Source organism: Cnephaeus nilssonii (genome assembly GCF_951640355.1).
Source record: "Cnephaeus nilssonii genome assembly, chromosome: 15".
Lineage (NCBI taxonomy): Eukaryota > Metazoa > Chordata > Mammalia > Chiroptera > Vespertilionidae > Cnephaeus > Cnephaeus nilssonii.
In genome coordinates, this window is record NC_137086.1 from 1177212 (window position 1) to 1245346 (window position 68135).

Here is a 68135-nt window from a genome sequence, read left to right on the forward strand (position 1 = left end):
CCACAACCGTACCCCCAGAGGCGACTGTGCATTCACCCCGTCTTCCCGGGCATGCACGGGTTCAGTCGAGGTCATGCTCCATGCTCCTGTCCGCACACATATGAAGGGTTACCCAGCCAGTGCGTGTCCTTAGCGTGAATGAGAGCCGCGGGCACTCACAGTCCCGCTGACGGAGAAGAAGGGCCCGTGGCATTCACAGCGCCCCCCCCCCTCTGCGCCCCCCCCCGCCCCAGTGTGAACCGGGCCCCGGGCTGGGTTTCCAGTTGCCTGCGTGCCCACGTGTGGATGTGCAGGCCTCTCAGGTCCTGGGGATTCGCTGAATCTTCACCACCACCACCACCACCACCACAGAAACAGGCTCGGAGGGAGCCGCTCCCGGGGCATCTGGGAAGCTGCCCGCAGGCTCATCTACCGCCCGGGCATCTCGCTGTCCCGGCTGCTTCTGCTCCCGGTTCGCACGCGGTGGTTATGGTTTCCCGCACCAGCCGGGGCCGACCAGTCCCCTGCCTCCCCACACCGCCGGCCAGAGAGCGTCAGATCCCACAGACACCCCTACGGCCCCCCCCCTCACGCTGCCCCCGGATGAGCTATTTACTAGGAAGGGACACCGCTCAGGAGTGGCCAGACAGACGGAAGGGGCAGGGGGAAGGTCTGTGGGAAGGCACCTCCCGCTCCCCACATCGCCAGGAGTGCCCCCCCCCCCGAAGCTCTCTGAGCCCATTGGGGCTCCCCGGAGGCAGCAGTCCATAGTCATGCGTGAGGAGAGCGTTGGCCGTGATTCAAGGCCCAGCCCCCACCCCTCCTTGAAGGTCAGGGATGGGACTGAGGGTCCCGACCCTCTGGTCACACGGTTGGGTCGGCACGAGGCGCCATAGCAGCCGTCACAACTGCCCGGTCCCACCCGAGCCCTGCTCAGTGGGTGAAGCCCACACCCCGCCACCCCCTTTTCTCGTGTTAAACCTCGGGCAGTGGACTCGTGGCCACGCCTCTTGGGAATGCGCTCTCAGCGGCGCCCACTTCCTGTTGGCAGGGCCCTCACCAGGCCAGGCGCCTTGAGTGTGGTCTCGGCCTCCGCCCAGCAGGGACACTCCCGTCAGGGTCCATTGACAAAATGCGCCACGTGTCCCTGGCTCTGCCCGCGGCCGGAAAGCGCAGACGCCCGTGGATGCCAGGGGAGCGCTCAGGGCCTGCCCTCGGTTAAAAGGCCGCCTGTCACCAGCCCCTCCCAGCCCCTCCGCTCCCACAGACAGCAGACAGCAGGAGCCTCAGGGCAGGGAGGGACCGGCTCTGTCCGGACCTCAGGTAGTCAGGGGACCATGCAGGGGGCCCCCCTCTCCATGCTCAGAGCAGCCAGGCGGTGGGATGGGAGGGGGGTGCAGAGGGGGAAGCTCATGTGACCTGGCAGACGGAGGGCCTCTCATCAGGCACCCATTTCTTTCTTTCTCTTTCTTTCTTCCTCCTTTTTTTTTTTATGTAGTGGTTGTTGCTTTTTAATTGATTTCAGAGAGGAAGGGAGAAGGAGAGAGAGAGAGAAACATCCACGATGAGAGAGTCATTGATTGGCTGCCTCCTGCACACCCTCTACTGGGGGTCAAGCCTGTAACCCCGGAATGTGCCCTGACTGGGAAACAAACCGTGACCTCCAGGTTCATAGGTCGAAGCTCACCCCTGAGCCCCGCCGGCCGGCCGGGCGGGCACCCCCTTCTTCCCCAGCTGGCTCAGACGCCCCTCCCGGGACCGCTGGCATCGGGGACAGCCTTCTAGGAAGCCGAGGGAGCCCCGAGCGCCAGGCCTGGGGGGACGCTGCCGGGAGGTGAGCAGGCGGCCTCCCGGGCTAAGAGGGTCTGCTTGGCACCCGCTTCTTTTCTGGGGGGTACGTGCTCCGGTCCCACCCGCAGGCTGGCATCTGGGGGGGCTCCTGGGCCCGGGCCAGGCCCCTCCTGTTCTCCGGTGGGAGCCGGCCGCGTGGTGCCCAGGGCGGGCGGCAGGGGGCGCTGCGCGGCGGGCGGCGGCCGGAGCTCCGCGCCCCGTCTTTGTGCCGTTCGCGCCGCCGCCCCGCTGGAGGCCGGCCGGGCACCCAGGGGCGCAGGCGGCGGGGCGCAGGCGGCGGACCCGGGCGCACACCCACCCGCCGCACCGGACTCGGCGGAGCGTTCGGAGCCTACGGCGGCCGAGCAGGAGCGGGGAGCCCGGAGCCCGGCGCGGGGCCAGGTGGGTGACGCGCTCCCTTTGTGTCGGCATCTGGGGCGCGGGGAGCGGCCGGGCCCGGGGATGGGGCGCGGGGAGCGGTCCGGCGTGCGGGTCCGCGGTGCTGGCGGGACGTGGGCTCCGGGCCGGGGCGCCACCCTGGCCCGGCCGCCCCGCCCGCGGGGGCCTCTGCGCGCGGCCACTTGGGGAGCGCGGGTCCCCCGCCTCAGCCCGCGCGGCTCCCGGCTCCCGGCTCCCGGCTCCGGCTCCCGGCTCCCGGCTCCCGGCTCCCGGCTCCCGGCTCCGGCGGTGGGCGGCGCGGTGCCGGCGGGGCGCGCAGGCCGCGGAGGGCGAGGGCTGGGGGGGCACCGGGGCGCGGGGAGGCGGCGGGACCCAGGGCACCCGCTGCGCACCGCACCCCCTGGCGCCCGGGGACCCGGCCACCTGCCTCCCGCCGAGCCGCTCCCCTGGAGGGGCTGGGGACGTCCCCTGGGGGTCTCCCCGCCGCCCCCCTCCCCCGAGCAGCGGCCCCCGCCCATCCGGGGCATCCAGCCAGCGTGGCTTGTGCGCACCTGGCGCTCCAGGTCACGGGAGAAAGGGGTTCCTTCTGGTACCCTAATAACCTCCATGGGGAGGCTCAGATGGTCCCCCAAATGTGTGCGCTCTCCCCCCGCCCTCTGTCTGTCTCTCACATCCCGCCCCCCCCCCCCAATTCCAAAAAAAAGAGAAAAAAAATCCATTCAGCAGCTGGTTTCCTGCTCCAGGTGGGAGCAGGTGAGGGAGAGAGAGATGAGACCAGGGAGCCTGAGGGCCTGCTGCCCTGGGGGGCGGAGGGTGGGTACCTGCACTAAGAGGTGACCCCAAATCTAGCTCCTTCCTGGGGGTGACTCAGGCCAGGGCCGCCCTAGGGGAGCGCTCCCAGCCCGCAGAGGTGCTTGTAAGGGAAAGGCCACGGGGAGGCGGTGCCAGGCCTGGGGGGCTGCTGGAGAGGAGGCCGGAGGGGAGGCCCGGACTGGGGGGGGGGGGAAGCTTGCAGGTGGGCCCCTGCGGATGCAGGAAGGGCCCTGGCGAGGGCTGCCCAGGCAGAGGAGGAGGGGAGGGGCACAGGGGTGTGGGGGGCCCTGGCCCAGGTCCTGGGGCCCGGCCGGCAGGCAGGCTGTGGTGTGTGGCTCCCTCCCCAAGCCCTGGCAAGAGGCACCCCGTCTTTGCAGCTCCCTCGTGTCTAAGTTTTGTTTCGTTATTTTTTAAAGAATGCACAGAGGTTATGCCCAGAAAGGTCAGAGGGGAAGAGGTCACGGAATCTGTGGATTCCGGGCGACCTGGTCTTGAGCCTGTGGAGTGGGACCATTGAGGGCTGTGGAGGAGGGGGGGGCGAGCTGGCCCTGCGTGGCTGCGGCTGTGTGGAGGGAGGGGTGCGGGCTGCGAGCCTCAGAGTCCGACTCCCCGCGCCCGCGCTGCTGCTGCTCAGCGGGTCAGGCCTGGACCCCGGTCCTCGTGGGAAAACGGGGTGCACAGGACCTCATTCTGACGGCACGGAAAACGTCCCGGTTTGGCCCAATTGGCGTTTGGGAGTTTATGTGGTTATAACTCAGTTTTTTAAAAAATATATGTTTTTATTGATTTCAGAGGGGAAGGGAGAGGGAGAGAGAGAAACATCCGTGATGAGGGGGAATCACGGATCGGCTGCCTCCTACACGCCCCGCACTGGGCATCGAGGCCACAACCTGGGCCTGTGCCCTGACCGGGAATCGAACCGTGACCTCCTGGGTCATAGGTCGACGCTCACCGAGCCACTCTGGCCTGGCGGCAGTCTGTGTGTTTAAAGGGGCCTGGTCTCCTGTCAGTACTTGGAAGGGAAGTGAAGGGGTGACCTCAGTGCGGGGGCCGAGCTGCGGGTGCGGGAGACGGATGCGGGCGCCCAGGCGAGCGGGGCTGGGACAGGAAGCAGCACGTTCAGGTTCCCACACTGCGGGCGGTGCTCGGCCAGGGCTCCCAGCGTGTGTGGCCCCACGGGGCGCCCTGGAGTGCGGCTGCCCCCGCGGTGTGAGACCCCCACGGTCAGCTGACGCCGCTGACGCCTCTGGGGGTGGACGTGCCACTCGGCAGGGCCAAGAGCCTTTCTTTCTTTTTAAAAATTTTTTTATTGATCTCAGAGAGGAAGGGAGAGAGAGAGAGGAACACCAGTGATGAGGGAATCATGGATCCATCGGCTGCCTCCTGCACGCCCCCTCCTGGGGATCGAGCCCACAGCCCGGGCCTGTGCGCTGACCGGGATCGAACCCTGACCTCCTGGTTCCTAGGTCGACGCTCACCCCCTGAGCCAGGCCGGCCCGGAGCCTTCCTTTGTGGGAGAGGCCGGAGGAGGCCTGTCCCAGAGCCTTCCTTTGTGGGAGAGGCCGGAGGAGGCCTGTCCCAGCCAGGATCCCAGAGCCAGGTCACCCGAGGGGCTCCTTGCCCAGCTCCCCCTGGGGACCGCGAGGACACGGTAGGCTCAGAGCCGCGGTCAGGGGCCCCGGCCACGCGAGGGCTACGCCGGCCCAGCCTGGCCTCCGCTCTCCTGGGCGCTCAGGACGGAGGGGACGGGGCGGTCAGCCGCCCGCGGGTCTAGGAGTCCCGGCCACCGAGGATGCTGTTGGGCTGCAGACGCTTCCCAGGCACCTGGCCAGGCAGGGACCCCGGGTTCCTGGGTGCGGGACAGCAGGGCAGCCCGAGGCCGGAACAGAGTGGGTGCTGCTAGGGCAGACGGACGAGCCGCTCCGCGGTCACCGGGTAACTTCCTGCCTGGGAGCCCCAGAGCCGTGTGGAGGGAGCCGTTCCCGAAGCCTCGCAGCCACTTGAGGCCATCGTCCCGGGCCAGCCCCCTCCCCCTCCCCCTCCCCCTCCTGGCGGCATTGCCCTCACACAGGGACGCCAGCCCCCCCTCCCGGTGGCATTGCCCTCACCGGGACGCCAGCCCCCCCCCTCCCGGCGGCATTGCCCTCACCGGGACGCCAGCCCCCCCCCCCCCGGCGGCATTGCCCTCACCGGGACGCCAGCCCCCCCCCTCCCGGCGGCATTGCCCTCACCGACACGCCAGCCCCCCCCCCCCCCGGCGGCATTGCCCTCACCGGGACGCCAGCCCCCCCCCTCCTGGTGGCATTGCCCTCACTGGGACGCCAGCCCCCCCCTCCCGGCGGCATTGCCCTCACCGGGACGCCAGCCCCCCCCCTCCTGGTGGCATTGCCCTCACCGGGACGCCAGCCTCGCGGGGATGGCCTTGGCCTCGCCCTCGGGGCTCTAGTCCCGCAGGGGAGCCGAGCTGAGGGAAGGAGGTGCCCACCCCGGTGTGTGCCAGGCCTTGGTGAGGAGGTGCCTGGGAGGCTGGCGTGCATGAGGGGGGCTGGGCGGATGGGCCGGGCGGAGGCGGGGCTCGTGCTGGCAGAAGGGCCCGGAGGTGGGAACCATGGAGGCGGGGGGAGGGGGTGGGGGTGGGACAGGAGGGCGTGGGGCCGGCAGCCCGACGAGGCTGGGGTGCCCTGGGGAGGGGGGAGAGGCGGCGGAGTTCCTAGAAAGAGGTTGGCCAGGTCAGCGCAGTGCGGGCCTGGGTTCCCGTGGCGCTTCCTGTGCGGGGACTTCCTGTGCGGGACACCCCGTCGTGGTCGTGGCTGTGCAGCTCCGTCTCCCCGAACCCTCTGGCTCCCGGGTCAGGCGGCCTCAGGAGGCGGGCAGGAGGCGGGCAGAGCGGTGGGGGCGGCGGGAGGCTGGCGGAGCCGGGCCGTGGCTCCCGAGTGAGAACCCAGGAAGCGAACAGCCCCGGGACGGGTTTCCTCAGCGCAGAGGCCAGTGGGGCGGGGCGGGCGCCCCGGGGTGGGGACGGGGAGCGCAGGGGCGCCCGGCAGACCTCAGAGCTGGCGCCAGGCCCTGAAGCGGGGCCCACACTGTCCGTGTCCCCCGGTGGCTTGGCAGGCCCGTCCCCGCGAGGAGGAGACAGCGGCTCGCGCTGTGGGACCCCAGTCCGTCATTCTCTGTCCCCACGGAGCTTGAGCCGGCCCTGGGGGCCCAGCGGGCGGTGGTGGGCGGCCGGGGAGGGTGGACAGGGCCGGACGGGCCAGAGAAGGCAGGAAGGGGCATCTTTATTCCGTGAGCTCGGGGACCCCAAAACCGCCTCTGCGTGGGGGCTCTAGGCGTGCTCACTGGTAGCCCCCTGCCTCCCCTCGTGCTCACGCGCAGGCCCGGCCGCAGGAACGCACTCTGTCCCCGGTTCACGGGTCCCAGCCTGACCCCCAATGTGATGGGTGTGGAGGCCGTGGGCGCCGTTATCAAGGGGACCCAGCCCCTCCGTGCCGCGGGGACACAGTGAGGTGCGGACTGTCAGCAGGGAGAGCACTCCCAGCCCCCACGGGCACCTCGACTCGGGCTCCGGCCTCCGGAACTGGGAGGAATGAGAGTCTTGCTGATAAGCCCCCGCCCATCTGTGGGATGTTGGTCAAGATCGTCCGTCCGCCCGGCCGGTGTGGCTCGGTGATTGAGTGTTGGTTGACCTGTGAACCAGGAGGTCACGGTCAGGGCACAGGCCCAGGTTGCAGGCTCGATCCCTAGTGTGGGGCGTGCAGGAGGCAGCCGATCCATGATTCCCATCACTGATGTTTCTCTCTCCCTCTCCCTCTCCCTGCCTCTCTGAAATCAATAAAAATATATTTTTTTAAAAAGATCATCGGAATAGGCTACGTCGGGCAGAAACTCCTGGTCACCGTCACGTGGAGAGGGGCCCGCTCTGTGGACCGTGTGGTAACTCGCTCACCTGCAAAGACCTGAACGAGGTCCCCTCACAGATCCTGGGGTTCGGAGTTCAACCCCCCACACCCCCTGCCAGGGTCATAGCGCGTGTTCGCACGGACGGACGTGTCTGTCACCGTGTGTCTGGCCGGACAGAGCACCAGCAAGGCCCCGGGCACAGGGTTTCCGTGTCCTCGGCGACGGATGCTGAAGGCAGGCGTGGTGGCTGGCGCCGGTCCAGCGGCTCGGCGCTGTCACCGAGACCGGATGCCCCGTGTGGCTCCGCCCACCTTCGCTTGTGACCTTTGCCCTCTGAGGGCGGCCCGGGCCCAGCTGGCTCTCCGGGGCTGCGGGCTCCCGTCGGCGTGTCAGGCTGCAGGACAGGTGGGGGGGTCGGGGCCGGCCACCGCTGTCCCTGTTACCGGGAAGGAACCGGCTTTTCCGGAGGCACCGGGCTTCATGGCCATGCCCGGGAGCGGGAGAAGCGGGGACCACGAGGCTGCGGGCGCCCCAGGACCGCCCTGGACAGGACCGGCCCCGTGTGGGCGAGGCCGACTGCGTGTTCATGAACTGTCCGCCTCGCCCCCTGGCCGGCGGGGTCCAGACCCCCGTGCCGCGGCCGCATGTCCTTGGTGCCGTGCCGTAAGCTGTGAGCGTCTGCGGCTTGGGGTGCAGTGAGGGCCAGGACCTCGCAGTCCTGCTGGGCTCGGCGCCGTGTCCCTTTGCCGCCGGCACGGTGCCTGGCGCATAGTAGGTGCCGGGAAATGTTTGCGGAACGCATCAGGCGCCTTCTTCCTTCAAACACGTTCGAGTCCAGGAACGATCTCCCCCGTTCACATTCTTCCTTTGTCCGTTCGTGTGGCCGCAGCCTTTGGGAGCTGGGGGTTCGAAGGCAGATGGAGGAACGCACAGTGCGGTGAGGTGGGGGGGGGTTGGCGAGAACGAGGTGGGGGGTGGCCTGTAAGCAGCAGGACAGGTGTCAACCTCTCAACCTTGTGAGATCATGGAAGTGGGACACAGAGGAGCCCCTTGGACCCACAACGGGGCTCAGTGCCCGTTTCTCCTGTTTGTAAACCAGCTCAACGTCCGAGGTGCGTGCTGTCCAACCGCTCACTGAATCCCGCCCAGGCCCCCCCCGCCCCCCCGGAGCGGTGCCACTGGCGACCGGAGGAGGGGCTGCCCCGCAGGCGTCTGTTCTTGGTGAACTCCCCACCCCCACCCCACCCCTGGCACCTGGCCGGGTCACCCTGCCTTCCCTTAGGGACGGAGCGCGCCCGGGTGTCCGCTGGCACCGCCTCCAGGCCTCTGTCAACTGATGGGCAGTTGAGCGCCAACAGGAGTCTCCCGCTTGGGGTGTGGTGAGGGGAACGGTGTTTATTCAGCGCCAACAGCCGGACGGTGGTCCCGCTCGGCGGAGAGCTGGGCCGCCTCCTCGCTGGCGGCGGGCGGTGTGCCTGAGCGCCCGGCTCAGAGAGCTGCTGGGCGGGCGCTGCCTGTACGTGTTGGTTTTTTATAAATATGTGTTTATTGGTTTCAGAGAGGAAGGGAGAGGGAGACAGAAACGTCCACCAAGAGAGGGAATCATGGACCGGCTGCCTCCTGCTCGCCCCACACGGGATGGAGCCTGCGACCCGGGCCCGTGCCCCGACCGGGAATTGAAGCGTGACCTCCTGGTTCCGAGGGCGACGCTCACCCACGCCGCCGGGTTCTGCCCGTACGTGTGCGCCCCGGCAGCCCCAGAGCCCCCTCGGCAGGCAGCGTCTCAGGCTCCCGCTGTCACCTCCTTCTGGGCAGCAGCCAGCGCTTGCTTCTTCCGCTTCTTGGCGGCGTGGCTCTCCGGGCCAGCTCTCCGTGTGGCCGGCGGACAGTCCCCTGTGGTCTGGGCCTCCCAGGGCACCCCCTGCCCCCGAACCCCTGCTCTTCCCGCAGCCGGCCTCACTCAGCTGCTCCTGAAGGTCGTCCTGGTCCATCGGGATTCCCTGTCGCTCCCGGGAGCTCCGTGGGCCCCGTCAGGCCCCCCCACGTCCCTGAGCTGCTCCGGCACTTCGTGCGTGACCCCGAGTCTGTGTCCTGTCACCCCGGACACAGCGGGCGCGGCACCGAGGCCCCGGGTGCTGCAGAGTCGGGTGTTTTTAGATCCTGGAGGCGTGTTAGCTCCCGAGTGTGAAAGACCTCGGCACTGGGATTGATGTCAACGTGTCTTCATACGTGTCCCGGGGTCACCTGACACCCAAGGCCCAGTGACAGGAAGTTGTGTTCACCTGAGATGGCGAAGGGGGCTTTGTGGGACCTGGCGCGATGCCAGTGCGGCCACTGGAAGCAAAACACCCCTGAACCGAACTGCCGTCCACGCGCGGTCTTCCTCCAGCTCTCCCTGCGGAGGATGAGGCCTGGGGGTGACTCAGCCGCTCTCGTGGGGTGAATGTCCTGCAGGGGGCGGAGGGTCTTACTCGTCTTTGAATTCCCAGCTTCAGTGCCTCAAACTTTTATTCTTTTTGTTAATCCTCACCCGAGGATATTTTTCCATTGGTTTTTTTAGAGAGAGTGGAAGGGAGGGGAGAGACACAGAGAGAGAAACATCGATGTGAGAGAGACACATCGACTGGTCGCCTCCTGCACGTGCCCCCGATGAGGGCCGGGAGTCAGTCCCCAACCAAGGTACGGCCCTGGACCAGAATCGAACCCGGGACCCTTCAGTCTGAAGGCCGAAGCTCTAAACACTGAGCCAAACCATCCAGGGCAGTGCCTCAAACTTTTAACTACACTCCGTGTGTGTGTGTGTGTGTGTGTGTGTGTGTGTGTGTGTGTGTGATATATATATATATTTAAAACCAAAGCTCTGAAGACCGGAAGGATGGCTTTGTAAGTGATATAAATGTCTAACCATTATCTGTACACTCCACAACAATCAAGCATGGGATGTCAGCTGTGATTAACCAATAACAGAATTAATTATAAAAAAGGAGAAGGCTGTTTTCTCAGAAGGACAATGACCACAGGAGACCCTGCCCCAGGCACCACATCGGGGGCTAAAGGCTCTGACCTCCATGAACCGACCCCCGGGCGAAGCCAACGGTGGTGGTAGCGGCCGCCGAGGAAGGCCTCGCGGGGAGCTGCGAGGTCGTGTGCGCGGTTTTAACTTCCGTTCCACGCGGGTCTCCCCTGGAGGGCACTGGCGATGCCTTTTTGTGCCGCGCCAGCACAGCCAAGGGATCGGCGAGCCTGAGGGGGTCCGGCGAAGGACGAAGCAAAGACAGACAGAGAATAAGCTGGGTCTAGGTCAGTGATCGGCAAACTGCGGCTTGCGAGCCGCTGCGGTTTGTTGCTCTGTTGACTAATGAGTTTGCCGACCACTGGTCTAGGTGGATCTCCTGTGCCTGGCTGAGACCAAGAACAGATCCAGACGGCAAGCTGAGGCTTTATTTTATAGCCAGGGGTAAACAAGGTGGTGGTCGCCATAGTTACCATGTTCCTGTGAGTTTCACTTGTTTTGGCAGCACTTGCTGCACCTCCCACAGCCCATCAGCTACCCAGGAAGGATCTAGGTAATAGATAGGTCAAGCTTAGTTATGCTAAGAGGGCTGTGCCCTCCAGGCTGGGACTTGTTTGCGGCTTTGCCAGCAGGTCAGTCCGAGGCTTAACCCTGTAGCCGCTCCCTACACCTTCTGACATCATCCAGCCCTAAGCGCAGTTCTGCGGTGACGAGCACCTCGGGTCGCCAGATAGGAATCTTCGAGGAGTTTGTGATTGTTTTCTAAGTGGAATGAGCAACGAGGAACATTTGCTGGAAGATGAAGTGCGCCCGCCTCGGGGCAGGAAGCCTTTCGGCATCAATCCCGGCCTTGGCGGGAGGGCGGCTCGGGGGCCTGGGGGTGGGGGGGTGGGGGTGCGGGGTGCGGGGTGCGGGGCCTCAGGACAGATGCCGACTCCTGTGCCTCTGGGGGACCTCGGAAGTCCTCTGCGGGGAATGTGGCTCCAGGAGGTGACGGTAAATGTGGAGGAGATGCATGCCGTGCACACACCTCTCTCTCCTTTTAAAAAGACAGCAGCCTCACGTGGACAGCCTGGGAACGCGGTCCGTCTGACGCTGCGACTCCTGGGGTTCGGAGCTTGTGGGCGCGGGGGTGGGCTTGTTTCCGCCGCCTGGCGAAGGGAGAGCAGGGCTGGGGCTGGGGTGTGCCGTCTGCCATCGGCCTCAGGACCGACTTCCCTGCTGCCTCTCATTTGTTTACTGCGGTGACAGGTCACGGTGAGGTGCAATGATGATCTCAGTTACAGTGTTCCTTGTTCATGCTGCCTGCCAGCACACACGTGTTATTACTGCCTGCCAGCACACACGTGTTATTACTGCCTGCCAGCACACACGTGTTATTACTGCCTGCCAGCACACACGTGTTATTGCTGCCTGCCAGCACACATGTGTTATTACTGCCTACCAGCACACACGTGTTATTACTGCCTACCCAGCACACACGTGTTATTACTGCCTACCAGCACACATGTGTTATTACTGCATGCCAGCACACACGTGTTATTACTGCCTGCCAGCACACACGTGTTATTACTGCCTACCGGCACACATGTGTTATTACTGCCTACCGGCACACACGTGTTATTACTGCCTACCAGCACACACATGTTATTACTGCCCACCAGCACACACGTGTTATTACTGCCCACCAGCACACACGTGTTATTACTGCCTACCAGCACACACGTGTTATTACTGCCTACCAGCACACACGTGTTATTGCTGCCTGCCAGCACACACGTGTTATTACTCCGTAAGCAACAACACACATTCCAACAGGAAGTGGGCCCGTGTCTCCGGGGCGTTGGGCTGCGGAGGGTTTGGGGGAAACGAGTGATTGGCAAAGAGGAAGCCCTCTGCTTACGGATAAACACACCAGAGCCGGGCGGGGCCCGCGTTTTCCCTGGAGGGGCCCCTTCAGGCTCGCTCTGCCCCTGCCCCTGCGCACCCCAAACCCGAGCAGTGACAGCGCCCGTCAGCGCGGGGCAGCGTGGCCCGGCCACGGCCAGGCCGCCTCGCGCGGAGCCTCGTGGCTGCGGTCACCGTCTGAGCTGAAGGCCACGAGACCTCAGACCCCATCCCAGATGCCGCCGAGACCTTTAACCCAGCGGTTCTCAACCTTCCTAACGCCGCGACCCTTTAATACAGTGCCTCATGCTGTGGTGACGCCCTGCTCGCCGTTCTCAACCTGTGGGAACCGCCGCTGTAGAGCCTAAGACCATCGGAAAACACAGATATTTATTTTACATTACGATTCATTAACAGTAGGAAAATCACAGTTATGAAGTAGCAACGGAAATAATGTTATGGTTGGGGGTCACCACATGAGGAGCTGTATTAGAGGGTCGCGGCGTTAGGAAGGCTGAGAACCACTGCCTTAACCTGTCCGTGTCCCCGTTTTGTCCATCCAGAAAGTGGGAGCAGTTCCAGGGAGACTTCTTTCTTCGGGGCGCCTCTGAGGAGTCGATACATAGAAAGTCTTTAAAAAGCGTTGCAGGCCTGAGACCATTTAAGCAGGAACGTTGACGGCCTCTCCGGGGGCAGATGCAGGGGGCAGATGCACGGGTCGCCCTTTGAATTCCGGGGGAGGGAGGCAGCCAGGTGCCAGATGGGAGGAGCGGGGGCGGGGGGGGGGGGAGGCTCTGGGAATTGGGACAGACGCCCCCTCGCGCTCAGAGTCCATCTGGAAGCCATTTCCTGGTTGGATGAAATCCGGCCCTCCGGTCCGCCAGGATGGAACGCGTTAGCCCCACCGAGAGCGTTCCTGTTCTCCGTGGCTTCGCGGTGAACGCGGGGACGGGGCGGCCGCTCGGAACGACGCCATCGCCCCTTCTTCCCGCACTTCTCTCCTCTGACTGCGGCTTTCCTCAGTTTCCAGCGAGAATGCCAGGAGCCCGTGGCGCTGCTGGTGGAGACGGCAGACCCGGGGCCGTGGGCTGAGCTTCACAGACCGTCTCCTGGCGGGCTCCGGCCCCGCCGGTTGCTGTAGCCACCCCGACCTCCAGGGCGCTCCCCGCCCGCGGCTGTCCGTTACTGATCTGTCACAGAGCCAGCTCGTGGCTTTGCGGTTCGTCTCTCCCGTTCCCCTGCGTGCGATGTCGCTGATCCTGCCGATTCTGCTCCCGTGTTCATACGGCTTTTCCTCGGCTTGCTTTCGGCTGACGTGGCTCTTCTTGCTCCGATCCCCGAACGGGAAGCTCGGGGTATTGGTCTTAGCTCTTCCTTCCTTTCCGACACGTGCCTTCCGCGGCCTGCTGCTCATTGCCGTCCGCCGCGCTGTTATTTCCCCGAGTTCACCGTGCTCCCCGGGCTCCCGAGAGACGCGCTCTTCGGCCCGTGCGTTACTTACAGACGTGCTGTGTGCCCTCCAGATGTTTGGGGGTTCCCCAGCGATTTTCCAGCGAGGGGTTCCTGGACGAGAGCCGTTTCGATGGGGAAGCTTCCTTTGTCTGATCGCTGTTCTGTTTTACGACCCGTTCGGGTGTGTTCCGCGGCCTGAAACCTTCCGCAGGAGCCGGAGGAGCGTGTGGTGTGTCCCGCCGTGGCTGGAGGAGTGCTCTGCGTGTCGATGAATCAAGCCGATGGTTCGTGCTGTCCAGGTCAGCGTGTTCGCGCTGACGGTCTGCGCCTGGGTCTGTCGGGGACGGAGCAGAGTGGTGGGCCTCGAAGGATCGCGGTGACGGGCTGTCGCTCCACCAGGTCCGCCGTCGTGGCGTTGTGTGTTCCGATGCTCTGTTGGTAGGTGCGTGCGAGGTTGGTGTGCTTTGTCTTCTTGGAGAAACGACCCCTCATCGGCAGGCAGCCGCCTCTTTGTCCCTGAGGATTTCCTTGCTCTGAAGTCGGCTTGAAACGAACGAAATGATTCCAGCTTTTTTTTTTTTTTTTTTGCTGGGAATTAGCATGTTACATCTGCCTTCATCCCTTCCAGCTGTCATTCATTTCCCTCATCCAGCCTCCTATATAATAATCCTATATAATAAAGAGGTAATATGCAAATTGACCCTCACGCTCTTGCATCACAAGATGGCCGCCCCCATGTTGTCACAAGATGGCTGCCCCCACATTGTCACAAGATGGCCGGCAGGGGAGGGCAGTTGGGGGCAACCAGGCTGGCAGGGGAGGGCAGTTGGGGGTGATCAGGCCTGCAGGGGAGCAATTAGGTGTCAATCATGCCAGCAGGGGAGTGGTTAGGGGCAATCAGGCAGGCAGGCAGGTGAGTGGTTAGGAGCCAGCAGTCCTGGCTCGTGAGAGGGATGTCCAACTGCCGGTCCGACCCCTGCGGGATCGGGCCTAAACCAGCAATCGGACATCCCCCGAGGGGTCCCAGATTGGAGAGGGTGCAGGCTGGGTTGAGGGACACCCCCCCCCCAGTGCACGAATTTCATGCACCGGGCCTCTAGTATGTTATAATCACCTAACACATGGTTATTTTTGCTGTTAACCAGTCTTCTTATTTGAAGTGTGTTTCTTCAGACAACATATAGTTAAGTCTTACTTTTTTCTTTTCCATTCTGAAAATCTCTGTATTTTAACTGGTATATTTAGATTATTCACACTTAAAGTGATTATTGCTATCGCTGGTGAATATCTACCATGCTTGCAGTTGCTCTCTATCTGTTACCTTTGGTTTGTTTGCTTGTGTGGTTTCTGAAGAGAAATCAGATCCAATTCTTCTTCTCACTCCTCTAGGAGTCCAGTGTCTGGCTTTTGCAGTTGAATATGATAGGCCTCGATGCGCACTTTTGGTATTTATTCTGTGAACACCCTGAAGCTGCGGTGTGGTGTCTGTCGTTGGTTTGGGAAAACTCTTGGCCGTTCTTGCTTCAAATATTTTTCTGCCCTGTTCTCTCTTTCTCTTTCCAGTCGCGCATATCTTGCACATTTTGAAGTTACCTTGGGGTGTGTGTGTGTATATATATATTAATTCTGTGGGTTGTTGTTGTTGTTGTTTATAACCCGGGAATTTTCTGTTGCCCTCAGCTCAGGCTCACTGATCTTCCTCCTGGCTGTGTTCCGTCTGTTGGTGAGCCTAACACAGGCTTTCTCCATTCTTGACCATGTCTTCATTCTGGTGTTTACTGAGATCGTTATTTTTTAAAATATTTTATTGATTTTTTACAGAGAGGGAGGGAGAGGGAGACGGATAGAGAAACATCGATCAGATGCCTCCTGCACACCTCCTACTGGGGATGTGCCCGCAACCAAGGTACATGCCCTTGACCGGAATCGAACCTGGGCCCCTTCAGTCCGCAGGCCGACGCTCTATCCACTGAGCCACACCGGTCAGGGCTGAGATCATTGTTTTTAATTCCATCTTTCTGCTTCTGTAACCCATTTACTGCTGCATTTTCTCTGCCTTTTCCAGGAGAGCCCTTCATGCGTGTATTAATCATCGTCGTCGAAATGCTTTGTCTGATGCCAGTAATTCCAGCATCGGGGCCACAGCTCAGTCAGGTTCGGATGCTTGCTCTGCCTCCCCGGGCTGTGACGTTTCTGGCCTGTTGGCATGCAGTGTGGGTTTGTGCTGCTGTAGGTCGCTGAGCCTGAGGTAGCTGGTCGTCGGAACTAGGTTTTCAGTGGCAAACTGCTACCTATTGCTCCTTTTCCTGTTTAATGTGAAGGTTTTTCTTGTCACCACATACAAATCTGTCGTACTCCCTTTCAAAACCGCGTCGTCGAAGGACATGTGTTCTGAGTTCTTCGCGTTCGAGATGGGCGGGAGGGTGAGCGGTGTCCCCCTCCCCAAAGAAACCGCCTTCTCGCTGGGGACACGCCTCTGTGATGAGAAGCCTTCGTCTGAGCCCCGCTCAGTGGCGGTGGGGCCAGTCAGCGGGCTCTGTGTGAGCTGGCTGACGCCGTTACCGAAAACCGGAGAGGAACCAAGCAACACCTAGAGAGATGCAGTCACATCGGTTACGCGCGGGTCCAGGGGAAAATGCCTCTCCAATCCTGGGCCCCCACATGGAGGAACTTTCCCTATTTATATGTTTTTACCTTTTTTATCTCCCAAATATGGGGTGTTTCCGGCCCCCTTTGCAAGTTCTTAAAGAGCCCCCTATGTGCTGGGGCCTTCAGACCTCAACCAGAGGCCTGGCCTGGCGCCAGCACCGATAACTTTGTCCGGGGAAGGTTTAATGGCCTCTCTGAGGTGGGAGTAGTCTCATTTTCCTTGTTTTTTAAGCAAGCAAGGATCTACAGAAGCCAAAAAGCAGGGTTAACATTTCAAACAGCAGTGTTTATCTAAGATGGATGCTTCAATGCCTCCCAATCAGACTCACTTTCGAGAGTCATTTCTTTGACGCGGGTGATGGCAGAATTAGCCACACGCCCTTATCACAGCGAGAGAATGAGAATACAGCTCCTGTCGTGAACTGGCAGCCAGCGAGCTGGCGAGTGCGCTCTGTCCCGAGCAGCCTGTGACCTGTGACCCCCCCCACCCCGCCCCCGGAGCAGGCAGACGGGGCGTCGCTGGGCAGGGCCACGGGAAGGGAGACTGAGGGCCTCTGTCTCCCGCGTGCCAGCCGTTGGTGTGCAGCCCGTGAACAGAGGCAGCTTTGTGGGGGCCGGACAAGACCTCCATTCATCTGCACGTCACACGGACCCCGCGTGCGGAGCCCTCCACGGAAGGCTGCGGACGCTGGCCCGCGGGCAGCTCCGGGGATGTTCGAAGTTGGGGCTTGGGATTCAGCGGCAGCCAGGAGACAGCCTCCGCCTGGAGCGCGAGAGGCTGGGAGGCCGAGGGCTCCCCGTGTCCCGCGGGTCCGGCAGGGGAGGCGCGGGCTCTGCCTCCGGGGCAGGCGTCGGTGCGGGCCACTCGTGGTGGACGAATGCGGAGCGGCGGGGGGGGGGGGGGGGCTTTCCGTGGGGTGTTGGTGCAGAGGCGGCGACAGGCTGCGCTCACGGTTGTAGCGTGAGTCAGCCAGCGAGACGCAGGGCGCCTCCATGAGCCCGTTAATTAGGAGTCGATGGCGCGGCCCCGAGGGAGGTGTCGCTTCCAAATCTCTGAGCAAACAACATGCAGGAGGTCTCCCGTATTTGTGCTCTTCGAGCTTCTCTGTCTGCAGATTTCACAGAGAGCTCAGTGTAGGTGGTTGTTACAAACAGTTTGCAACCTTGAGGTCACAGTGAGCTAACACTTGGCACGAGAATATGGGAATTATTATCAGTGGTCGGCAAACTGTGGCTTGCGAGCCACATGCGGCTCTTTGGCCCCTTGAGTGTGGCTCTTCCACAAAATACCACGTGCGGGCGCGCGCGTACAGTGCGATGGAAACTTCGTGGCCCATGCACAGAAGTCGGTTTTCGGCTCTCAAAAGAAATGTCAATCGCTTTGATATTTGTACTGTTGATATTTGGCTCTGTTGGCTAATGAGTTTGCCGACCGCTGCCTTAGACGGCTAGCTTGCAAGGTCAGACAGTTAAGTTTATCTTTTCCTATTACTTAAACAAAAACAGTTATTTCAGCCCTGGCTGGTTTGGCTCAGTGGATAGAGCATCAGCCTGTGGACTGAAGGGTCCCAGGTTCGATTCAGGCCAAGGGCACATCCCTGGATTGCAGGCTTGATCCCCAGTAGGGGGTGTGCAGGAGGCAACCAATCAATGATTCTCTCTCATCATTGATGTTTCTATCTCTCCCTCTTCCTTCCTCTCTGAAATCAATAAAATATATTATTTAAAAAACAACAACAACAACAGTTACTTCCCAGGGTAAGGGACTATCTAAAAATAACAGAGTTGACCTACAGAATAAGGGACTGTCTGAGAATAACGGAGTCGTTCCAACAGCAGTTTTCCGAAGGAGGGCTCACCCTGCTTCATTGTGGATCTTCCGTGAGGTCCGCAGAAAGCAAGTCTTTTCTCTCGGTGTGTGTAGCCCAGGGTCACGCACACACCAAAACCTTCAGCTGAAAAAGCGCCGTAACCTGGGCAGCAGTAAGGAAAATGGGGCCAGAGAGAGGCCAGGTGAAGAGGACGTGATTTGCTACCGGCTTTCCTTTTGTTTTTTAAATTCTAGAAAAATCAGGGGTGTCAGCGTTTCCCCAATAAGTGTGTTCACAGTTGGATTTATAGGCATTGCTTTCTGCGACGCCTTTTCTTTTTTTGCTGTTCGATCTTCGACACCAGTTCCTACCGACACCTGGGGGTCCAGCTCATTCTCACTTCCGGGGTGACACTACATGTCTTATTCCACGTGTCCCCCGTCATGGCTCCTCGGTGGCTCCCCAGTGTCTCTGCCTGTCCCGCGTGCTGCCAAGGATATGCTGTTAGTTACCTATGACACGTTGGTGCCAGGCCAGGCATAGCGTAAATTCTCAGGGTGGCATGTGGGGGTCAAAGGTATGTGTGGTTTATATTTTACCCCCTTCCAGGTAGTTTTCCAATGGCACCCGTTACTATATTCCTAAGAAGTGGAAGTCTTGCTGTACCGCAGTGAACAGTATTGAAGTTTTATTCAGCCACAGAATTCCCAGTCGCTGCCGATCAGATAGGTGAATGAGGGCCCCTTTTGGCCCATTTCTGTAACATGAGGCCGGGTGGCCGGTCACAGGTCTGTGTCGATATGCACACGGGTGATGAGACGGGTAAGAGGCTGACAGAATGTTCGGTGCGTATTGGCTCCAGGCTGGCTTTGCGGGGTGACCTGTGCACACGGATGCAGCCGCGGGACGGCCGTGCGCTCCCTTCCCCCTGCAGGCCGCTCTCTGAGCCCCGTGCCCCTCCTGCTTCCCAGGTGCTCGGTGGCCTGCTGGCCGAGACACTCTGCGGTGCCCGGACACCTTGTCCCACTTCTCCACACGCGTGGCCGGGCATGAGGCGAGGAGCCCGCTGAGGCACTGCTGCACACGGGCACACCTGAACACCAGCACGCCTGGACCCGGCACACCTGGACCCGGCACACCTGGACCCAGCACATCTGGACCCGGCACACCTGAACGCCGGCACACCTGGACTTGGCACATCTGGACCCGGCACGCCCGGACCTGGCACATCTGGACCCGGCACGCCTGGACCCGGCACACCTGGACCCAGCACATCTGGACCCGGCACACCTGAATGCCGGCACACCTGGACCCGGCACACCTGGACCCAGCACACCTGGACCCAGCACACCTGGACCCAGCACACCTGAATGCCGGCACACCTGGACCCGGCACACCTGGACCCAGCACACCTGGACCCGGCACACCTGGACCCAGCACACCTGGACCCAGCACACCTGGACCCAGCACACCTGAATGCCGGCACACCTGGACCCGGCACACCTGGACCCAGCACACCTGGACCCAGCACACCTGAATGCCGGCACACCTGGACCTGGCACACCTGGACCCGGCACGCCCGGACCCGGCACACCTGGACACCAGGATTTGGCCAGAAGACAGTCTGTCTCCTCCTCCCCAGGCTTCTCAGAGGTAACTTGGCCTTTGGAAGGTTTGAATTGGCAAAGCTTCATTGCCGTCTTCTTAGTGCAGTGGTCGGCAAACAGCGGCTCGCGAGCCACCTGCGGCTCTTTGGCCCCTTGAGTGTGGCTCTTCCACAAAATACCACGGCCTGGGCGAGTCTATTTTGAAGAAGTGGCGTTAGAAGAAGTTTAAGTTTAAAAAATGTGGCTCTCCAAAGAAATTTCAGTCGTTGTGCTGTTGGTATTTGGCTCTGCTGACTAATGAGTTTGCCGACCACGGTGTTAGTGGACTCGCAGGCCGTGCCCGGGGAAGACAGAAGGCCTACCAGTAAGGGCGTCTCCACGCCACGCGAGCCACCCCACAGGAGCCGTGGCCCAGCCCCGTCCCGGGACGACTGTGAGGTGGGACCTCGGCGCAGTGTGTGTGCTGTTACGGTGACGTTGTGTAAAGGTCCCCACGCAGGGCCTCACGCCCGGCTCCTCACAGCCCGGGAGCACGATGCCGCGTGCCGGAGGCCGGGGAGCAGGGTAGGAAGGCCAGAGGGTGCGTCTGGGGCCTGACCGGCTCCTTCTTCATGGAGATCATGTGGGCTGGGCTCCTGGCCGTGCCGGGCGCTCCTCTGACTCGGAATCCAGGGACACAGACACGAGCCCTGCTCTCGGCGTGCGGGGCGGGGGGAGGGGACAGGCAGGGAGGGACAGGCCGATGCCACGGGCAGGACAGCAGCAGGTGACACGCTGTGTTCCATGGGCATGTGGAGGAGAGAAAAAGGGGCGGGCGTAGCTTTAAATGGAAGGGGCTGGGAAGGCGACATTGACCATGGATTTAAGGAGTGTGGGAAGCTGGGAGTCACTGTTTAGTGTCGGGAGCAGGAGTGTTGCAGGGAGAAGGAGGCAGGGCCGGGGCCGTGGCCCCACCACACCAGCGAGTGGGCGGGGCAGCGTCGGGGGCAGGGGGGGGTCTGGGGGGGGCGTGGGAGCAGTGAGCCCGGGCGTGTCCTCAGGGCTCGCAGGAACCCCTTACCTGGCCTTGCCGATTCTTGGGGGGAGCCGAGGTTTTACGATGGGAAGTGGGCGCAGGGTTGAAGCAGAGGAGGGACGGGATTTGCACCCACGTTCATGGGCTCGCCTCGGCCTCTGCGTTGGTGATAGCGCAGGCGGGGGGTGGGGGGGAGGGAGAGGCGGGTCAGGGACAGTTAGAGGCCATTGGAGAGTCCATTGACGCCCGGGGAGATTCAGACGACAGAGAGCCGGGCCTGCTCCCCTGCGAGCCGAGGTGGGGAGCGTGGCCGTTCTGGGTGCGTGTGCAGATCAGCCGTGCGCTCCGGCAGATGGCGGCGTGGGAGGACGTGTAGGCGGTGTCGTGGGTTTCGGATGACGCTGTCGCCGCCTGAGGTGGGCAAGTCTGCAGGTGGAGGCGGTTTAGGCGCCAAGAGGGCGGGAGCCCCGTTTTGAACATGTCGCGTTTGGGACGACGGGACGCCCACGGGGAGGCTGCGTGGCGGTCGTGCCCACACGTGCGCTGGAGACCGTGGCCGGCTGGAAACGCCGTGGGAGTTGCGGGGTGACGTTTAAAGGGTGAGGTGAGATGAGGTCCCAGCGAGGGGGGAAGGGGGGCGGTCTGGGCCCTGGGCCCTTCTGCTTCCTGAGGCCCAGAGGCAAAGCCAGCAGGGGAGACCCAGGGGGAACGGACCGAGAGGCGGGGTCCCGAGTGTGGCTGTCGGGGGCCCCAGGGAATGGCCCCAGGCGGGCGGGGCGAGGAGCGGTGTCCCGATGGGCCGGGTGAGCGGGGGCCGGGCGCTGGGCGTTGGCTCCGCGCCTGCAGCTCAGCGGTGGCTTTGGCAAACACGGTGAAATGCCATGTGGGTTCGGCGGCTGCGGCAGCACGCCCAGCTGGTGTGGGTTTGGGGGGGAGGGTGGAGGGGAGCATCGGGGACACGGATGGCTGCCACCGCTTCCAGGAGGGGAGCCAGGCCGGGGCTAAATGAGGCCACAGGATCGTGTTTCTTGGGGAGCGTTAGTCATTTATTTATTTTTTTATTTTTAGACTAGAGGCCCGGTGCACAAAATTTGTGCACGGGGGGGGGGTCAGGGGTCCCTCAGCCCGGCCTGCACCCTCTCCAATCCGGGACCCCTCGGGGGATGTCCAACTGCCTCTGGCAATCCGTGACCGCTGGCTCCTAACTGCTCGCCTGTCTGCCTGCCTGATCGCCCCAAACCCTTCTGCCTGCCTTCCTGATTGCCCCTAACTGCTCCCCTGCTGGCCTGATTGCCCCTGATCATCCCTAACTGCTTCTGCCTCGCCCCGCACCTGGGACCCAGGATTCCCTCCTCCGGCCAGCCGTAGGCACCCAGACCCGGGCTGGCTTCGCCCGGGCCAGCTGCAGCTGCAGGGGACCATGGGGTGGGTGGCTTGTCCCTCTCCCGGGCCACAGCCTGGCTGGTCCCCATTCCTCTCTCCCCAGTGTTGAGTGTCTGAGCCCTTACGGCGTGAGGGCCATTTGCATATTAGCTCTTTATTATATAGGACATATATTTTTTTAATATTTATTTTTATTGATTTCAGAGAGGTAGGGAGAGGGGGAGAGAGAGAGAAACATCAGTGATGAGAGAGAACCATGGATGGGCTGCCTCCTGCACGCCCCCCACTGGGAATCAGGCCCGAAACCTGGCATGTGCCCTGAGCGGGAGTCGGACCGTGACCTCCTGGTTCCTGGGTCGATGCCCACCCCCTGAGCCCAGCAGCAGGGCGTTGGCAGTACATGCACACGCTGGTGGGAATGACAGGGGCGCTGGGGGCCGAGGGTCGCCAAGAGAGGCTCTTGAGCGGAGAGAGAGGTGCGTCTGTCACGGGGGGATGTGGACGCTGGGGGACGCAGACAGTTCCTGGGGGATGGACTGTGATGGACATGTGGGTGCCGGCCGGGGGCACCCAGAGCAGGAGGCTGTGCGGTCTTCCGGCGGCTTCTGTTCTCTGTGAAATGGAAACAAAGTCATGGCAGAGGAGGGGGCGAGGGGAGGCGTGGGAAGTCCTCTGGAAAGGGGGCGCACAGAGGGGTCGCCGGGCAGCTGTAAGCGCCCCGGAAGCAGGAGGCCGCGACTGGAACGCCCTCGATGTGTGAGTGTGTCTAGCTCAGGAGGTCAGGGGCTGCCGAACCCGGGGACAAGCAGAGGGGGCCCGTGAGAGGCTGGTCCGAGGGGACCGCTGCTCCGGGGGGCGGGGAGGAGGGGAGACATCCCCTGGGGTGTCAGGAGGTCACTGCAGCGCCCGGTGCAGCCCCTGCAGGCCCCTGGCGCTCAGCTGCCCCTCGCTCCCTCCCCCAGCCTGTCTGCAGCAAATGTCAGGCCTGCAGCAGCGCCGGCTTCCTCTTACAGACTCGTGTGGGGGAGGCCGACCCTCCGGACAGGGGCCTGCGGCGGGGCCTGCGCTGTTTCCCGGCGCTGAGGCTGACGGGAAGGTCTCCGTGGATGGAGCCACCGGCACCTCGTCCTGTGGTCCCAGGAGCGACATCTGAGAGTTTTGTTTTGTTTTCCTCGAGTGGAGAACGTGATGAGTAAAAAAAAAAAAAACAAACCAAAAGCAATCTCCGGTGAATCTGGGGCCTGGGCCTGACTCCGCCCCGGGCCGCGGCGTCTGCACAGCCCGCCCGTCCCTGGCCCCGCCGCTCGGGTCCTTCGGCTCCGACCGAGCGGCAACAGCAACCGCTCAGTTCTGGGCCTCGAGCGGCCGAGGGGTCGGCCAGCGATACTTCCAGATTTCCAGGGGCCGTTGTGAGCTGCTGTGGCCGCAGGTTCCGTGAAAATAAAGCGTGAAAACCACATGTATCTCCGTTGCAGTGTCTCTGTCTTTCACTTGACGTTCCTCGTTCCTTGTTCGTTTGGTTTGAGCGCTGGTCATCTCTCTGTGTGCTGGGCGAGGCCCCGCCCTCTCGCCTCGGAGCCCGAGCCTCTCAGCGTTCCCACGCCCACTGGAGCGGCGGGGAGGCCGAGGCAGGAGAGGACCCGCTCCCTGGGACGGGTGATGTCCGCGGACACACTGGGCAGCGGACATTCACCGCGCACCTGTCATCGGCAAGGTCACCTGTCAGTCATCGGCAAGGTCACCTGTCATCGGCAAGGTCACCTGTCTGTCATCGGCAAGGTCACCTGTCATGGGCAAGGTCACCTGTCATCTGCAGGGTCACCTGTCGTCTGCAAGGTCACCTGTCTGTCATTGGTAAGGTCACCTGTCAGTCATCTGCAAGGTCACCTGTCAGTCATTGGCAAGGTCACCTGTCATCGGTAAGGTCTCCTGTCGTCTGCAAGGTCTCCTGTCAGTCGTCTGCAAGATCACCTGTCAGTCATCTGCAAGGTCACCTGTCATCGGCAAGGTCACCTGTCATCGGCAAGGTCACCTGTCAGTCATTGGCAAGGTCACCTGTCATCAGCAAGGTCACCTGTCATCAGCAAGGTCACCTGTCAGTCATCTACAAGTCACCTGTCAGTCATCGGCAAGGTCACCTGTCAGTCATCGGCAAGGTCACCTGTCAGTCATTGGCAAGGTCACCTGCGATCTGCAAGGCTGCACGCTGGGGCCGTGAGGGAGGACCGAGGAAAGGGGCGGTCTCTGCCTTAAGCTTCTCTGACTGCGGTGACCGCGGAGGGTGTGGGCCCAGGACACAGCCCAGCCGGGGGGGGGGGGCTGGGTGTGAGCGCCCCCTCCCCCCTGCCCGCTCCCCACCGAGACCTGTGGCGCCTGCACAGGGAGGCGCCAGGAGAGCCTGAGCAGACAGACCCTCAGGCCACGTGGTCTGGACCCTCAGGGTCTGAGCCACAGCCATGGACACCGTGGCGGGCGGTGACGGTGGAAAGCACACCCACAGACAGGCGTGTGGGAGCCGTCTGAGCAGGAGCCCAGGAGCCCTGAGAAGAGTCCGAACGCCCCTCCCGGCCCAGACCCTCAGGGAGTCCCGTGGGCGCAGGCGGCAGCGGGTCCTGCTCCTTCGAGGCTGAACAGCAGCCCCTGCCGTACACGCACCTCTTCCCTGTCCGTCCAGCTGTCCGCCGACGCTGGGCGTGTCCGCGTCTCGGCCACTGTGACTGAGGCCGCGGTGGCCGCGGCACAGACCCCCGTTCCCGTTAGCGAGGTCGCTTCCTTTACATCACCCCCGGGGGCCGCGTCTAACAGTTTGAGGAAACGCCAGGCCGTGCCAGCTCCGGCCCACAGACGGCGCAGGCGGGTCCCGCCCCACAGCCTCGCCAGCACCGACGTTCCGTGTCGTTGTGATGACGGTCGTCCCAACGGGTGAGGCGGTGCCGGGTGTGGTTCTGATTTGCGTTTCCCTGATGATGCGTGACGTTGAGCCTCTTCCACACACTGGGGGCCGTCTGTCTGTCTGTCTGTCTGTTCAAGTCCTTCGCCCCTTTTCGGGTTTGGCCACGTGAAGCCAGTGGGAGGTGGAGCCAGACCAGCAGTCACGTTCGGGGACAGGGGGACCCGGCTTGGCCGCTTCCTGCCCCACGAGCTCGCGAACGCAGGCACTCTCGGCGCGCGGCTTCTTCCCTGGGAGGAGCGGGCGAGCCTGTCGCTTCCCCGTGCAGCCGCAGTGAGATGTCGGGGCCTCGGAGACGTCACCCTAAAGGGGCCGATTTGTGCTGGTTTTAACGCGTCACGTAGGAAGCCATGAGTCTGGGAAAACCGCAATTTAAGAAAACAGACCCACAAAGAAAGAGGCGTTCCAGTCGCTTTACGAGCCGTGAAAACGCTGAGTAAGAGGGACCGCCCAGCGAAGACGGCGCAGGCCTCGCTGTCCTCGGAGCCTGCCGCGTTCCGCGGGCCGTTGTTCCAAACAGACGCGGAATCTCGCAAGGAGCAGGAAAAACATAAAAATGGGCGGGGGGGGGGGGGGGGCGCTCCCTCGAAATCAGACAAAAGCAGTTAAAGAAAAATACCGGCTAACCTCACTCGTGAGTCAAGAAACAAAAATTTAAAACAAAATACGAGCAAATAGAACCCAGATGTTCTTCCGATGTGTGTTTGGGAAGAAAAAACAACACCCGACAGTCGGACACGCTCGATCCGTCTGGGGGTGCACAGCAGAGGGGCTCCCGCTGGAGGGCCCCCCGGGACGCGGCACAGGAAGGGGAGGCCGTGTGACCGCCCAGGGAAGGAGGGCCGCCTTTGGTAACCCAGCCGCCGCGGTGATTAAATCCTCAAACCCAGCCCGGCGAACAGAAACGGGACGCCCTTGACCTGACAGGGCACGTGGACCAACGTGAAGCCAAGGCCACTCGGGCCAATGGGGCCGGACTGGTTCGCTCTCTGGGCCCCTGCAGGCCCTCCTGCCGCCAGACCCCTCCCCCTCCCCCCTCCCCCTCCCCTCCCCTCTCCCCCCTCAGGAGGAGACCCAGCGGGGAAGTGGGCGCTCCCTCCCAGGTCACAGCTCCGTTCATCCAGAGCACGCCTGGACGTTGCGCGGGGTGACCCGGCGTGCGTGTCTTCCTGGGGCCGGGCCTGGGTCTGCGGCTGGCGCCCCGGTGGCCTGGCCCGGCGGCCGGTGGGAGGCCCGGCGGTGGCCCGTGTCTGCCGCAGGGAGACGGTGATGCAGGCCCCGCTGCGGTCTCTGTCTTGTTGGCTTCGGGCCGTCACTGGTCCCTCTGGGACCGACTCTCCAGCGGACAGACCGCACGCTGCTCCTGGGCCGGCGTGTCCACGGCTCCTCCCCGCCCACCGCCCAGCTCCCCGACCCCACGGGTGTGGGACGTGCTGGCGGCTGTCACCGGCTCCCCGAAAGGCCAGCCAGACCCAGCTGGCGTGCCAGAGCCCCGATGCCAGCCCGGTTCCCACAGGAGCTGCGGAAGCGCCGGGCAGCGGGGTCCTCGGGGACAGACAGCGAGGCGGCCCCCCAGCACCCCCCGAGCTGGTGGGGGTTCCAGAATGGCCCCAGCACATGGCGGGGTCCGGCTCTCAGAGGGCTTCCCGCTGCGCCCATAGGACGGACGCACAGACAAACCCAGCTGGCGGCTGTGACAGCGACGCACGGACGGACAGAGGGACAGACAGAGAGGGCAGGCTCTCCGTCCGTCCTTCCACCCGGAGCAGCCACCCGTTTAGGAGGAAAAGGAGCTGTGTTTTGAGAGCAGCCTGGTAGAGAGAACCCCTCCTACCCCCCCCCCCCCCCCCCGTGGGCGTCTCAGCGGGAACCTCGAGAGGCGAGGTGTGTCCCTCGGGCAGTTCCCAAGTCGCGCAGCGGCTGGGACCCCGGCCGTCACGGGGCCGCCCTCTGAGTCATGGTGGGAGCTCCGGGAAGTGGATGTGGCATCTGCGCCAAAGCCACAGCCCACGTGGCCCCTGTTCTGGGCGAGCCCACGTGACCGTAACCGATTTCCCGAAGGTCCTGGGCCGGCCACCCGTCCCCATCAGCCCGTTTCTGTGCGTCTGGGCAGGGGGTGCCAGGTGGGGGGTGCCGGGCGGGGAGTGCCGGGGGGGGGGGGCGGGGGGCGGGGAGGTGGGCCCGACACCTCCATGCAGATGCCACGCCCCCACGTTTGGCCGCACGCACCTGAGAATACAGGCCGTGGAGAGAGACGGGTGCCGTGTGTTCCCGCCTCCGTGGGCTTGGCCAGCGGTCGGCAAACTCATTAGTCAACAGAGCCAAATACCAACAGCACAACGATTGAAATTTCTTTTGAGAGCCAAATCTTTTAAACTTAAACTTCTTCTAACGCCACTTCTTCAACACAGACTCGCCCAGGCCGAGGTATTTTGTGGAAGAGCCACACTCAAGGGGCCAGAGAGCCGCATGTGGCTCACGAGCCGCGGTTTGCCGGCCACGGGGCTGGGCCATCAGGGCGTGGCGTTCGCCGGCCCAGAGGCTGCCCCCGCGGCCCGCACGCGTCGGGGTTCAGACCCCAGGGTTCACGGCAGCTTTTGGGGAGCAGACTGTTGTCTCCAGTCAGGTGTGATGCCTGTAGAATCGGGGTCGCCCTCTGGCCTTGGGCTGGGCCCAGGGACGCTGGCTCCTGCCTCCGCAGGCGCCCTGAGGGGCCGGGGGCTCGGCTCCTGTGTTGCTGAAGTGGAGTCCGAGCCCGTTCCCGGTTCCGGTGGCGAGAGCGGCCAGGGCGGGCACGCGGCGCCGGCAGACACCTGGGGAGGAAGCTCGCGCAGCCACGAGGGAGCGTGCGGGAGAGCAGCCCCACGCGGGAGGGGGGGCCGCAGGGCCACAGACCGGCCGCTCCGCCTGCCCAGCCTCCTCTGGCCTCGGCTTCCTCGCCTGGGAGAGGAGGGGTCTTGGGGTTGTGTCTGCACACGAGTGGGCGGCGTGGCTGTGCGCCTCCTGCTCCCACACCCGACTGCCGGGAGTCGGCGGCTCTCCCAGCCCCCCCCCGGCCCCCCCAGTCTGTTTACTTCCTGAGCCCGAAGGCCCCGGAGAGGGCGGGCAGCGGCCTCGGCACTGACGGGATTGTGAGCTCATGGGGCGGTTGATGCCAGCTAAGGGGTGAGTGTGTGTGTGTGTGAGAGTGTGTGTGTGTGAGTGTGTGTGAGAGTGTGTGTGTGAGTGTGTGAGTGTGTGTGTGAGAGTGTGTGTGAGTGTGTGTGTGAGTGTGTGTGTGTGAGTGTGTGTGAGTGTGTGTGTGAGTGTGTGTGTGAGTGTGTGTGTGTGAGTGTGTGTGTGTATGTGTGAGTGTGTGTGTGAGTGTGTGTGTGAGTGTGTGTGTGAGTGTGTGTGTGTATGTGTGAGTGTGAGTGTGTGTGTGTGTGAGTGTGTGTGAGTGTGTGTATGAGTGTGTGTGAGTGTGTGTGTGAGTGTGTGAGTGTGAGTGTGTGTGTGAGTGTGTGTGAGTGTGTGTGTGAGTGTGTGTGAGTGTGTGTGTGTGAGTGTGTGTGTGAGAGTGTGTGTGTGTGTGTGAGTGTGTGTGTGAGTGTGTGTGTGTGAGTGTGTGAGTGTGTGTGTGAGTGTGTGAGTGTGTGTGTGAGTGTGTATGTGTGTGAGTGTGAGTGTGTGTGTGAGTGTGTGTGTGTGAGTGTGTGTGAGTGAGTGTGTGAGTGTGTGTGTGAGTGTGTGTGTGTGTGTGAGAGTGTGTGTGAGTGTGAGTGTGTGTGTGTGAGTGAGTGTGTGTGTGTGAGTGTGTGTGTGTGTGTGAGTGAGTGTGAGTGTGTGTGAGTGTGTGTGAGTGTGAGTGTGTGTGTGTGTGTGTGTGTGAGAGAGAGAGCGACTTGGAAGAACCCTGCTCCCTGCTCTGTGTTTGAAACAAACCTGCCCCCCCCCCCCCCATACCCTCCTGGCTTTTGGGTTTGTCGTTTGTTTTCTTTACGCCTTTTCTCGTCTTTCCCTTCGAGCACAGGGGACCCGTTTGCGGTTGGGAAGGAAGGACAAACCCTTGTCTCTCTCCTTGCGTCCGATGTGACGTCAGCGGGGATCTCACGGCCCGGCCTCGCCCTCTGAAGGTCGGTCGCTTCCTGGGATTAGATTCCTGTCCCGATGGCGTTTCTTTCCCAGAGGCGTGCTTAGATGTGAAAGCGATAACACGCCGCCCGGCCGCGTGGCTCGGGGTGAGCGTTGACCTAGGAACCAGGAGGTCGCGGTTTGAGCCCTGGTTGAGGCGCACGCCCAGGTTGTGGGCTCCATCCCAGTGGGGGCGTGCAGGAGGCAGCCGGTCCGGGTTCTCTCTCATCACTGGTGTCTCCCTCCCTCTCTGAGGTCAGTAAGAACGTGTGTTTAAAAGGACGGAACGTGCGGGGAGCGGGGAGCAGGGTGGAGCCGGAGCCCCGAGCGTTCGGGACACGGGAGCGAGCCAGTTGGGACTCTCGCCAGGACAAACCCCGTTGGCACCGCCCGCCGAGCCAGCGACCGCCCACTCCTCGCCGCAAACCCAGCTCGCCCGCTGTATTCTGGGCGCAGCAAGCTGCTCCCGTAATTGAAGCGTGTCCTGCGGCCGCGGCCGTAGTGAGGGCTCCGTGCCCACTCGCAGGAGGCCTGGTGGGGACGTGCCTCCCCTCCCCTCCCCTCCCCTCCCCTCCCCGCCCCGCCGGCCTCCCCTCCCCTCCTCTGCCCGCCCCGCCGGCCTGACCTCACAGTTGACAAACAGACATTTTCTCCGCTCGCCCGGAGAGACCCAGTTCCCGCCTGTGCTGTTTACAGACGGGGTAGCCGGGGGCGGGGAGAGAGGAACGGCCTCGGGACAGAGGAGATGCTTCCTGCACCGCAGGTTCATCACCTGGGCCGGGGTGATGGCCTCAGACCCCGGGTGGGTGACCTCTGCCCTCCGTACTCTGACCCCGGGTGGGTGACCTCTGCCCTCCGTACTCTGACCCCGGGTGCATGACCTCTGTCCTCCGTCCTCTGACCCTGGGTGGGTGATCTCTGCCCTCCATCCTCAGACCCTAGGTAGGTGACCTCTGCCCTCCGTCCTCTGACCCCGAGTGGGTGACCTCTGTCCTCCGTCCTCTGACCCCAAGTGGGTGACCTCTGCCCTCTGTCCTCTGACCCGGGTGGGTGCCCTCCGTGGCGCCGTCGGAATCCGCCCGTTGCCCTGCGTGAAGGGGGAGGTCGGCGGGCTCCTGCGGGTCGCACGCGGCGGAGTGAGGGAGGCGAGGGCCGGGCTTTCATTCCGGGGAAAGCTCCCTCGGGCGCGGCCTCCCGGGTGTTTCTTAGCGTCTGTCTCCACGGCTGTCGCCACGTCCTTCTTCCTCAGGACACGTCCTGTGTCTCACCGCGGAGAGCGAGCCCCGTCACGCCCAGTAGTGACCGGGGTGCAGGGCGGGAGCCGCGGCGGGTCTGGCTGGGCCGACCCAGGTCCCGGAGGAGGACGCAGGCCCTCCCGGCTCAGCCCGAGCGCGGGGCCTGGACGCCGGTCTCTGGACACAGGTGGCGCCGGCGCCGTCCCAGGCGGCCGATGTGACGGGCGTCCCGGGCACGAGCTCCCTGCCGCCGGGAAGCTTCCGGCGAGGCAGAGGGGTGACCCCTCGAACAGTGTCACCCCGCGTTTGCCCGCGCCGAGTGCGGGCGGCGAATGTTGTGCCGGCCCAGGTCCGTGGCGCGTCTTCTCGGGGCCGGGCCCACCGCTTGGGCGGAGCGGGCTCTGTTACTCGTGGCGCGTCGTTCTAGAACATGCACGTCCGACTCAGAAGCTCGCCGGCCAGATGAACGAGGTTCGAGTGGATGTGGCCGCAAAAACCAAAAGCTTCCATTTTCTTTTTGTTTTTCTAAAAGCTTCCATTTTCACAGAAGCGTGGGTTTGTTCCGATAGAGACACGCTGAGGACAAAGGGCTGAGATAAACGAGGCATCGTTCACATAAAACAATAGGTCCTTTTAATGAAAAGTAATATTTTTTCTTGAACATTAACTTACCAGACACTGAGTAACTGCACAAATGAATACGCATCACGCAAATAAACCTATTTTTCTCTTCTCCGAAAGCGAGATATTTCCTGTTGCGCACACCAAACAAGTCAGTCCAAGACCAATGGCGTGGCCACCGGCTGCTAAAACATTCGCTGCCGGTATTGGTGGGGAGAAATGGTGCGCCCGCGCGTAAGGGAGATGAATGCAACACGATTATAGTAACCAGTCATTAGTGACGTTGTAGTTCGTTATTAATAATTATGTACAACAGGATATTGTAAAAATTAAGTTACGAAATTTTTGTTAAAATGTTTCTTTCATATCATTATATTGGCTGGGCCGCAAAAATTTCCGTTGTGGGCCCTGACCGGTTTGGCTCAGTGGATAGAGCGCCGGCCTGCGGACTGAAGGGTCCCAGGTTCGATTCCGGTCAAGGGCATGTACCTTGGCTGTGGGCACATCCCCGGTGGGGGGTGTGCAAGAGGCAGCTGATCGATGTTTCTCTCTCATCGATGTTTCTAACTCTCTTTCCCTCTCCCTTCCTCTCTGTAAAAATCAATAAAATATATTTAAAAAAATATATTGGTTGTGGGCCGCATGTGGCCCGCGGGCCGTAGTTTGAGGACGCCTGCTCTAGATAATGCCTCTCAGTCGCCTTCGTGCGCTCTGCACAGGGGTGAGCAGACCAGGTGAGGACGCTGCCGCGGAGCGGAGGCTCCGGGAGGGGAGGTCAGCGCCACGGGGAGGGACACGGGGACGGGGACGGGGCTGAGCCTGCAGGCAGGAGCGGGGGGGGGGGGGGGGGCTGAGGTGTGGAGGAGCGGGTGAGGGGTCTGCCTGTAACGTGGTCACGGGAGTCACGGGCCCGAGCTGGGGGACGTGAAGAAGCCGTGTCGTGGCCGCACGCAGGTGTCCGGAGCCGAGACACAGGTGTCCCCCCCCGCCCCCCCGGACCCCCTCCTACCGTATCCGCGTTGGCCCGTGGCGAGCAGACAGGAGAGGAGAGGGCACGTGGCCAGCAGACCAGGGGGCTGGGCCTCCACAGCCTGGAAGGCAGGACTCCCCTGAACCCCTCTGGGTCAGAGGCGGGGCTGCCCTGTGCGTGAGGAGAACGTGGGTCGGGCCTCGCGGGTTCCATTCTTTTTGGTGCCGTCGTTCTACGCTCAGGCGGCCTCAGGCTTTGCACCCTGAAGAGACCGTATCCCAGGAGACCCGCTATTGGGTCCGCTCTCTCCTGCCCGGAGACGACTTCCGGGCCGCTCCCGTCCGTGCCCGCCACCCAGGGCTGCACGCAGAGGGACCCCCACGGAGGGACTCCCCACGGAGGGACCCCCACGGAGGACTCCCCACGGAGGGACTCCCCACGGAGGGACTCCCCACGGAGGGACCCACCACAGAGGGACCCCCACGGAGGGACTCCCCACGGAGGGACCCACCACAGAGGGACCCACCACAGAGGGACCCACCACAGAGGGACTCCCCATGGAGGGACTCCCCACGGAGGGACCCCCACGGAGGGAACCCCCACGGAGGGACCCCCCACGGAGGGACCCCCACGGAGGGACCCCCACGGAGGGAACCCCACGGAGGGAACCCCACGGAGGGACCCCCACAGAGGGACTCCCACGGAGGGACCCCCCACGGAGGGACCCCCACGGAGGGACCCCCACGGAGGGACTCCCACGGAGGACCCCCACGGAGGGACCCCCACGGAGGACCCCTCACGAAGGCCCTGGCAGTGAGCCAGGCTGTGGCCGTGGCTGGAAATCAAGGCGTCCCCCAGGCCCTGATGGGGTTCCCCGCGGGATGCTCCCGGCTGGGGCGCACCTGCTCCAGGTGGGTGTTTCCTCAGGATGAGGTGAGGTCGCATCTGCTTGGGGGGGGAGGGGAGGGTGCGTCAGTGGATCAGGGGAGTCCCTCGGGGGTGGGCTTGGGCCGAGCTTCCTGCTCGGGAGACAAAGGAGCTGGGGCTGCGCAGAGCCTGCCGTCGGCCCGGGCGCTCCTTCCGTCTTTGTGAATGTTCCTTTTTTAAAAATTATTATTTTTTAAACGTATTTTTATTGACTCCAGAGAGGAAGGGAGGGAGACGTATAGAAACACCAACGATGGGAGAGAATCACTGATCGGCTGCCTCCTGCACGCCCCACACTGGGGACCGAGCCCGCAGCCTGGGCGTGCGCCCTGACAGGGATTCGAACCCTGACCTGGTTCCTAGGCCGCCGCTCAGCCCCTGAGCCCCACCGGCCGGGCTCCGTGAATACCCTTTGGTGAAAGCTCCGTGTCGGCACCGGGGTCCTGGCCGCCATGTCGGAACTGATCCTGAGTAAGTCCTGTGTTTTGTTTTCTGCCTCTGGGGCTCCCCGCGTGGGGGATGGCGGGACGGGCGAGGTCCTGGGTCCAAGGGGGGACGTTCCCAGCGTTCGCAGCGGTTCCGTGGTCACGCCCCCCCTCTGACTTGGGATCTGTCCTCTGCCCGTGGGTCTCCCCGGCGGGGCAGGGAAGACAGAGATGGGGCCTCGGGGTCCCCCGAGTGCCTGTGGGGGGCGCCCTCCCGGAGGGGTGCGGGCGTGGACCTGTGGCTGAGGCGCGGGAAGCAGAAGTCGTTGAGGGGGGTGGATGGAGCTGCGGGGGGTGGGCCCTTCCTGACCTCCTGACCTTGGCCACGCCCCTTACCCGCGGTCTCGCTGTCCATCCCAGGACACTGAGGACCTGGCCTTCGTCCTGGGGGGGGGCGGGGGGCGAAACGGCAGATTTCCGGGTGACGGGCGGCCTCTGGCAGTGGCCGTGGGGACACGGGGTGGGGGGGCTGTCTGACTGCCCTGTCCTCTCCCGGGCCGCGGGTGCGGGGTGGGGTTGGATCCGGGCCCCTGAGGGGCCTGTCGGTGCGGCACCAGGCCGCGCCCTTCCCCGCGCCCGGGCCCGTGGCTTGAAGAGGTGAGGGCGTCGCTTCACGCCGCGAGTGCGTGTTCTCCGGTCGGAAACAGTGGTGGCGTCTTTTCTGAGGGGGCGTTTCTGTGCCCCAGAGGGGGACCAGCCCAACAGCGGCCGTGCAGGCGAGACCCCCGTCCGGGCAGGAGCGGGGACGCACGGTCAGGAAGGGTCCCTGGCCACCAGCGGCCACGCTGAGACGCAGTCCCGGTTCCTGGACCTGCACGGAGGCCTTGGCCCCCACGCGTGGCCCTGCTCCATCCGCCCCCCCCCCAGGGCCCCCAGGGTGGCCGGGCCCCGAGCCCAGAGCGTCCAGGCTGTGTCCGAGGAACAGGCTTTGGCCGGCGCCTGGAAGGAGACAGCCACACCTGACGCCCCTGAGCCGGCGAGCGCTCCAGCCCCACGCCATCCCCCCCGGCCGCGGCAGGAAGGGGGCAGGGCACGGGGTGCCGTGGGCCGAGAGCGTGAGATCGGTTCAGAGCAGGGATGGGGCACCTGCCCCCCCCCCCCGGCTTTACCGCCGAGGCCCGTATGGGCTGCCCACTTCCCAGTCCGTGTCAGGAAAAGACGGGCGTCGGAACGTGGTGAACGTGTGAACGTGGTGAACGTGTGAACGTGGCCCGGGGAGGTTTGCCCAGGACACAGGGTCAGGGAGAGGGTGTGGGCGAGACTCCTGCCGGCCCCTGAGCCCTGGGAGTGAGGAGGCCACTCCACAGGAGGGCGAGTCCCAAGGCCACGGCCCAGCCCGGGACCGCGTGTCTGACTGGTACAGCGCCGCCCGCTGGCCGCCGGCGTCGTGACTCCGAGGCCCGTGGAGGTGGGTCACAGGTCTTTGCTCCCCAGCGGCTCGTTCCTGCGGGGCCGGGCCAGGCTGGCCGGCGTGGGGGCAGGCCGGGACGCGGACGCTGCGGAGACAGTTACAGCTCATGTGTGGGGCCCGGCCGCCCTGGCTCAGGGGTTGAGCGTCCACCTAGGAACCAGGAGGTCAGGGTTCGATTCCCGGTCAGGGCACAGGCCGGGGTTGGGCGCGCAGGAGGCAGCCGGTCCATGATTCTCTCTCGTCATTGGTGTTTCCATCTCTCTCCCCCTTCCTCTCTGAGGTCAATGTTAAGAAGCTCGGGTGTGGGGCTCTGGGGTGCTCTGGAGAAGGGCGCCCCACTGTGTGTCTTCGGAGTGAAGGGCCGGGCTCTGCCCTGGAGGCCGCTCACTCGAGATGCTGCCCCAGCTCGGTGGGTGGTGGGTGTGCAGGTCGGCCCGCCAGAGCCAGGGCGTCTCCAGGCCGCGGCCGGCCTACGCTGGGACCCCTCCACGGCCGCTGGCGGAGGATGCGGTGTCCTCGCCGGGCGCCCCCCAGCCCCCCAGCGGCAGCCGCAGCTGGGCTTGCTGAGGACGCTCGGGCCGTCCCCGCAGCCGCCTGCTGTCTGCCAGGGGTGCCGCCTGCACTGGGATGGGGTGGGCGGGGCGGGCTCCAAGCAGTGGCTCCCCTGCCCCCCGCCCCCCCCCGCCCACCCAGGCATTTCCTGTCCGGCTGCCCAGGCCCCATGCCAGGGTGGGTCCCGATGCCCAAGTGACAGGCAGCCGCTCACCCCGCAGGGCAGGCGGCTGAGTTACCAAGCGCACGGAGCCTCCTGAGCGCCGTGTCTTCATGGATCCGTTCAGGCAGGTTGGGACGGGGGGGGGGGGGGGGGGGGGGGGGGGGCAGCTCAGCCAGCCGGGTCCTCTCCCGTCTGTGGGTCCTCTTTGTCCATTGTGTCTGCTCTTCCGCCCCCGTGAGCCGAGTGTGGCCTGTTTCTGTGGAAGGACGAGAGCAGCGCCCTCCCTCCCTCCCTCCTCCTCCCTCCTCCCTCCTTCCTTCCCCTCCCTCCCTCCCTCCCTCCTCCTCCCTCCTTCTTCCCTCCCTCCTCCCCTCTCCTCGCTCCTCCCTCCCTCCTCCTTCCTTCTTCCTTTCCCTCCCTCTCTTTCTCCTTCTTCCCTCCCTCCTCCCCTCCCCTCTCTCCCCTCCCCTCCCCTCCCTCCTCCCTCCTCCCTCTCCTCCTTGGGGCCAGACCCTCAGGGGTGTGGCTGAGCTGAGAGTGCCTGGAGTCTAGTGGAGCCCCTGCCCCCGGAGCGCCTCTGGGACAAGGCGGTGGTGCCCTGAGATGAGGGTGTCGCCCTTCTGACCTCACCTAACCCTAGTCGCTGCCTGAAGGCGTGGAGGCTGAGGGCTGCTGCGGACGCCTGCTGGGGGCGCCGTAGGTCCACGGCATTTACGTGAGGGCTCACGCTTGGTGCTGCGTGTTCCGTGGACTTTGACAAATGTAGATGATGACACGGTGGCACCGTGACAGGGTCTGCGCAGCCCTCACGGTCGGCTTGTCTCACGCGGTCCTCCGTGTCCCGCGGGGCGTGGGAGTGCGTCGCCTTAGCCGACAGTCTCCCACGTCGGGGAGGCCCGCGGGCTGTGTCCTCCCCTTCGGGGGCACCTCGGCTGCTTCCCGCGCGGGCAGCGATGGGACGCGGCTGCCGTGGCGTCCGCTGCAGGTTCACGTGGATGTGCGTTCCCAGATTTGGGGGCTGATCCTGGGCAACAGTGACCGGAAATAGTCAGGTGTTCTGTCCAGTGACAGGAGCGCGGGGGCTGCGGGTGGGGGGGGGGGGGGAGACTGGCTGGCCGTGCTTTCCTGCCCTTTGCTCGCTGAAGGGGTGCAGGTGGGAGGAGCGGGACCCGCAGCCGCAGCCGGGGACGGGGTCCTGGCTCCGTGGCCACGTCGCCTGCTCAGGTCTGGACCGCCCCCTCGGGCTGAGCTCCTGCAGCGCTGACCCCTCGTCCGCTGTCCCCTCGTCCGTTCCGCTCTCTCCTCGTCCGGTTCGCTGTCCCCTCGTCCGCTGTCCCCTCGTCCTCTGTCCCCTCGTCCGGTTCGCTGTCCCCTCGTCCTCTGTCCCCTCGTCCTCCGTCCCCTCGTCCTCTGTCCCCTCGTCCGCTGTCCCCTCGTCCTCTGTCCCCTCGGCCGTTCCGCTGTCTCCTCGTCCGGCCCTCTGTCCCCTCGTCCGGCCCGCTGTCTCCCGTCACAGCTCCGTGCACGCCCGGCCCGCGCTGAAGGGGCAGTGACCTCCTGACCCTTCGGAGCTGCTTGGATGGGACAGAACCCACCAGATGTTCTTAAAATAGCTGGCTGTTTCGTAAGGCTCCCGCTCCCGGGGGACAAAGACTGTTTGCTTTGCTTTGCATTGTGACTCCGAGCAAATGCCCACTCAGCCTCGCAGCTGTGGGCTGTTTACCGTCCTCCTCGCTGTCCTGTGTCCTGTGCGTGGGGCTCGGACAACAGGCACGTTTAGGGGGTAAAATAGGTCCCATTGTCATCAGAGTCGGGATTTTGAACGCAGGCCAGAGGGAATCTGCCCTCGAGGGGGACGCTGATGGGCCTGGGGAGCCAGGGTCTGACCTGAGATGGTCAAGGCTTGGGGGGGGGGGGGCGGGGGCAGGGCAGAGGGGAGCCACGCCATCTCAAGGTCAAGCGGAAGCGGCCGTCCCGGAGAAAGGAAGGAGAGGTCGAGCCTGCAGTGTGTGCGAAGGGTCACGGCTCCGCAGCGATGTAAACAGGAAGGGGCTTTCGCGGGGCTGGCGGCGAGCTGGGCTGGGAGGACCGCCGTGGGACCTGGTCTGGGTGACAGGCGGTGGTTAGGGCGGGAGGAGAGCCGGGGGTGGGCTTCGGGGGCTCCCGGTGGCAGGGGGACCCCTCGGTTCCCGCCCTTCTGAAACGCACTTGGGCCACGTCCGCCCGGGACCCCACGCGCTTCCCGAGCAGGCGGCGGTCCGGGAATGCGAGGACGCTCCCGCGCGCAGCAGGTGTGCGTGGAGGTGACGGGGACTCGGGTTTGGAAACGCAGGAGGGAGGGTGATCTCCCCAACATCGCGCACCCAGGGCCCAGCGAGAGCTGGACCTCACGCCCCTTGATTCCAGAGCATCTGTTTACCCCGAGACGCTGCCCCGGGCCTGGAGACTCGGACCCAGGCCTTTCAGCACAGCCACCCCGCCCCTCCCAGCAGCGAGCCGCCACTGCCCCCTGGAGGACACTGCCAGTATTCTTTTTTAAAAAACATTTTTATTATTGATCTCAGAGAGGAAGGGAGAGGGAGGGAGAGAAAAACATCAATGAAGAGAGAGAATCATGGGTCGGCTGCTCCTCCCTCCCCCCCGCCCGAGGTTGGAGCCTGAAACCCGGGCCTGTGCCCTGACCGGGAATCGAACCGTGACCTCCTGGTTCCTAGGTCGACACTCAACCCCCGAGCCGCCCGGCCAGGCAGGACACTTCCAGTCTCGCGTGACCGCAGGTGAGGGCTGGTGGTCCCCAGCAGGGCCCTGGGCCCTGATTTTGCCCAGAATCCCATGTTCTGCCTCGTCTTGTCACGGGGTCATTTTCAAATACGTTTTATTGATCCCAGAGAGGAAGGGAGCGGGAGAGAGAGAGAGACATCCATGATGAGAGAGAAGCATGGATTGAGCGGCTGCCTCTTGCACGCTCCCAGCTGGGGATGGAGCCCACCACACGGGCATGTGCCGGACCTGGAGTCGAACCCTGACCTCTGGGTGGGGAGGGCCAGCGTGTGTCGCGAGGATGGGGCGTGGGCCTCGCCTCCACGGTGTGCTGGGTGTGACACAGAGGTCCCCGAGCGAGCAGACCGGGACCTGCCAGGGCGTAAGGAGGCCATGGAGCCTGGGCCGTTTCCGAGGTTCGGGCCGCCCTGGGGTGTGGATGGAGCCAGGGTGGAAGGCGGGGTCCCTCCCGAGGTCACCGGGGCCGAGGTCACCGCCCCCATCGACGGCTCTCTCAGCAGAAGCACCTCCGGCTGCTAAGGCTTTGCCCTCCTGGCCTGGGTGCTGGCGCGGGGGCGGGGGGTCCCCTTACTCAGTGGCCCTCAGAGGGATGGAGGGAAGTGTGGGCCGGGGGGGTCTCTCACCATCTAACCTTGACTGTCACCATCCACACGGGGAAGGAACCACCCGCAGACCCAGGTCAGGGGCCTCTGGGGAACCTCTCCGAGCACCCCAGTGGGTCCCCGAAACCCCAGGGTCAGCGGCAGGGCCTCGGCCCCCGCCCGGGTCTCCCCTCCAGGCTGCAGCCGGGAGACGCGGCCCCTGCCTGCCCCGGCGCAGGGGGAGGGGGGGTCTGACCGCGCCTTCTCTCCGCAGACTGCTCGGCCATGACCACGGCGTGGTACCGGCCCACGTGGGACCTGGCCCTGGACCCGCTGGTGTCGTGCAAGCTGTGCCTCGGCGAGTACCCGGTGGAGCAGATGACCACCCTGGCCCAGTGCCGCTGCGTCTTCTGCACGCTGGTGGGTGCACGGGCCTCTGCAGGGCGTCGGGGTCTGCGTCCCGGTCTGCAGACCACACCTGTTTTGGGTCACATGTGTGTTTGTGTGGATTCCAGAGAAGCGGGGAGAGGGGAGAGGGGGAGAGAGAGAAACATCCACGATGAGAGAGAATCCTGGACCGGCGGCCTCCCGCACACCCCACCCTGGGGGTCGAGCCCGCAACCCGGGCCTGTGCCCCGACCGGGAATCGAGCCGTGACCTTCGTGACCGCCTAGGTATAGGCTGACGCTCAGCCTCTGAGCCACGCCGGCCGGGCCACGCCTCCCTCTACGTGGGGCAGCCCCGTGCTGTGGGCGGGCTCAGCTGGGATCCCGAGCTGCCTGTGGCCCCCACTGGTCCAAACCAGAATGTTTGGAAACCCCGTTTAGAGCTCCGTGAGACGGGCTTTACTGGGCCCAGGGATTTGCTCGTAACGATGACGGGGCCTCCGTGCCCGTCGGCCTCACTCGGACGCAGCCTTTTGCTCGTCAGGAAGGTGGGGGGGGGAGGGTTCGTTCTCCCCTCACCTCATTCACTGTCCTTGGTTCCCCTTCCCATTCAAACTCCAAAACAGAAAGAGCCGTTTTCTTTCCACTTGAAAGGCAACAACCACAGTCCCTGCTGAATGTCACTCTGACCCTGGACCCTGTGGGTGGCCGGTGCGGGCACTGACCGGCTGAGTGATGACCCGCCACCCACAGTCCTTCCTGCCTTCAGGGCTCGGTCTTGTCTCTGGGGGAGCCGCCAGCGCCTTCTTTGGTGACTGGGTTTTCACGTCGGACTGAGGGGGGGTCGTCGGGTCCCGTGAGAATACCGAGAGGCGGCCATGACACAGCGGGCACTACCGCGCTGCCCCTGACAGGGCGACCCGGCCCTCCCTGTCCCCTGTCCCCCGGTCCCCCTGACCCCCTGACCCCCTGCCCCCATGACCCCCTGCCCACCTGTCCCCCCTGCCTCCCACCCTCCTTCCCCCCTGTCCCTGCCCCCCCTGCCCCCCTGCCCCCTGCCCCCCTGCCCACCTGACCCCCCTGCCCACCTGTCCCCCTGTCCCCCCTTCCCCCTGTCCCTGCCCCCCTGCCCCCCTGCCCCCCTGTCCCCCTTCCCCTCTGTCCCCTGCCCCCCTGCCCCCCTGCCCCCCTGTCCCCTGTCCCCCTTCCCCCCTGTCCCCTGCCTCCCTGTCCCTGCCCTCCCTGTCCCCTGTCCCCCTGCCCCCTGCCCCCCTGTCCCCCTTCCCCCTGTCCCCCCTTCCCCTGTCCCTGCCCCCCTGTCCCCCTGCCTCCCTGACCCCCTGTCCCCCTTCCCCCTGTCCCCCTTCCCCCCTGTCCCCTGCCCCCCTGTCCCTGCCCTCCCTGTCCCGTCCCCCTGCCCCCTGCCCCCCTGTCCCCCTTCCCCCCTGTCCCCTGCCCCCCTGTCCCCCTGCCCACCTGTCCCCCCTGCCCGTCTGTCCCACCTGTCCCCCTTGCCCACCTGTCCCCCCTGCCTACCTGTCCCTCCCTGCCCGCCTGCCCACCTGTCCCCCCTACCCATCTGCCCCTCTGCCCACCCTGCCCACACGTGCCCGTTTCACGGATGCGTCTCTGGTCTGTTTCAGTGCCTGAAGCAGTACGTGGAGCTCCTGATCAAAGAAGGATTCGAAACCACCATCAGCTGCCCGGACGCCGCCTGCCCGAAGCAGGGCCGCCTGCAGGAGCACGAGGCGTGTGCCAGGACAGCCGGGGAGGGGGCGCAGGGAAGGGGGGCAGGGGGTTCTGTGGCGGCTGAGCCAGCCTGTGGCCCAGTCCTCAGCTGGTCACACCCCTCGTCCGTGTGTTTCCTCCCTCAGATCGAGTGCATGGTGGCGGCTGAAATTATGCAGAGATACAAAAAGCTACAGTTTGAGAGAGGTAGGTGCCCGGCAGACGAGCCAGTGAGGAGGCCTCTGACTGCCCCGGGCGACCGGCGGGCGTGTTTCCGGTGGAGGGCGTGGGGCATCCTTCGCTGCGACAGGAGCAGGGACGGGGCTGGCAGTTCTGGGGGTCAGCCGGCATTCTGAGTTCTCCAGCGCCCCGAGCTGGAGGGCCTCGGGGAGCCGTGTGGCAGCAGGAGGGGCTCACGAGCCACGTCGGTTACAGAGACGTGGGCTCCGGGGTGGTGCAGCGAGGGGGGACCCGGGGCGGCGAAGGCCCGGCCGCTGAGGGCTGAGCCCTGGGACCTGCACGGATGTGGGAGCCGCAGGCGGCGGGAAGGCCTGCGGGAGGGTGTGGCCACCTTCCCCCCAGCCTGACCTCTCCCTGCACTCCGTCCGTCCGGCTCCCGCCCGCCTGGACCTCCAGGTCTGGGCCGAATCTCCGTCAGCGACCCACAGCCGCCGAGGCCGTCTAACCCGTTGCACTGATGCCGCGGAGGCCAACGGGCTCCCCCTGAGTTCCATCCTAGTGGGTGGCGGGGAGGGGGCGATCCCTCCCCCAGTGCCCTGCCCGCCCTCGCGGCTGGTGCTGGCCTGCCCTGACCCCGGGGTCTCCGGGGCGCGGCGTGGAGCGGCGTGGAATGTGCGTAAGGCTGTGACATCGATAACCGTGTGTGAGATGACATCGCGAGTGTCACAACCCTGATCGCTATCTTTGCTCTGACGTGCACATGCCACGGTGTCTGCAGAGTCGATGCGTGCCCTTTGGCCACGCTCCCGTGTTTCTTTTTTTAAATATATGTTTCCTGATCTCAGAGAGGAAAGGAGAGGGAGAGGGAAACACCAATGATGAGAGAGAATTGTGCATTGGCTGTCCTGCAACCCAGGCACGTGCCCTCGGCCGGAATCGAACCGGGGACCCTCCAGTCCGCAGGCCGACGCTCTGTCCACTGAGCCACGCCGGCCGGGGCCTGCTTCTGTGTTTCAGTTCTGGGCCTTGGGGTCCTCGGAGGAGGGCAGGGTGGCGGACACGCGTGGACAGCGCTCCTTATGCCAAACCTGCTGGTGACCATGCCAGGCCCTAAGACTTCCAGCTCGGTGTGCAGTCACTGCTGTCCACTCTCCCGCCTGGACGGGGTCTCGGGCCCTGGTCTGCGTCACGGGCGTCCGCTCCTGACCCCCGCGGGCCCCGGGTCTGCAGGAAACCGTCCCGACGGGAGTGGGTGCGGAGGAGACCAGAGGACGGACAGTCAGGAGTCTCCGTTCGGTGTCTGTGTTTTAAAGAAATACTGGAGATGTTTTCTCTGGAGGCTCACTTCTCAAAATAACGATGACAATAAAGGAATGTGTGGCCACGTTAGAGAAGCCAAAACCGGCGTTTGGATGGCCTTGGCAGTACTTCTCAGGAGCTTGTTTTATTTAATTAAAAAAAATTTTTTTATTGATTTCAGGGAGGAAGGGAGATAGAAACACCAATGATGAGAGAGAATCCCGGACCGGCTGCCTCCTGCCCGCCCCACACTGGGGATGGAGCCCCCAACCCGGGCCTGTGCCCTGAGCGGGAATCGAACCCTGACCTCCTGGCTCCTTGGTCGGTGCTCAGGCCCTGAGCCAGGCCGCCGGGAGGAGCCTGAGTGTGTCCGCGGGGCCTGGCGTTGGGGTTTGGCCGTTGATCGCGTCCATCCCAGGCCGTGTGGCCGCAGGTCAGCGGGGAGCTCTGAAGAGGCGGTTCCTCGGAAAACATTTCCCGGAGAGAACCCGGCCGCGCAGCCACCTGGGGAGGTGGCCGCCCTGTGACGTCGGGCGCGTTGAACCACGCGGCTGGGTCAGTGTCCCACTGGCCGTGCGTGCTGTCAAGCTCCAGAGCGTGGGCCCAGTCCAAGGGATGTTTTGTTTGTTTTGCATAAAAATGGGCCAGTTTGCGGTTACAGACACGCCTGTGGGACCTGTGGCTGGGAAGCCTGTGCTCACGTGACGTCAGCGGCCCAAACAAACGCGCTCGGACGTCCTGGGGGAAGCGTGTCTGCGGGCACCGCTCACACGTCACGGTGTCCACGCTCAGACGAGCGGCGACTGTGCCGCCGAGCGGCAGGTTTGCAGACGCGGCCTGAGAACACGGGACTCGTTCTGTTTCTTAGAAACGTGTTGTAGCAAAAACCTGCAGGACTGCAACACGTTCTCCGCCGTGAACAACGTGAGGCCCGGCCGGCGGGGCTCCGAGTGAGCGCCGACCTGTGAACCAGGAGGTCACGGTTCCATTCCCGGTCAGGGCACAGGCCCGGGTTGCGGGCTCCATCCCCAGTGGGGGGCGTGCAGGAGGCAGCCGGTCCATGACTCTCTCTCATCACGGATGTTTCTCTCTCTCCCTCTCCCTTCCTCTGTGAGATCAATAAAAATGTATTTATAAATAAAATGAAATGAAATAAGCATGTGAGGCCTGGGTCTGGGCCCGAGGCCCCGTCGTCAGCGCCTGACCCGCGCCCCGTGTCCCTGTGCCAGAGGTGCTGCTGGACCCGTGCCGGACCTGGTGCCCGGCGTCCGCCTGCCAGGCTGTGTGCCAGCTCCCGGAGCTGGGGCTGCGGACGCCCCAGCCGGTGCAGTGCCCGGCCTGCGCCATGGAATTCTGCTCCACCTGCAAGGCCCGCTGGCACCCCGGCCGGGGCTGCCCGGAGACCATGCCCATCACCTTCCTCCCCGGGGACACCAGGTAGGCTCCAGCCCGGGGGGCAGGACTGGGGAGGGGAGGGGGGAAATGGGAGAGGGGGGCTTCCTCCCGGAAGATGCCCGGGAACACTGGTCTCTGGTGCCCCCCTCCTCCTGTTCCTGGGACTCCTTATCACCCCTGGCTCCTGTCCTCCTGGGTTCAGCTTCCCGGCAACCAGGGTGGGGCCGGTGACCTGCCTCCGTGTCGGCTGCGAGGTGGCCCGGCTGATGGCAGCACCGCCGCGTTGTGTGAGTTCGTCTGCCTGCGTGGCTGCCGCCTCCTGCCGCCTCGGTGTGAACGCGCCCCCCAGACCCTGGCGCACAGCGGGCACCCCTTTCCAGGGAGGCGTGTTTGCCACACTCCTCGCCACGCCCTCTCACCCCCTGGCCCTGACGCTGGCTGTCCGGTGTCTTTTACGACTCAGCGTCCACTCGGCCGTTTTCCTGTAACGGAGTCTCTCTTTCTTTTCCAAACGAGACCCCGCCACCCACGGCGCCCGCCCACGTGGCTCACGTTCCCGATGTCTGAGTCTCAGAGGCGTGAGGCCGTGTGGACGTGAGGACGCGGAGACTCCCGGCTGCCTCCCTGCGCACGGCGGTGCAGAGAGAACAGCGTCCGTGGGATTCAGGCCGGGAGGGCGGGAGCACGGTGCACGCAGGCCGCTGTCCGCACGGCCCCGGCGACCAGATCTCCCCACCTGACCCGTTTCTGTCTGAAAACGGCTCCTGGAGACGCTCCCCGGGGTGCGGGCCCTGGTCGTGGCATTTCCTTCAAAACAGCCCCGAGTTCCCCGAGAAAATCGGGTCCTGTGCCCCTCGGTGGCACCGGCAGGCACGGCCGCGTGGCCGGGCCTGGGAGTCTCCTCGCTCGCTGGCGTGGCGCCTGGGGACCGTGTGTCTGCAGCATCGGCTTCGCCGGAGGCCCTGTGAGCGTGTGCAGAGCCGGCCCGGGCCCACCAGCTCCCACGCACCGGCAGCCACTTCTTCCACAAGAGCGGACGGACGGACGGCGTTCCGTCCTCACCTGAACACCTGCGTTCCTTTTTTAAAAATATGTCTTCATTGATTTTTAGAGAAAGAGGAAGGGAGAGGGAGAGAGAGATAGAAACATCCATGATGAGAGAGGATCCTGGATCGGCTGCCTCCTGCACGCCCCACCCTGGGGATCGAGCCCACAACCCAGGCCTGTGCCCTGACCGGGGATCGAACCCTGACCTCCTGGTTCATAGGTCGACGCTCAGCCACGGAGCCTCCCGGCCGGGCTCTGTGTTACCTTTTCATCGGCAGCGCAGAACGTGGCTGCCACGTACCGGGCCCCTCGCGCTCGCTGCTGCTGCGGCCGGGCTGGGCACACGGGACGCCCTCGGGCTCAGAGCGCAGGGTCCGCAGCGAGTCTGTAGAGGAGCCAGCCCTGGCCCCGCTCAGCGCCCTCTCGCCTCCCCTGCCCGCCTCCCCGGCTCCCCCGGAGGAAGGTCTGGGGGGCGGCCCGGGGCCTCGCCGGGCAGTCAGCGCGGGCGGTGGCCGTTGGTTTTCTGTGAAAGTAGTGAGACGCATGGACGTGGCCAGCCCTTCGGAAAGCACACGCTGCTCGCATCAGGCGTGAGCGTGACCACAGCCCGTGCCTCAGCCCCCTCCTTCCTGAGCCTCCGTCCTCGTGGCGGGTCACACCATGTCGCAGGGGGTGTGGCTGCTGCTGCTCTCCCCCCGCTGAACTGGCCGCGCCACCCTTCTCCGGTGACTGCTCTCGGAGTTTTTGTTCCTTCCGTGTAGTTTTATCTCGTTTACTAACAAGCGACCTCAGTCCCTCCGGGGAAGCCCCCGCGCCCAGCACAGCCGACCGACCGCCGCCGGGCCCCGCGGGCGGGCCCTGACCCCACTTCTCCCCACAGTTCGGGGTTCAGGCTGGAGGAGGACGACGCGCCCATCAAACGCTGCCCCAAGTGCAAGGTCTACATCGAGCGGGACGAAGGCTGCGCCCAGATGATGTGCAAGAACTGCAAGCACGCCTTCTGCTGGTACTGCCTGGAGTCCCTGGACGTGAGTGCCGCCCGCCCGCCCGCCCACCGGGGCAGGGCGCGGGGACGCAGGCGCCCTGGCCGAGGAGCCGCAGGCTCTGCGACCCCAGTCTCCGTGGTCCCCTGTGCGTTACACACGTGGGGGCGCAGTTTCGCACGTTACCGAATTCCGGTGGTTTTGAGGAAACGGATCACTGCGTGATGTGCTGCTACATCATATGTCTGACTGCGATTCGCCGCCGCTCAGCACTTCCCTAGAGGTTCAGGGTGCCAGTCACGGGGCCCGGAGCCTGGTTGAACAGACTGGCGTCAGGGAGGGGAATCTGACCATCCGGTGGAGGTCAAGGTCATGGGAAGGTGATCTGAGGTCAAGGTGGGCGGTGAGAGCAGCAGGAGGGAGGCAGGGGCAGCCTGTGCCTGGGAGTCAGAGGGCGCTGCTGCCCCCTCCTGGACAGTGGGAGACACTGCAGAGTCTGGCCCCAAGGGTGCCGCTGTTGATGGGCTGAGCTGAGAGCAGCACGTCCCAGGGAGCGGTCTGCCCGGTGCAGGGGGGTGGCCGGTGGGAGAGGGAGCTTCGCAGCCAGGAGCTCCTGCCTGGGACGGAGGCAGACTGAGGTGGAGGCTGCGGGGACACGGCTCGGTCAGGGCAGGCGCGGCCTTGGGGGGGCGGAGCCTCGGGTCGGCCGGATCAGAACCCAGCATCACACGGTTCGCTCTGCTCCACAATCTGGAGCCGCTCAGCAGGAGTGCCGTGGGGCGGTGTGCCGGGCTGGGCGGTCACACTGCAGGTCCCACGGGCCTGGGCGTAAAGAAGGGCGCGGCTGGGACCGGGCACGGCCCCCCTGACTGCTCCTCTCTCTCCCCAGGACGACTTCCTGCTCATCCACTACGACAAGGGCCCCTGCAGGAACAAGCTGGGCCACTCCCGGGCCTCCGTCATCTGGCACCGCACACAGGTAGGCAGCAGCCGGGCTTCCGTCCCAGGGAGTGTGTGTGCGTGCGTGTGTGTGTGCACATGAGTGTGTGCGTGTGTGTGAGTGTGCACATGAGTGTGTGCATGGACGTGTGCATGAGCGTGCACATGAGTGTGTGTGCATGTGCATGCATGTGTGAGTGTACACATGTGTGCGTGCATGGCTGTGCATGCATGTGCATGAGTGTGTACATGTGCTAAAGTGTATGCATGTGTGTGCATGCACATATATGCACGTGTGCACGAGAACGTGTGTGTACGACATGCACGTGTGTGTGGTTTCCAGCCCTCCTGCCGTTGGTTGGAGGCCTGCCCTAGGGAAACACGGGCTATCAGTGCGGGTCCTGGCCCAAGGACAGGTTTGCACACTTGATTGTGCCCTGGGCCACGTGACTTTCCTCGTGTGGCATTGCGTGCTGCCCCGGGGCTGCTGGAGGCAGGCAGGAGCGGGCCGGGCTGTGCAGGCTCCTGGACGTGCCCTGGTGCGAGGAGCTGGGCCCTGTCCTCGGCCCTCGGCTCAGTCCCTTCAACCACGATGGCGGCCGAGTGTCCCTGGCCTCGTCCGGGCGTCCCGGGGACCCGCCGTCCTGTCTGAGCTGCGAGGGGCGTCGCCTTCTCACACGAGGAGCTCAGCTGCCTCCTCCGGACGGCAGCCCGGACCAGGGCGTGTCGTGCCCACGGCCATCATGCTGCTCTGAGCCGGGAACAGCGCCTGGAACCTCCTCCAGCTCGCAGTGAGGGGGCTCGCGGGAAGCCAAACGCTGGTCGCTCCGTTCGCCCCGTGGGGTGTACCCGCCGCTGCCGAGGCTGTGCTGGGGCAGGTGGAGAGTGTCCCGATGTTTGTAATTACATGTGCGTCCAGGACCCCTCCCAACAGGACCAGTTCCTTCGGGGACAGACCCTCGCTGCTCTCCCCGTCCTGTGCCATTGAGAACAGCAGGCACGGGAGGCAGGTGGCAGGGGGAGGAGGGGGCTGTCACAACCGTGGGAGCGGGCCAGGCCACTGCGGGCACTGCCACCCAGTCCATCCCCTGCCTCGGGGCACCGGAGCCGCCGTGGGGGCACATCTGGCTGCGGCTGCCGCGCAGGGGGGTGGGGGGGACGAGGACGGGGCCCCCTCCGGGTTGGCTCCTTCCTGATACTCCCGAGACGGCTCTTTCAGGAGGCCGCTGTGACATCACTGCGCGGGAAATCAGGAAGGGACTCGTGCGCCGGCCCAGGGCACCCGACGCAGCCCCGGGTCCCTCCCCCGTCGGTGCGCGGCCGGTGTCCACACCGCGTTCGAATGCCCGGTTTCCACGAAGGCTCCGTTCCACCTCACCGGGCCCTCGGCTTCGGCGTGGTTTCCGCGTTCTGGAACGTGTTTTATGGCAGATCTCGGGGCAGAAGGTTGAGAGGGTGCCCATTGCGTCCCACCCGGTTCGCCCCCTAAACGGGCACTCACTGTGGGAGGGGCCCCCACCCCCGTGAGAACCCCGGTCTGAGTGGCTCGCTGTCCCTGTTCAGCCGGGCTTTGCCGTGGGAAGGGTGCTGTTAGACTGGGATCCCTCGGGAGCCCGAGCTTCGTTCCCGTCTGTCTCCCCAGCGTGTCATCCGCGTCTGACACGCGTTTAACGTGCTCACTGGCTGGTTACTTCTGCTTCCTGTCTCGCTGTTCTGTTGGCTGCCTCCTCCCGGCAGTATCTGCCTCCTGTCGCCAGCTTCGTCAGCAGCCTGCCCAGAACGGGCAAGGTAGACAGAGATGGCGATGAGCTGGCCAAGCACGTGGCATTCGGTCCTGATTTCGGAACGTTTTTGAGTCCCTGGCCCCGTCAGGACCGACCCTGTGTTCCGAGATTGCTCAAGAGCGTCCTCTGGGCACAGAACAAGGTCCTGCGTGTTTTCACGTTTTCCGGAATATCGTGTGCACGTGATGGCAACACACTGGAGTCGGAATTCACAGCGTACGGTTCCCTGTTGACATTCGGACCAGTGGGCAGAAAACACCGACCCTCAGCATGAGCCCAACGTCTAACGCACAGGTGCATGTGATGGTGTGCCTGTGTGTGATGGCGTCGGGCAGGAAGCTAAGGCCCGGTGGACTTTCTTGCACACCTGGGGTGCTTGACATGTTTCAGGATCCCAGAGCTGCTCACGGTCCTTCGCGACCTCTTACCTCCCTTGTGTATTTTATCCCTGAGAGAACTCGGGCCCAGGGAGAAGTCAACAGTCAGAATGAGACCCAGGTGCTGTGCGTTTGTGTAATTATCCCTCAGACCACTAGGTGGGGCTGTCACCCCATCTTCAGGTCTCTAGCCTGGCCTCTCCTGCCTGGGAGGGAGGCGGCCAATGGAGGGGACCGCAGATTCCTGCTCCGCCCACCACCCTCGCCGCCTGATGTCCACACGGGCGGCTGGACACTCAGCCTCCACTTGAACCTGGGGTTCCAAGGCCAGGAATCGCACAGGGCCAGCCACGCCCCGTGCACCACGCCTGCCTTCCCCGTCTCCCGTCTGGAACGCCTCATCCCAGCTGCTCTCGGTTACCGCCCGCCTCCTCCCTCTGTGATCGCAGGTGTCTCCCTGGGAAAACGCTCCTTCTCCCCAGGCCTCCCTTTACCCCGAGCCGGCGGCAGCTTTGCTAAGTGCATTGTTACCGTTGATTGGATTGTGGGCTCTTTCCTCCAGACTGGCTGGCTGCTGCTTGAGGGCCAACATCTTAAGTGCCTCCGTCTTTGCAACACCTAGTACAGTGTCTCGCTTGGGGCAAGCTTGTGAGTCAACCGGATGCATCAGTGGACGGATGTTTGGGTGCTTAGATGGAACGAGGGAGGGGAAGAGAAGTGAAAATTTAAAAAAAAGAAAAGGAGAAATGGGAGGAAGAGTGAGGGGAAGAAATTGGGAAGGGAATATGGATGGATGGATGGATGGATGGATGATGGGTGGGTGGAAGGATAGATGGAGGAGTGGATGGAGATAATGAATGAATGGGTGGATGTTATGGATAATGGATGGGTGGGGATGATGGATAAATGAATGGATGGAAGGATGGATGGATGGATTGAAGGATGGATGATGTCTGGATAGATGGGTGGAGGAGGAGGTGTGGGTGGGTGAGGGCTGGATGGGTGGCTGTGTGGTCTCTACCAGTGGTCGGCAAACCGCGGCTCGCGAGCCACATGCGGCTCTCTGGCCCCTTGAGTGTGGCTCTTCCACAAAATACCTCGGCCTGGGCGAGTCTATGTTGAAGAAGTGGCGTTAGAAGAAGTTTAAGTGTAAAAAATGTGGCTCTCAAAAGAAATTTCAATCGTTGTGCTGTTGGTATTTGGCTCTGTTGACTGATGAGTTTGCCGACCACTGGTCTACACTGTAGTGTGGCCCCTACAGACACCCACCTGACCCTCTGCTCCTGTTTCCTCCCTGCAGGTCGTGGGCATCTTTGCTGGGTTTGGGCTCCTGCTCTTGGTGGCCTCGCCCTTCCTGCTGCTGGCCACGCCCTTTGTGCTTTGCTGCAAGTGCAAGTGCAGTAAAGGCGACGACGACCCGCTGCCCACCTAGAGGACGGCGGGTGCTGGAGCGAGACCCCTGCCTCCGGGAGGCTGACTCCCCCCACCCCCACCGTCCCCTCTCACTAAACATCCTTCTTGCCTTATGTGCCCCACGAGCTTCAACGTCACGTGGGTGCCGGGACTCCGGGGGCTGAAGTCAGAGCGTCTGCGGAGGCCCCCGTGGCGTCGCCGAGGCCTGGGGGGTGGGGGCAGGGCTGGCGTGCGGGGCCGTCCACGCAGACTCTGACTGGACGGGGCGGTGCTGTAGAAGCACTGGGCCAGCTTCCTCCCTGTGGTGAGGGACTGGGACCCTCCGGTCGCCCAGGAGACCTTCTCCTGCAAACGTCCTCGTCTCCTCCTCGGCCTCAAGGTGGCAGCTCGCGGCCGAGACACGTCCGGGTTTGACCCCCTTCACCCGGAATGTGACGGTCCCGCTGACGACGGCTGTCTTCGTCGCTAAGGCTGTGGTGAGGCCCTTCCTTCCCGCGGAGCAGCGAGCGGTCGGCCAGGTGCCTCCACGCCGCCCCACGCCTTTCGGACACGTGCGTGGTCAGAAGTTGTTGGGAAGCGGCGTGCCCGGCCCGCCACGTCCCAGGAGTCGCGGACAGCCTCCCGCGCCCCTCGTGACCTTCCAGACACCTGTGGGGCGGACGCAGACGCGGGAGCCGTGCACCGCTGCCGACGTGGTCCCTGTGCCGTGGCGTCTCAGATGTGGCCCCGGCCGGTGTGGCTCGGTGGATAGAGCGCCAGCCCTTGGGCTGCAGGGTCCCGGGTTCGATTCCGGACGAGGGCAGGCACCTCGGTTGCAGGCTTGATCCCCGTGCAGGAGGCAGCCAGTCGATGTGTCTCTCACGCCGGCCCCCCCTCTGCCTCTCCCCGTCTCCTCTCTCTAAGAGTCGATGGAGAAGACCCCGGGCGAGGACAGGGAAGGAGGAGGCAGGTGTGTTTCCGGAGCAGCTGCGCCTCCTTTCCTTCTCGTGGCGGAGCCGGTTCGGCTCCCGGCTCCCCCTCCCCAGCAGCAGGGGTTTCTCGCGGCTCCGAGTGGTTTGGCGGGAAGTCCCTGCGGCCGGCCGCTCGCCTCTGTCCTCTGCCTTCCGGGCCGACAGTCGGTAGAGACGGGGCCTTGGTCCTCCGCGGGGTCCCGGGGCCACTTCCCGGGTTTCGGGTTTTCCGGGACCTGGTTAGCCCGCAGGCGCCCTGGTCCCTGGAGCTCCGGTCCTGACGTCCTGACGCGGCCACTGCGCCCCGCCGACACCCTCCCACCTCCGGGCCGTCGCGCTCGGGGACCTCCCCACTCGCCTTGGCGGGCTGTGTGTGACTGTTGCCATGGCAACAGCGTGACCAAGGAGACACACGTGACCCCATCGAAGGTTGGAAAGTGGGGAGTGTGTATTCTTTACAGAGCATTGACGTTAACTTGGCTTCTAAAGCCACGTGTGCTTTTATGGTCATTTTTTATTTTTAAAAATATATTTGTATTGGTTTCAGAGAGGAAGGGAGAGAGAAGCCTCCATGATGAGAGTCGTGGATCGGCCGCACGCCCCCCACTGGGGATGGAGCCCGCAACCCAGGCCTGTGCCCTGACCGGGAGTCGGAACCGTGACCTCCTGGGTCATAGGTCAATGCTCACCCCCTGAGCCCCACTGGCCGGGTGAGCTGGTGCTTTTAAAGGGTCGGCGGATTGAACTCGGGCTCCACCACCGGGAAGGCAGGTGCTGTGGCGTGACCGCCGTGGAGGGGTTAGGCTGACGCAGCGTCCCACGGGGGACTGAGTGGGGGCAGACCTGACCGCGACCCCAGGCGTTGGCTGTGGGAGCCCGTGTGTCACGGGTGTTGGCATCTTCCCGTGGACGTGTGCGTCCAGCTCAGCCCCCGGGCAGACATCTCGTCTGTGCGTCTCCGCGCTCCGTGGGTGAGAACGGGATCGCACGCCGCCCCCTCCGCTGCTTCTTTCCTTTACGAGACGGAAGCCACTGAGAGGCCACTCCGTGCCCACGTCGCTCCCGGGGATGCCGTGTAAACCTGAGGCACAGCCGCGGACGGGCCTGGACCGCCTTCTGGGCTGAGGCCTGGCCATGAGGGATGCGGCAGGATCGGAGGGCGATGCTTTCTGAGAGGCACCGACCCCGGGGGCCTGGAGAGGAAGCGGGGCCTGGGCTGAGGCCTCATGGCGGGGTGTGTGACCGGCTTTCTCCAGCCGGGGCCCTTTAAGACGTGGCCGTGTGTCCAGCGGTCCAGGGGCACGCTCACCCCTGGGCCCATCCTGCCGGGCCCACTGCCCTGTGGCCTCCGGGTGACCCTGTCCTGGCTGCATTCTCCGGGCGAGAGCTCTGGTCGCTTTCTTCCCGTGGGTCCGTCTGTCCGTCTGTCCTGGGGGACCCAGGGCAGCCCCACCCGCCCCAGCCCCGGCCACCCAGTGCCTTCCCGCTGACAGATTCGCAGGCACAGGGCCGGGCCCCGGGGGGACCAGAGGCTGTGGGGCGGCGGGAGCCAGAGGACACCCCCTGCTCGGAGCTCCCCACCCAGCACCCTCGCTCCGCTGCAGCGAGGACTAAACCGACCGCCTGCTCCCCGGACACCAGCAGGCCCGCCGAGGCCCTCCCGACCCGCATCTCCCTCCGCTGCCGCTCAGTCCCAGCCCCCGCCCTGCCCGGGGCGCCAGCGACCAGGCTGGGCGGCACATGGAGCGGAGCATGGCGGCAGCCGCGCTAACCTTGCCGTCCATCCCCGTGAAGTGGGGGCGTCCTCCCCTCAGTGGGCGGGGGGTTGGGGACCTCCCTGTTCTCAGCACCGGTGTCTCACGGGGCAATGCCATTCCCTTTCCCAGGCGGGCTTCACGCTGACCCTGGGAGCACACGCCTGCCCATCCATGTAGAGGCCTTTCCATGGGGGGTGGGGGGGCGGGCGGGAGAGCCTCTCAGAACCACCCGGGGCGATGGAGGGCCCAGCCGACCCCCAGTGGCCCGACACCCTTTGGAACCGGCCGAGTTGGGAGGGGGCCCTGCAGCCCAGCCCGCGAGCCCTCTGGCCGGGGCCCGGGCCGGCATCTGCAGGGGAGGGGTTACGGGGTCCACGGAGCAGAGGCCGAGCCGGGGTCTGCACGCAGGCAGAACCTCCGACGGCACAGACGCCTGTCCGGGTGGCTCGTCCTCAGCCCCCGGAGTGGCTGCCGGCCCCCCGCTCCCCACTTCTCCGCAAAGGGGAGCACGTTCTCTGCCACACGCTGTTCCACAAACCGGTCAGAGCCCGCACCCCGACTTCTGTGTAGAGTCCCAGGCTCCTGGGGAAAGGGGGTCCGCTTTGCAGGAAACGCAGACGAGTTGGTCTTTGTTCACCCACATTGCAGACGTTCAAGGTTATCTCACCCGAGAGGGGACGTCTCCCCTCGACCGTCTGGAAAACGTCCCGGGTGGCAGGAACCAGGGAGAGCGCTGTGTGCTTCTCAGATGCTCGGGGATCGGAACCCCCTGTTCGCCCTGTGCCGTGCTCACACGGCAGCGCGTTCATCCCGGGAAACACGTTGCGTGTGGAGGTTTTATGAAGGTCTCCTTAAAAAATGCCAAAGCTGGTTTCTCCTTTATCACGCCCCCGAGCCCTGATGGAAAGAAAATGAGATTTTGGCTGGTATTGCCAAAAATGCCCAACGGGGCCGGGGCCGGCGTGGCTTAGAATTGCAGGTGCATCAAGGCCCCGTCCCCCTCGGTCTGTGCCACCCCGTCTTCCAGGCCGGGAGCCTGCCTGTCCCTCCGTCTTTGCTCACGTCCCGTAGGGTGTCAGTCCTGTGCAGAGCATGCAGCGCGGCTCCGCGCGTGTACACGTGTGTATTGGACACGTGATGTGTTGGACACGCGGTGGTGACGCGGAACCACGCCATGTTGTCCCTGAAACCTGTGCCGCCAACACTGTGATGTACAGAGGAGCGTCCGGGTCCTCCTGTGTGTGTGCACTTTGGAGTCCTGCGGACAAAGTGTGATTTGTAATCTCAGTTCCTATTTCCATGTATGGCGTCTCACGTGGTGTGTCCCCCTCCGGAAGGGATTTCTTTTTACAGATATTTTGGCTGGAATACAGGTTCCTTTTGTAAATCCTGTCTGCTGTGTCTTTTGTTCTTTGTGGGTGGCTGGCCTGGAGGCAGAAGTGGTGAGTGGGGGAGGGGGACAGACCTGGTGGGTGGGGCTTAGACCTGATGGGCGGGGCCTTACAACTGGTGGGTGGAGCTTAGACCTGGTGGGCGGGGCCTTAACCTGGGAGGCGGGGCCTTAGACCTGGGGGAGACTGGGAGGGGCGGGGCCTTAGACCTGGGGGACACAAATGCTTGGACTTGCTCAAGTCCCGAGGTCACCGGGATTTACTTTTCCTAAAACCCGTGAGCATTCTCTGCTGGGATGACCCGCGGGGCGAGCGGATGCTTCCTGTTTGCAGGAGAAGGACAGTAACTCTGGGTCCCAGGGCGGCCTTGGTCTTCCCCAGCCGCCTCCGAAGTTCTCGGGGAGTGGGCACCCCATTGGCTGAGATGGAACGAGGGGCTGGGGAGAGGTTACATGTAAACCCTCTTAGGGGGCTGAGGGAGGGGCTGAGGGGGCGTATTGGGGTCACGGGGGAGTCATTGCTGGCGCTCGGAGCTCCCGGTCTGGAGGGGCCAACCTGTCAGTCACCCCCCAGAGAGGTGCAGAGCTTCCAGGGGACAAACCAGAGCCGGACTGAGAGGGCGGCCAGGGGTCACCGCGGGGGAGGGGACGGTGAGGGGCTGGACCCCGGGGCAGGCCGTGGGCCAAGTCACCCCCTAAGCGGAGATGGACGTCCCGCCGGCGGCTCCGGCAGAGGGCGCGGAGGGACCGCACAGGCGGGGCTGGGTGCGGGAGCGGCGGGAGGGGGAGCGGGTGCAGCGGGAGGCGGAGCGGGAGCGGGAGCGGCGGGAGGCGGAGCGGGAGCGGCGGGAGGCGGAGCGGGAGCGGCGGGAGGGGGAGCAGGGCGGCGGGAGGCGGAGCGGGAGCGGCGGGAGGCGGAGCGGGAGCGGCGGGAGGCGGAGCGGGAGCGGCGGGAGGCGGAGCGGCGGGAGGGGGAGCGGGAGCGGCGGGAGGCGGAGCGGGGCGGCGGGAGGGGGGAGGCGGGAGGCGCGCACCCTGGTGGGGCGGAGGAAGGGGAGGGAACGTCGTCGGGATATGGATCCTGAGTCAGTGACCGAGTCCCAGCGAGAGCCTCTGGGCTTCTGTCCCCGTCGGACCCCAGGCCCCGCGAGAAGACCCCGTGAGCCCCAGGGGGCACCCCCCCCCCCCACCTCCTGGCTCCTGAGACGGCAGGGCCCGGAGTGGGGGCGCCTGGGCGGCATGTTTCCGGGCGCAGCTAAGCCAGCGGGCACCCGGGTGTGAGGGACGGCGACGCTTCATTCATGACAGAGGGGCGGCGGCCCAGACCGGAGGCACGCACCCCGACCGGGACCTGCAGGCCACGAAGGCGGACAAGAGAGAGGAAGTCACAGCAGAGCAACTTCCGTTTCCGCCAGGTGCCAGCCCGCACCGGCCACCACCTGCGCAGCCCGGGGCGGGGCAGCCGGAGGAGGCGGGGCAGCCGGAGGGGGCGGGGCAGCCGGAGGGGGCGGGGCGGCCCGGGGGCGGGGCAGCCGGAGGGGGCGGGGCAGCAGGGGGCGGGGCAGCCCAGGATGGGAAAGGTGCCATTTCCAGATGAACACTGTTCATAGCAAGGCGCCTCCTTTTGGTCGCCCCCAGAACTACAGGTGGTTTGTCCTGGGTGAGGTCACCATTGAGGGGTTCCCATCCCCTCGGTCAGGCCCTCCCAGCCCCTCTCTGGATGGCTCACTGTCGCCCTACGCCCACTGCCCTCCCGCTGGGTCTGAGCCGGCTGCTCTCCATCCGGGCATCTTCCTGAGCTCACTGCCCCTCCGAGCACCGCTGAGCCCTCCCGCGAGGGTGAGGGAGAGCCGCTGTGCTGGGCTGAGGACAGGGAAGGTGCTCCGCACGCCAGGAGCCCCGATGGCTCTGCTGGACGGGGACAGGGACGGGACGGGTGAGTCCTCTGCTTGAGGAAGAGCCTCTGGCCCCTGGGTTGGCGGGGAGACACCTGAGGTTCGTGGGGGCTGCTGGGGAGGTGAAGTGCCTGGGGCGGAGGGCCACGCCTTACCCAGAAGAGGCAGACCCAGGCCTGCAGGCGGAGCCTAGTCCCCAGGAGCCCAGCTGAGCCCCAACAGCCCAGCCTGGTCCCAGCCCCTGAGCCCCAACAGCCCAGCCTGGTCCCGGCCCCTGAGCCCCAACAGCCCAGCCTGGTCCCAGCAGCTGAGCCCAATCCCAAAGGCGGAGCCCAGCGGAGAGCGGCCTTGTCCCTGTGCGGTGCGGGGCCGGCGTCACACTGGCAGCCCCGGGGACCTCGGGCAGCTGGCGATGGACAGGTACCCCCCCCCGCCCCTCCCCCCTGCGTCCAGGCGGACCGCCCGGCCTTGTTGCTCTTGGACGGATGGTTACCCAGCTCTTGGCTCGTTAGTCCGTTTCTCTCCGTTCCTAAGTCAGCGATTCCTGCCTTTCTCTCTATTCTTTCGCTCTGCTCTCCTCCATTTTATCTTCTCACAGCCCCCCCCCACCCCCCCACCCCCCATTTCTTGTGTGGAACAGTGGGCGACGCCTGTCCGTGCTCGGGTGTGAGCGTCCGTAGCGAGTCTCCCCGGCTCCGGCCGTGGCCGTGGCTGGCGCTCAGGTGGCGCGGTCACTGCCGTCAGAAGTTCCGCTTTTCACGGCCGAGGGTTCGAGGTGTTCTTGGACCGGAGTGTTGCTATGGGGGTTTTAAAATGTCCTTCCGAAAGGCCTGCAGAATGGGTCTTCCTCTCCAATTCCGACGTCTAACATCTGAGGGTCCCGAACCCTGTCGGAGCATTTCCTCCTTCCTGGTCGTGGCCGAAACCCGGGTCAGACCGGAGGGCTGGTCCGTGAACGGGGCCGGCCGCCTGCGTGCGTCCTGTCGCTGTGGCACCGAGGGGCTGTGCTTCCTGTCGCTGTGGACCGAGGGGCTGTGCGTCCTGTCGCTGTGGCACCGAGGGGCTGTGTGCTTCCTGTCGCTGTGGACCGAGGGGCTGTGCGTCCTGTCGCTGTGGACCGAGGGGCTGTGCGTCCTGTCGCTGTGGCACCGAGGGGCTGTGTGCTTCCTGTCGCTGTGGCACCGAGGGGCTGTGCGTCCTGTCGCTGTGGCACCGAGGGGCTGTGCTTCCTGTCGCTGTGGACCGAGGGGCTGTGCTTCCTGTCGCTGTGGACCGAGGGGCTGTGTGCTTCCTGTCGCTGTGGACCGAGGGGCTGTGCTTCCTGTCGCTGTGGACCGAGGGGCTGTGTGCTTCCTGTCGCTGTGGCACCGAGGGGCTGTGCGTCCTGTCGCTGTGGCACCGAGGGGCTGTGTGCTTCCTGTCGCTGTGGCACCGAGGGGCTGTGCGTCCTGTCGCTGTGGACCGAGGGGCTGTGCGTCCTGTCGCTGTGGCACCGAGGGGCTGTGCTTCCTGTCGCTGTGGACCGAGGGGCTGTGCGTCCTGTCGCTGTGGACCGAGGGGCTGTGCGTCCTGTCGCTGTGGCACCGAGGGGCTGTGCTTCCTGTCGCTGTGGACCGAGGGGCTGTGCGTCCTGTCGCTGTGGACCGAGGGGCTGTGCGTCCTGTCGCTGTGGCACCGAGGGGCTGTGCGTCCTGTCGCTGTGGCACCGAGGGGCTGTGCGTCCTGTCGCTGTGGCACCGAGGGGCTGTGCTTCCTGTCGCTGTGGCACCGAGGGGCTGTGCTTCCTGTCGCTGTGGCACCGAGGGGCTGTGCTTCCTGTCGCTGTGGCACCGAGGGGCTGTGCGTCCTGTCGCTGTGGACCGAGGGGCTGTGTGCGTCCTGTCGCTGTGGCACCGAGGGGCTGTGCGTCCTGTCGCTGTGGCACCGAGGGGCTGTGCTTCCTGTCGCTGTGGTACCGAGGGGCTGTGCTTCCTGTCGCTGTGGCACCGAGGGGCTGTGCTTCCTGTCGCTGTGGACCGAGGGGCTGTGCGTCCTGTCGCTGTGGCACCGAGGGGCTGTGCGTCCTGTCGCTGTGGCACCGAGGGGCTGTGCGTCCTGTCGCTGTGGCACCGAGGGGCTGTGCTTCCTGTCGCTGTGGACCGAGGGGCTGTGCTTCCTGTCGCTGTGGCACCGAGGGGCTGTGCGTCCTGTCGCTGTGGCACCGAGGGGCTGTGCGTCCTGTCGCTGTGGCACCGAGGGGCTGTGCGTCCTGTCGCTGTGGCACCGAGGGGCTGTGTGCTTCCTGTCGCTGTGGACCGAGGGGCTGTGCTTCCTGTCGCTGTGGACCGAGGGGCTGTGTGCTTCCTGTCGCTGTGGCACCGAGGGGCTGTGCGTCCTGTCGCTGTGGCACCGAGGGGCTGTGCGTCCTGTCGCTGTGGACCGAGGGGCTGTGCGTCCTGTCGCTGTGGACCGAGGGGCTGTGTGCGTCCTGTCGCTGTGGCACCGAGGGGCTGTGCGTCCTGTCGCTGTGGACCGAGGGGCTGTGCGTCCTGTCGCTGTGGCACCGAGGGGCTGTGTGCTTCCTGTCGCTGTGGCACCGAGGGGCTGTGTGCTTCCTGTCGCTGTGGCACCGAGGGGCTGTGCGTCCTGTCGCTGTGGCACCGAGGGGCTGTGCTTCCTGTCGCTGTGGCACCGAGGGGCTGTGTGCTTCCTGTCGCTGTGGACCGAGGGGCTGTGTGCTTCCTGTCGCTGTGGACCGAGGGGCTGTGCTTCCTGTCGCTGTGGCACCGAGGGGCTGTGCGTCCTGTCGCTGTGGACCGAGGGGCTGTGCTTCCTGTCGCTGTGGACCGAGGGGCTGTGCTTCCTGTCGCTGTGGACCGAGGGGCTGTGTGCTTCCTGTCGCTGTGGCACCGAGGGGCTGTGCGTCCTGTCGCTGTGGCACCGAGGGGCTGTGCTTCCTGTCGCTGTGGACCGAGGGGCTGTGCGTCCTGTCGCTGTGGCACCGAGGGGCTGTGCTTCCTGTCGCTGTGGACCGAGGGGCTGTGGTTCCTGTCGCTGTGGCACCGAGGGGCTGTGTGCTTCCTGTCGCTGTGGACCGAGGGGCTGTGCTTCCTGTCGCTGTGGACCGAGGGGCTGTGTGCTTCCTGTCGCTGTGGCACCGAGGGGCTGTGCTTCCTGTCTCTGTGGCACCGAGGGGCTGTGCTTCCTGTCGCTGTGGCACCGAGGGGCTGTGCTTCCTGTCGCTGTGGCACCGAGGGGCTGTGTGCTTCCTGTCGCTGTGGCACCGAGGGGCTGTGCTTCCTGTCGCTGTGGACCGAGGGGCTGTGCTTCCTGTCGCTGTGGACCGAGGGGCTGTGCGTCCTGTCGCTGTGGCACCGAGGGGCTGTGCGTCCTGTCGCTGTGGCACCGAGGGGCTGTGCTTCCTGTCGCTGTGGACCGAGGGGCTGTGCTTCCTGTCGCTGTGGCACCGAGGGGCTGTGCGTCCTGTCGCTGTGGCACCGAGGGGCTGTGCGTCCTGTCGCTGTGGCACCGAGGGGCTGTGCGTCCTGTCGCTGTGGCACCGAGGGGCTGTGTGCTTCCTGTCGCTGTGGACCGAGGGGCTGTGCTTCCTGTCGCTGTGGACCGAGGGGCTGTGCGTCCTGTCGCTGTGGCACCGAGGGGCTGTGCTTCCTGTCGCTGTGGACCGAGGGGCTGTGCGTCCTGTCGCTGTGGACCGAGGGGCTGTGTGCGTCCTGTCGCTGTGGACCGAGGGGCTGTGCTTCCTGTCGCTGTGGACCGAGGGGCTGTGCTTCCTGTCGCTGTGGACCGAGGGGCTGTGCTTCCTGTCGCTGTGGACCGAGGGGCTGTGTGCTTCCTGTCGCTGTGGACCGAGGGGCTGTGCGTCCTGTCGCTGTGGCACCGAGGGGCTGTGCTTCCTGTCGCTGTGGACCGAGGGGCTGTGCGTCCTGTCGCTGTGGCACCGAGGGGCTGTGCTTCCTGTCGCTGTGGACCGAGGGGCTGTGCGTCCTGTCGCTGTGGCACCGAGGGGCTGTGCTTCCTGTCGCTGTGGACCGAGGGGCTGTGGTTCCTGTCGCTGTGGCACCGAGGGGCTGTGTGCTTCCTGTCGCTGTGGACCGAGGGGCTGTGCTTCCTGTCGCTGTGGACCGAGGGGCTGTGTGCTTCCTGTCGCTGTGGCACCGAGGGGCTGTGCTTCCTGTCTCTGTGGCACCGAGGGGCTGTGCTTCCTGTCGCTGTGGCACCGAGGGGCTGTGCTTCCTGTCGCTGTGGCACCGAGGGGCTGTGTGCTTCCTGTCGCTGTGGCACCGAGGGGCTGTGTGCTTCCTGTCGCTGTGGACCGAGGGGCTGTGCTTCCTGTCGCTGTGGACCGAGGGGCTGTGCGTCCTGTCGCTGTGGCACCGAGGGGCTGTGTGCGTCCTGTCGCTGTGGCACCGAGGGGCTGTGCGTCCTGTCGCTGTGGCACCGAGGGGCTGTGCGTCCTGTCGCTGTGGCACCGAGGGGCTGTGTGCTTCCTGTCGCTGTGGACCGAGGGGCTGTGCGTCCTGTCGCTGTGGCACCGAGGGGCTGTGGTTCCTGTCGCTGTGGCACCGAGGGGCTGTGCTTCCTGTCGCTGTGGACCGAGGGGCTGTGCGTCCTGTCGCTGTGGCACCGAGGGGCTGTGTGCTTCCTGTCGCTGTGGACCGAGGGGCTGTGCTTCCTGTCGCTGTGGACCGAGGGGCTGTGTGCTTCCTGTCGCTGTGGCACCGAGGGGCTGTGCTTCCTGTCTCTGTGGCACCGAGGGGCTGTGCTTCCTGTCGCTGTGGCACCGAGGGGCTGTGCTTCCTGTCGCTGTGGCACCGAGGGGCTGTGTGCTTCCTGTCGCTGTGGCACCGAGGGGCTGTGTGCTTCCTGTCGCTGTGGACCGAGGGGCTGTGCTTCCTGTCGCTGTGGACCGAGGGGCTGTGCGTCCTGTCGCTGTGGCACCGAGGGGCTGTGTGCGTCCTGTCGCTGTGGCACCGAGGGGCTGTGCGTCCTGTCGCTGTGGCACCGAGGGGCTGTGCGTCCTGTCGCTGTGGCACCGAGGGGCTGTGTGCTTCCTGTCGCTGTGGACCGAGGGGCTGTGCGTCCTGTCGCTGTGGCACCGAGGGGCTGTGGTTCCTGTCGCTGTGGCACCGAGGGGCTGTGCTTCCTGTCGCTGTGGACCGAGGGGCTGTGCGTCCTGTCGCTGTGGCACCGAGGGGCTGTGTGCTTCCTGTCGCTGTGGACCGAGGGGCTGTGCTTCCTGTCGCTGTGGACCGAGGGGCTGTGCTTCCTGTCGCTGTGGACCGAGGGGCTGTGCGTCCTGTCGCTGTGGACCGAGGGGCTGTGTGCTTCCTGTCGCTGTGGCACCGAGGGGCTGTGCGTCCTGTCGCTGTGGCACCGAGGGGCTGTGCGTCCTGTCGCTGTGGACCGAGGGGCTGTGCTTCCTGTCGCTGTGGCACCGAGGGGCTGTGCGTCCTGTCGCTGTGGCACCGAGGGGCTGTGCGTCCTGTCGCTGTGGACCGAGGGGCTGTGTGCTTCCTGTCGCTGTGGCACCGAGGGGCTGTGTGCTTCCTGTCGCTGTGGCACCGAGGGGCTGTGTGCTTCCTGTCGCTGTGGCACCGAGGGGCTGTGTGCTTCCTGTCGCTGTGGCACCGAGGGGCTGTGCTTCCTGTCGCTGTGGACCGAGGGGCTGTGCGTCCTGTCGCTGTGGACCGAGGGGCTGTGTGCTTCTTGTCGCTGTGGACCGAGGGGCTGTGCGTCCTGTCGCTGTGGCACCGAGGGGCTGTGCGTCCTGTCGCTGTGTACCGAGGGGCTGTGTGCTTCCTGTCGCTGTGGCACCGAGGGGCTGTGTGCTTCCTGTCGCTGTGGCACCGAGGGGCTGTGCTTCCTGTCGCTGTGGACCGAGGGGCTGTGCGTCCTGTCGCTGTGGCACCGAGGGGCTGTGCTTCCTGTCGCTGTGGCATGGAGGGGCTGTGCTTCCTGTCGCTGTGGACCGAGGGGCTGTGTGCTTCCTGTCGCTGTGGCACCGAGGGGCTGTGCGTCCTGTCGCTGTGGCACTGAGGGGCTGTGCGTCCTGTCGCTGTGGACCGAGGGGCTGTGCGTCCTGTCGCTGTGGCACCGAGGGGCTGTGCTTCCTGTCGCTGTGGACCGAGGGGCTGTGCGTCCTGTCGCTGTGGACCGAGGGGCTGTGCTTCCTGTCGCTGTGGACCGAGGGGCTGTGCGTCCTGTCGCTGTGGACCGAGGGGCTGTGCGTCCTGTCGCTGTGGCACCGAGGGGCTGTGCGTCCTGTCGCTGTGGACCGAGGGGCTGTGTGCTTCCTGTCGCTGTGTCACCGAGGGGCTGTGCGTCCTGTCGCTGTGGCACCGAGGGGCTGTGCGTCCTGTCGCTGTGGCACCGAGGGGCTGTGTGCTTCCTGTCGCTGTGGCACCAAGGGGCTGTGCGTCCTGTCGCTGTGGACCGAGGGGCTGTGTGCTTCCTGTCGCTGTGGCACCGAGGGGCTGTGTGCTTCCTGTCGCTGTGGCACCGAGGGGCTGTGTGCTTCCTGTCGCTGTGGCACCGAGGGGCTGTGTGCTTCCTGTCGCTGTGGCACCGAGGTGCTGTGCTTCCTGTCGCTGTGGACCGAGGGGCTGTGTGCTTCCTGTCGCTGTGGACCGAGGGGCTGTGCGTCCTGTCGCTGTGGCACCGAGGGGCTGTGCTTCCTGTCGCTGTGGCACCGAGGGGCTGTGTGCTTCCTGTCGCTGTGGACCGAGGGGCTGTGTGCTTCCTGTCGCTGTGGACCGAGGGGCTGTGCTTCCTGTCGCTGTGGACCGAGGGGCTGCGTGGTTTCCGTCGCTGTGGCATTGAGTGTCCTCCACGCACCAGCTTTCGGGGGTCAGCAAGGGGCCGGTGCCTCTTTGAAGGGGTTCCGGCAGGATGTGGTCCTGCAGGATTCAGATGTGGTCCTCGGGCCGCCCTGGGCTGAGTGGGTGTGCGAGCAGGCGCCGCCGAGCGTGCTGTTTACCTGAGCGCACCTGACCCCCTCGGCCACAGGTGCTGCTGCCATGGCGCTTCCCCAGACGGCTGGGCCCTGGCTGCTGGGGGCGCCTGGGATGGAGGCAGGGCTGTGTGTGTGTGTGTGTGGGGGGGGGGGGCAGAGCTGTGGGGGGCAGGGCTGTGGGGGGGCAGAGCTGTGAGGTGAGCCTGCGCCTTGCTCCCAGCACACCCCCTTCCTCAGTCCAATGGGCTCAGAAGCCGCCCTGTGGGCGTCTGTGCTGGGGGAGGGCCTGAGCAGCAGCGGCCACGGATGGCAGGGCCGGACCGGTGACTCGAGGGTGGGCAGCGCCGCGCGATTTCGAATTGTGCGCGGGGCCACCGGTGTATCTATAACTGATGGAAGGCTAAGAGATCTCCCCCGACCCCCCGAGCAGCGATGAGCAGGGCCACACACTCAGACTGCTGCCTCCGACCTCCGTAGCCACCGGGCGCATGCCGTGGTGTCCGCCGTGTCCCGTGCGAGCTCAGAGCCTGCGCCCCTCAGGGCTGTGCGCCGTGCGGTCACTGCTGTCTATGGTGCAGGTGTTGATGTGACGCGGAGGAGCTGGCCCGCGGTGGGCGTGGGAGGGGTGCCGCCGGGAGGGCAGGGCCCTTTTCTCACGGAGTCAGCCGTCAGCGGGGTACCCATGGCGTGTAACTAAGGAAGCGCCGTCCTTAGCGTCCCTCATCCCAGCGCCCTCATTGGCTTGTTAATGCCGACGTGGTCGCCACAGATGGCAGCCACGCCTTCCTCTCGGCCCCAGTTCAGCCGCAGGGCCCGGCTATGGAGGCAGCGTCCGGTGCGGATCCCGGAGCCCGGGCTGCAGCCAGCCTGGAACCTGTGCAGGTGGGGGGGGGGGGGGGGGGGGGAGGCCCCTCGGGGGCGCTGAGAGGCGGGCTCTGGGCCCGGAGACCTGGGGGTGGGCTCGGCGCTGGGCCGAGCTGTGCAGCAGGGCCCGGCTCTGGGAGGCAGACCGTCTCTCAGTCTGAGCCTCCTCGTCAGCGAAGGACCCTGAACCCTGGAGCACGAAGCGCCCGCGGCGGCTGAGGCCGAGGAAGCTGCGAGGAGGGCACGTGTCAGCTCACGTAGTGTGGGAGCCCTCTACGGCTCACCAGTGCCACCCGGGGCGTCTCCGGGGGTGGGGGACCCCGGATCCAGGGCTGCCCATGGGGACCCAGCCGCTGTGTGAGCTGCTGGGGCGCAGCGGAGGGAGCGGTGGGTGTCAAGCGCAGGGTGCTCAGCCTCCCGGACCGCCGGGCACGGGGCCGCGGGCTGCAGAGAGCGGGGACTAAGCGTCACTCCCACAGGCCGGGGCCCGGGGCACATGACAGCAGTGACACCGCGCAGGACGGTGCTGATCAGCCGAGGAGCAGGCGGGACCCTGGCTCAGAGTTAGAGGGGCGGCTGTCCCGAGCCCGGGGTCAGGGCAGGCGGCCCCGGGCAGGTCTCCCGGGCAGGGGAGGCGGAGAGGCAGGGGCGGCCTGGCGTGTCCTGGTCCTGGGCTCTGCCCCTGGAGCCCCCAGGAGCCCGGGCGTGAGCCACGGCCTCGGCCTTCGATGCATCTCGGAGCCGCTGGCTCTCGGGGGCGGGCGGGCGGGAGACTGAGCCAGGAGCCTTCCTGCGGCCGGTGGGCCGCGCCTCTGCCCTGGCGCCCGCCCCGGTTATTCTTCTTCCGAGTCTGGAAGCAGGCTGCCCGACGTCAGGTGGCGCCAGGCTGGAGCGCATCTCCCTCCGGTGACAGATGGCCCCCGGCCCCGCGCTGCGCACAGACGCCGCCGCGTGGCAGACACTCTGTCATCCATCCCCACTCACGCGTGACGGAGCCCGTGCCAGGGCCGCTTCGGAGACGGGGAGCAGAGGGCGGGGCTCCTGGCTGAGGCGCGGGCTCCGGGGCCAGGACGCGGCGGCCGGGCTCAGGCTCAGCAAGCACGGCCATTCCTGGATCGCCCGGCTCTGGGCTCTGGTGTTCCAACCCCGTGGTCGGCAAACTGCGGCTCATGAGCGACATGCGGCTCTTTGGCCCCTGGAGTGTGGCTCTTCCACAAAATACCACGGCCTGGGCGAGTCTGTTTTGAAGAAGTGGCGTTAGAAGAAGTTAAAGTTTAAAAAATGTGGCTCTCAAAAGAAATTCCAATCGTTGTGCTGTTGGTATTGGGCTCTGTTGACTGATGAGTTTGCCGACCGCTGGTCCAGGAGACGCGGGCCGCCGCCGGCCCCACGGGAATGGCAGAGCAGGACTCGGTGTTGAGACGCTGCTGGTGGGGGGAAGCTGTCTGTGGGGCGGAGGCTCGGGAGCGAGCGGTTCCTGTCTCGGTGGCTCTGCGCGCCGGTTTGTCGTTTTGTTCTGTTGTTTATCGCGCCCTTTTCGTGTTTGTTTCCTGCTTTGTTTTGCTCCTTGTAACATTGCAGCTGAGAGGGGTGTCGATTTTAAGACTCCAGGATCCTGCCTTTGTTGCAGAAAACCATTCGAGAGGTTGGCTGAGGAAGTTGTTACGGTGACAGAAAACCAGGCAAGGACGATACGCCCCACTCGCCCCGCTCCTCGGCGACAGACGTCCCACGTCTCACGTTGCCAGGCCTCCCTCTCAGCGCCGAGTGGCCACGTGGCTACGTTCTGACGACTGGGCCTCAGAGTGCACCTGTGTGACTTCAGGGTGATGCCCGAGGATGCTGGGAAAGCCCTTCTCTCCTTCCTCCGCCCTGCCCCCCAAATGTGAGTGAGCCGTCCAGACCACCAAAATGTGGGAGTCTTTGTTCTGATTGGAATGATTTTCTTGGAACTTCTTGTTGGCTAAAAGAGGGACAGCCAGGCCTGGCCCGTGTGGCTCAGTGGTTGAGCATCAACCTATGAACCAGGAGGTCACGATTTGATTCCCGGTCAGGGCACATGCCCGGGTTGTGGGCTCCATCCCCAGTGTGGGGCGTGCAGGAGGCAGCTGATCCGTGATTCTCTCTCATCATTGATATTTCTGTTTCTCTTTCCCTCTCCCTTCCTCTCTCTGAAATCAATAAAAAAATAAAATTAAAAGAAAACAGTCAATAGAATTTAGCTCCCAACTTCCATCTTTTCTTTTTAAAATCAAAGAAGAGGAGTCATAAACTATTGAGGGCCAAAGTCACTGTTTTCTTATAAATACATCCGTGCTCAAGTTTTATAATAATTTACATCTCTGGGTCCATCTTTTCCTCAGAGTCAATGAATGGCGCATGTAGCCGGCATCTCCACCGCCTCCACGTTCCTCCACCTCACCATGGTCATTGCCCCTCTGATGGGGGAAGGCTTGACTTTTTATGTCACCCACCATCCAACCTAACTGGAAAGCTCTATTAGCAGGTAGAATTGCTAGAATAAATGCTCCTTGTAAGATATCTTCCTTGAAACTCCTAGATTTTCCTCTATTTATACTCAAATAATAGCTAACATGGGTACAGACTTACTGGTATTCTTTGCTTAAGTGAGACCCAAACTTCAGCTGGGTTGTAAGAAGATCATAGAATATGAAACCGAGTTTAATCTATAAAGTGGGAATAATAATAATAGTCCAATTGAACAAGATCCCAGTAAAAAGAACTCAGAACCATGTATGTTACCCAATAATAATTCATCATCACCATCATCATTATCACCACCAACATCATCATCACCATCACCACCATCATCATCACCATCATCACCATCATCATCACCATCATCATCACCATCATCATCATCACCATCATCATCACCATCACCATCACTAACACCATAATCATCATCACCATCACCACCATCACCATCACTAACACCATCACCATCATCACCACCATCACCATCACCATCACCATCACCATCACCATCACCATCACCACCATCACCATCCCCACCCTCCACAGCGTCTTCACCACCATAAGGATGAGAGGATGTTTTGTGGACCAGGAAATCCCGTGCTAATGGGACTGGTACTATCCAATCCAGCCACAGATAATATCTCCCCAACATGGAAGGACCCCATTTCTCTTTCCAAACCGGGCGTTGAAATCCTTCCTGTGGAATGGTGGAACCTGCTTACATCGCATTGTATCTTATTTGCAGTGAGTAACCAGATGCAAAGAGCTGCTCCAGCAACTCCTCTGCTGCCACTCTTTGAAACAAACACGTCATTTCTCTTCAAACCGTGTCTCTGTCAGACACAAACCGGTTCCCTGATGAATCAGCAGTAGGGTATGACGTTTGTTGGGGGAAAGTCCCTCACGTGTTCCAAGGCATACATAAACTGGGGTCTTTCACAGGAGAAATCACCCCGTCTGGCCACTCCGTGTATTTCTGAATCACGTTGTCCAGGAGGCTCTCGACGCTCACACGGATGACATGTCACACCGGGGGTGACTTTTCTACTTGGCAGGAGGATTTGGGGCGCGAAGGGCCTGCTGCCCATGGACCTCTTGGCACACTTTGGGGGAATTTAGAACCGATAGCAAATAAGACCCTTTAAGCCACATGTCACTTTCGAGTTTTGTATTTGAAAGCGAGTGAGAAGGACGCAGGATTCAAGCAGGATTCCATCGTGCTTCCTGCGCCCGGAACCAGCCGGGAGCGCCCGTCCTGAGCGTTCCACAGGGGCCTGGCCGGGGCCCCTGCAGTTCCCATGGCAGCAGGCCAGGAGCTGTTCCCGGGACCCGTGAGAGGCGGTTTGCTCCCGAAAGCGAGCCAGCCACGGGCAGAGCACCCGCTCAGCTCCCTGCCGGCTCTCGGGAGCAGACGCCCTTTGCTGCTTTCCGCCCTGGCACACGCTCCTTAGCCTGGCTTTTTATTTTATTTTATTTTTTAATCCTCACCCGAGGATATTTCCCATTGATTTTTAGGGAGAGTGGAAGAGAGGGAAAGACAGAGACACATCGATGTCAGAGAAACGCATCGATGGGTTGCCTCCTGCACGAGCCCCGACCAGGCCCTGGATGGGGAGAGCCTGCAACCGAGGTGTGTGCCCTTGACCGGAATCGAACCCGGGACCCTTGGGTCCACAGGCCGATGCTCTGCCCACTGAGCCACACCGGCCAGGGCTCGCCTTGGCACTTTGACTGCCATCGGCCACTTCTTTCATGTCACCGGGAGACGGA

At 64.3% G+C, this 68135-nt stretch overlaps 1 protein-coding gene across 5 annotated transcripts; it reads left to right on the forward strand.

Annotated features, from left to right (window-relative positions):
* The first annotated feature begins 1468 nt into the window (after positions 1 to 1468).
* RNF144A (ring finger protein 144A) lies at positions 1469 to 54166 on the forward strand. Of its 5 annotated transcripts, XM_079792476.1 has the most exons (9): positions 2090 to 2211; positions 18705 to 19386; positions 38802 to 38947; positions 40557 to 40661; positions 40788 to 40848; positions 43350 to 43557; positions 45443 to 45590; positions 46435 to 46524; positions 49946 to 54166. In XM_079792476.1, the coding sequence occupies exons 2-9, from the start codon at positions 19104 to 19106 to the stop codon at positions 50075 to 50077; spliced, it is 1173 nt and encodes a 390-aa protein (XP_079648602.1). In that variant the 5' UTR covers positions 2090 to 2211; positions 18705 to 19103; the 3' UTR covers positions 50078 to 54166. The 5 variants fall into 5 exon arrangements, with proteins under 5 accessions (XP_079648606.1, XP_079648603.1, XP_079648602.1 ...); XM_079792480.1 differs by lacking the exons at positions 2090 to 2211; positions 18705 to 19386 and adding an exon at positions 1469 to 1813; XM_079792477.1 differs by lacking the exon at positions 18705 to 19386 and having other exon boundaries at positions 2081 to 2211.
* Positions 54167 to 68135: the final 13969 nt, after the last annotated feature.

Excerpts from the sequence above, each read along its gene's own strand:
- RNF144A (XM_079792476.1), top strand. The coding sequence starts at position 19,104 with ATGCCGGCACACCTGGACCCGGCACACCTGGACCCAGCACACCTGGAC. Across the intron at positions 40,849-43,349 it reads AAAGCTACAGTTTGAGAGAG|AGGTGCTGCTGGACCCGTGC; the intron begins GTAGGTGCCCGG and ends TCCCTGTGCCAG. Across the intron at positions 43,558-45,442 it reads TTCCTCCCCGGGGACACCAG|TTCGGGGTTCAGGCTGGAGG; the intron begins GTAGGCTCCAGC and ends TTCTCCCCACAG.